We start from the raw sequence: 72,089 nt of genomic DNA, 5'->3' as shown, positions 1-72,089 counted from the left end.
TGTTGAGATTCATATGCTGATTGCTCATATTTGTGTTTGTCATTATGGTTTGTTTTTTGCTCATGGTTTTATTTTCAGTTCTATAACTGATTTCTTCAATACAGTGTGATCTCATGATGCAGTAAAACAAGGTTTGTAATGGCACAACACAATTATTACACTCAGTGATTCAGGTTACTTCACAATGATTATAAAACCATCAATAACTAAAAATCATCATCTGATCTAATTTCAGCTTTCTTTATTACTGCAAATGTGTTTGACAAACACACTGTCACAGTGGCCAGAGAAAATAAACATATTTAAAAGATTTAAGAGCCTCACTAATGGAAACATCAAACCCCATTATGGAAACTTCAAATGAAACAAACATGAGTGGTAAACTTCTGTTAATAAGAACTTCTCAGTAAGAACTTTGATAGATGATCTGTAGATGTATGACAGAAATTAAGTCAATCTGGTGAATGTTTCCCAAAAGCATCATAAGCCTAAACTTATTAAGTCTTTTTTTATCTTCAGTTGATTTCATCTAAGGCTGTGGCTGAAGTCAGTTGTAGTTCTTGTGTTTCTGTCTCTTTTCTGTTCTCTTCTTTCCTTCAGTGATTCTGCAGGCTTGTTAATGCTAAAATGATTCTATAAATAATAAAGATTTTGTGGCTCAGATAAGGTCCGGTTCTGGTTTATTTCTTTGCTCTTGGCTGACATGTGGCATTGCTATGGCCAGCATACCACACATGGCAGATGTGGGCCGGATTTGGGCCGGCACAAAGTTGCAATCTGGGAACACTGTCAACGGCGAAATGAATCTGCAGCAGTCAGGTGGTACAGATCAGAGTTCTTGTTGTTTATGAGGATTTTTATTGTAACATTATGTGCTGTGAAACATGAGATAGTTCAATCCTGTCTCTCATGATGCTTTTGTTTGTTCTCTGCAGATCAATCGATTTCACACCAGAGCCCTTCACAGACTGGAAACTTCTGCCCGCTCACCCCAGCTCAACCTGGCCCAATTCAAAGCTTCTCACAAACAGTTTTTCGAACAGGATCATGTAGACTCACACAGACATCAAGAGTCAGTGTATGAACCTCAACAATGGTGACAATCAACAAAATATTCAGATCAGCTGAACATCACAAAACAAGCTACTAAAGTCACAAAAAAAGCTTTTCATTGATTGTCACCATTGTTGAGGTTCATAATCTGAATCTTGATGTCTGTGTGAGTCTACCTGATCCGGTCTGAATAATTTCTGCATTATGAAAACATTCATAATATTAAAGCAGGACAAAGTTTCATACAGTAGTATTCTAAGGTTACTATAATGTGAAATTATTAAATGTAAATAATGTCCTTAAAGATCAGATTCTGGGTGAATCAAGCCACTGCATGATGATTGAATCAGATCAGTTTCTTGCAAACACACAGTTCCAGCAGCCAGAGAAACATTAAAGTTAAAAGTCAAGGGTCAAGAGCCCAACTAAAGCAAGTGCTTACCTCCATAATGGTGACTTTTTTATTTAAACTTTATTATTTTCAATAAGTGCTAAGGGGCCAATGTTTTTGTAGATATAGAGGTGACCTGTCATAAAAAAGAAACTTCATTCTTAATTTTAAAGAAAATTTCCTTTTAAATAAAAACACATGAGGCACAACAGGGGAAAATGAGAAACGGGAAACTGTAAAAAGTGTAATAAAAAAAAACAAAAAAAAAAAACATATATATATATATATATATATATATATATATATATATATATATATATATATATATATATATATATATATATATTATAACAGATAGCAGACATTCTGAATACCAGCATCATGATGAATATCCATGCCTGCAGCTGCTGGGAGCAAATTAAACAAATATTGATTTTATTGATGTTTTATTCATTTCTTAGAGGAATTCAGCTGACCTTTCTCTTGAATTATACCGTATTCTGAATCCACCTTCCATTTCTTTGACAGAGACATTTTTCATGGTACACAAAGATCGCACACAATCATCACTGGTTACTATCTAGCTACAGTAGGGGTGTATGTGTTTAAAGTCAGATCCTGATGTACACTGGACGAGAAGATTAGATGCAAATTTAGATTCAGTCATTCTCTTTGTGCTGTTTCAGAGTCAGTCTCATTAAAATAAAGTATTTACTGTATCTTATGCAGTAGTTGGGCCTATAGTGGTCTTCATTCCTTAGCTCAGCTGCATAAGCAATTTCCTTACATGTGTGCATACGTTTTTCAAGATGTCAAACAACAAAATAAACTTGTTACTGAAAAAAATGTCTATATGTAAATGGTTTAATAACCCCAGGTAAAAGCGGTGCTAACCCATCATTACTATGTGAAATGTTCTTCTCAGTGAACATCAGGGTTTATAATGATGATCAGGATCAGTAAGTGCACTTAGTGACTGCTTATTGAGCATCTTCCTACTCGCTGGTTGCTCAGTTTCTGAAATGCTTATGGGTTTCAATGAAGCAGATTGTGTGATGTCTTGGAGTGTTAAAATCCACTGCTGAACAGAAAACCCTTTCAGTGAATGAGAAACCATATGCCCACGTCAGCAACTTTCTCGTGTCAGTTTGATTGTCTGATGCAATAAATGATGACTTTCTTTAAATAGATTACTTAGCTCACCTGAATGTCCAATCTGGAGAATGGTTTGATGATCAGAGATGCTGTCACTCCAATACATTTGTTCCAGGGCAGCTATAAATTTCCTCCTGATATTTCCACACACAGTTCAAACAGAAACCCCTTGAGGAGTCTGTATGCAGTTTCATGATCTCAAAGAGCAAAAGAAGCCCGGGCTGAGCTACAGAGATGGAGCGTTACATCATTGTCGCATAATTTAGAGGATCAAACACTTGCAAATCTACAAGTGATCAGAGAGCATCCTTTAGACCCCTGCAGCAGTGAACTTCTCTCACTTCTGTTCCCTGAAACCACTGACTGACACATCTTCTGACATTTTGACACGGTTCATGATTTTGTCTTTAATTATGTCTTTAATTTTGAAGTCCATTCTTGTACAGTCTTAGTTTCCTGACCCCCTTTTTTCTGCCTTGATTTATCACAGATGTTAATGATTCACTAATTAGTTCAGGGTTTTTTTTATAGCAATGTTTCCATAATATGTGACAAATATCCACTGCAGTGAAGTGAACAATACCAGTCAAAAGTTTTCTCTCTGCTGTATCATGAAATAGTTCATCACTGTAAGATTTTCAGTACGACACTGACGACATCTTGTGGTCAAAAAGTGGACAAGCCTCCTTTATGTCCCAGAGGTCCCTGATATTTTTGATTGTTTCATATAATAAATAAGTCATTTTGTACTCAGAAACCATAAAGGCAATAAAAAGTGTCAGTGTTGATGTATAATTAATATTATGTATATAGTATTAAATTTAATATGAGATATATGGTTCTTACATTTAATTTTTATATTGTTTTATTTAATGTGATATTTAATTCTGCTCTTTCAGGTGTCTGTCGTCTGTTATGAATGTTAATTAGAACAAACACTTGTTTCTCTTTGACATCTTTGTCATTGAGTAAATTTGTTGAGGAAAGCATGCTGATAATTAAATTCCCGTAGCTCATCTTAAGCTGTATAGACAGATAAAGGCAGCGCTCTTCACATTTAGCTCAGAGAGTGTGACTCCAGAGATGTGGAACGGCTGAAAATAATCACGTCTTTCTATTACAGGACGATGTGTCTGGATGGGTCAGCATTTAATTAGCTAAATGAACATTCACTCTTACATGAGAATTGGCTTCAAGGATTATTTTCTTTTACCAATGAAAATAAGAGCTATTGTGTATAGACAAAAAGGCTTCACAGTACTTTTGTAGAAATACAAACAGATATAATTTACAAAGAGCATCAGGCCAAAAGTTTGAAAACAAACATGTGACTACTAAAACAGAACGATATGTTTGATAAATCACAGCATTTAACAGTATTTCATTTTAAACAAATCAACTCCTGATTTTGCCTGTCCTGAGACCTTTACAGCTGAATTCAACAATGAAATAGTTTTAATTTTGACAGTCTATTGTTTGATGTTCATTGTTACAACTGATGTTCGCTGTTCCTGCAGTTCCCCTTTGTGCAATGTTAAATATTCTGCTGAATTTGAACCACATAATTTGTGGTAGCAAATTTGTAAAGTGAAATAATATGGACCAAAAATTGTCTGTCGAACATTATAGGTGGTATTTTTAAACAGACTGAATATTTTGGAAATCTGAAAAGAGTTTATTGAATTTTTAATAATGAAATTGTTTGTGAAATGTTTTCAGTTGAAATATTTAAAGTATAAATTTACATTGAATTTCAGCCCCCAAAAATGCAAGCCCTGAAAATACAATGAATTAAAATGCAAACACTGTTAATGGAGCAAATATCTACTCAGAAAAATCAAAATAATTCAAAGAGAAGTTTTATAACTCATTGACAGATATTTGTTCTTGTTTTAAGTAAACTCACTTAATTTTGTTCAATTTCTCAAACCGCAATTTTACATTTGCGAGTAAATGCATCTTGATTTAAAGATGTTTAGATTAAACATCTTTAAATCAAAAATACTGAGGAAGATACTCAGTTTTTAAAATGCATGATACATTTAATGACTTTATGTCTTTAAGAGTTTCTTTGATATAAGCCCTTTTTATGGCCTTAATTAAATCTTTAAGGCATTTTTTGTTTTTTGCAGAAACTCTGATGTTACAGTTAAACAAGACTTCACTATACAAAGCCCTCAACAATTAGACAACCAGTAGATGGAGCAACAGTCTTTCACTTTGATGTGTTTTAGCAGGAGAATCACTAAGAGCATGGATCATGGAAGCAGGTAATGAAATCATAGAAAATGAGCAATAATGAGATATTTTACAATTTTGGTATGCATAATACATTATAAATATGACATAACATTAAAAATACTGTAATTGAGTGAGGACGTTAATGAATATTAGGTGAACCAAGTTACTATTCCATGTTAACTTTAGATGACATCTGGTGGACACTTGGAGAAGTGACGGAATAGACAACTATTTCACTTTTAAGCTCACCCATTTCAACTTATAATAACTGTTGTTAATTTTGACCGTAAACACCAGGCCTGTGCTAAAATTAAATAAATCTAATAAAATGTTTATATATATATATATATATATATATATATATATATATATATATATATATATATATATATATATATATATATATATATATATATATATTCAAGTGACCATTTCAAGTCAATTTAACATGAAGCAATCACATCTGAACCAGAAACAATGGTGTTAAATTGTTTAAATAAAGTGAACAGCACCAAAAAAACAAACAAAAAAAAAACATCTATTTTATATATATATATATATACACACACACACAGGGGCGCCTGCAGGATTTTATCTCAGGGTACGCACAGAAACAACACCCCCCCCGCCCCCCTTCTTTTTTTTTTTTTCTTTTTTTTTTTTTTTTTGTCCTTCTCCGGTCCGCAAAACCCGATTAAACCAATCAGTGAGTTGGTGGAACGATCTAATGCTGTACAAATCGAGTGATCGACTGTCTCTTAAATGTTCCCCATTTAGAAAATCTGATGCATGTAACTGCACTCTGATGTGCTTGATGCTTCGTGAAATTTTTGTTTGGTTTTGTTTTTTACATTGTCTCTGAGCAGCTTTGTCCCGAAAAGTGGTTATTGTTTTCAGAGAAACGAAGCGTCGCATTTTTTCCGGTCAAGTGAATACTTTGCGTGTCAGAATGTTTGAACCCAGACCATATAGAAGTTCAAGTTCATTTACTAAACATTTTAAATGTATAAACCTGTAGCCTATACTACATCATCATATGTTCTGTCATATAAACAGTATTTACAATAAAATAACACAATTTACTTGCCTCAAACAACTCAGTATGCATTAGTATTATTATTATAATTATTATTATTATTATTATTATTTTTATCTATTTCATCTATTGCCAAATTTAATATGTGAATTATATTACTGAAATAAACACATTTAGCGTCGTCAGGCTGTTTGTGCGTAATGGATAAAACAACGGAATTGCGCATTCAAGTTTATGGGTGCTGTAAATTTTACCTGCCACAAGATGACACTGTTTTCGACACTCTTGATGCTTTGAAACCATAAACCTTTCCAAAAACCTTTAGAGAAAAGCTTCATTTCTTTAACTCTACTCAATAGTTTTAGGCCATTTTGCAAATGTTTCAGTCGAATTTAGCTGTTTTAGAGAGCGTTTGCTCATTTTGAGCCTGTTTTTAAGCATTAACTATTTGTAACGTCATTTTTCATATGTGGAAAAAAACGAAACTAAACTAGCCAATCAGATTTATTTTCACACATATCCCCCACGCCCACCTATAGACGCACATACACACGTTTGATTTTACAACACACAAACACACACCTTTATGTATTCTCATTTCTCATTCTCTCTTAATATGTCGAGTGTACGCAGATAGATTTTAATAATCAATTTAAAAATTATGTAAAAAATAAAAATGGCATTAATAGACCTTTTTCACACTTCCGGGTTTTTGGCTTCCGGAATGAGCCACGCAGTGTAAAAGATTTTCCGGTTACAGTGATAGATAGCCTCGATCAGAACCAGTTCGGGAATCAAAGTCGTTTTACGAATTAAATGTCTTGAAAATGTTTGAACGGCCTTGGTGAATTATTGGTGAGACTACAGAGCTCGCATTAAGAGCTAAAATTAATAAATAATTTGAAGTGATGGCGGTTAAACTGGTTATATTCTTCGTGTATGTTTGGCGCGGCTGTGCATTATCGCGCTCCATGTGCTGTAAAGACAGTGTCTGTGTCTAAACGTGCATACTATGTGACATTATTAATATTCAGTACTATTTAGGGTGGATAGTATGTGTGACGGTCTTGCCTGGGTGGTCTGCACAATGGGGAACACGTAGAAATAAAGGAAACAGCACGGAGAATTAAAATCACTTCCACAGCATGTCTCATTATCTCTGCTGTTTATTTAAAACAGTTCTTTCTTTTTCTTAATCTTTTTAAATCAATTAAATCTTTATGCATTGTGATCGTATAGTGTTAACAATTTTCAATTTGACAACTTCAATAGACTTTTCAATGAATTTATCACAAATAAATGAAAAACTGAACAATTCAATTCAATTAAATTGGATTTGAAGGGTAAACATCCCCACCTAGCGGCGAATTTATATAATTCCATTTGAACTATTAATTAATACATTAAACATTAAAACAACACATCTTACAACATACCTGCACAATGGGGAACACGTAGAAATAAAGGAAACAGCACGGAGAATTAAAATCACTTCTACATAAAACAAAGACAATGCACAAATTAATCACGAGTAGGCCTCGTATTACAAACTAAAAATAACTCAACATAAAACAACACATTCGATGCCAAACATATATCAGCAGTTGTATAAGAAGTTCATTGCAGTATAAATCAGCAATAAAGCAGTTAGTTATGTGTTTTTAATCATTTTAACTTATAAATCTCCAGCTGTTGAAAATGTGCGACTTACCCACAGCATGTCTCATTATCTCTGCTGTGGGTGGTCCCTATTTCACGTGCTATATGCCATCACGTAGCAGACAGATGGCGCTGTCCCCATTTATGCATTAATTTAACACTTTTACACACCGTTACATGCACCCCCCTAAAATTATGCTAAACTGGGGAAGCGCCTATACAGTAGAAAACTTAACACAAGAACTAGAAAAAGGGAGAGAGAGAAAAAAAAAAGAAACTGATAGAAGACAGTGTGACTGTCCTTGACACATTTCAGCATATATGTCAATTACAAAATTCCTCCATAGGAAGTATGCAAGTATGGACCGGTACCAAAATCCAGACTTAACATAGACTTAAAGAGATGCCCTAAACACCTCTCTTTACATACACAATTCAAGGATAGAAATAACTTCTTAAAAGACTATTTAAACTCAAAATGTCTAGAGCCAACTTATAAGTTACCCATGAAAAAGGTTTTTCACCACATCAAAAAGAGAAATCACTGAAGGTGATGAATCATGCACAAACTGACTATGCATCTCACAGATCAATCTTTGTGGAGGTTTAATGGTCCTACCAGCCCTAGTACTAATTGTGTCTGTATGAATGTGTTTTGGTTGATTGCATATTACAGGGTCAACTGTATCCGGAACAGGGTTATTGACTACATGTGAAAGTGGAAAAACTGGCAGGGTCAAGGAGTGCTGAGAGGAACTCTGATCTAACTCATCATCAGGAGGTTGTTCTTCATCCAACAAATGCGGGACATCACTTCCTTGTTCAGTGCATACAGAGCTACTACGGGTATCAGAGTCTGCTCTTGAATTAGAATTGTGCACATCCAAAGAACACTGAATTTCAGACAAAACAACTGAGTCACTATCATTATCAGGGCAGCTGTGCTGATCAGACTGCATAACCCAGTGAGCTGTTCTCTTATCACTCTCGGGATGATCAGGCAAGTCTGTAGTTGAATCACTTGAATGGGACTCGGATGGTAAATCGACCCCATCTTTGTACAGAAAGTTAACAGGGAGTAAGAGATTCCTGTGCACAGTCTTTTCTCTGCCTGTTTCAGTGTCTCTTATCCGATAGACATTAATGGGTGATCTCACTGACATCACTTCGTAAAGGCTGGACTCCCACTTATCTGCAATTTTCCGTTTGCCACGCTCACCACGGTTCGCCAGAAGGACTCTGTCACCAACAGTCAAAGGTGATCCTTTCACTTTACGATTGTAGATCCTTGCATGCCGAGTTTGCTCAGTAGAACTGTGCTTCTGTGCAATTTTCGCAGCTTCGCCGAGATCACATTTGAGCCTGGATACGAAATCTGAATATTTAACAACAGTATCATCCTTGAGAACATGTTGAAACATCACATCGATTGGAAGACGTGGAACTCTCCCAAACATCAGATAGAAAGGCGCAAAGCCTGTGGTCTCATGAACGGTGCAGTTATAACAAAAAGTCAGCATTTGCAAAGACTGTGGCCACTTGGCTTTGGACTCAGGGGGTAAGGCTCTTATCATGTTCCCTAAGGTCCTGTTAAAGCGTTCTGTGATCCCGTTTCCCATCGGGTGATAAGGAGTGGTGTGCGACTTCTTGACACCTGACATATTCAACAACTCCTTCATTAATTTGCTCTCAAAGCTTGGACCTTGATCCGAATGCACTCGCCGAGGGAATCCGTAAACACAGAAGAGACCATTCCATAGATGATGAGCAACCTGTTTTGCAGACTGGTTCTTGCAGGGAAAAGCGTAGGCTAATTTAGTGAAATGGTCTGTCGCTACCAGAACATCCACACTCTTGTCACCCCGCTCTGCTGTCCAGAAATCGATACAGATCAGTTCCATCGGCTCAGAGGTACGTATGTTCTCAAGAGGAGCACGATCTTTCGGTTCAGGAGTCTTTCCTACAATACATCGCATGCAGTTTCTTACATAATTTGCTATGTCATGTTCCATCCCTAACCAAAAGAACCGTTGTCTGGCCAATGAAAGAGTCCTGGAGCGACCTTGATGACCAGCTGCATCATGCAGACCATGAAGCACTTGTTGTTTCAAGGCATCTGGGACAATGAGTTGATGCAACTTTTTGTTCATTTGATTGTCTCTTTTGACTTTAAAAAGCATGCCGTCTCTGATGGTAAGTTTATTCCAATGCTTGAGAAGCTTTAGGACAGTACGAGGCTCACTAGCACGTTCACGCTTGTCAGGACGTCGATGTCTCTGAACATAAAAGAGTGCTCTACTCACAGCGGTGTCCTGTTCTTGTGCAGCTGAAAGAGTGCTCATATTAAGTGCGGCAGGCTGGTCCATATCAAGGAAGTGTGGAATGGGGTCCACACCCATGAATTGTCCTACACCTCCAGAACAATGCGCGTCCAATACAGCAGCAACATCCTGCGAACTCAAAGCACCAGCTGTAGTCTGACATCGACCGCCAACTCCGGTCGATCCAGAAGAGTCGTCAGCATGACTCAATACTTGACAGTTAGTGGTAAGTCGGAAAGAATCTTGGACAACTTGATCTACAACTCCATCAACCTGACTGAGCAAAGACTGGTAAGGTTCAGTTACGAGTCGATGGCTTACACTGGACTGGACAAAAGGTTCCCTGCTCAACGCGTCTGCGACTACGTTCTTAGAACCGGGCACATATTTCAGGTCGAAGCTGAAGGAAGCTAGCTTAGCAACCCAGCGTTGCTCACAAGCATCTAGTCTTGGCTTGGTGAGTATGTAAGTGAGGGGATTATTATCCGTCCAAGCTATAAAATGACGCCCCTTCAACCAATAATGGAACTTGTCACATATCGCCCACTTAAGTGCGAGAAATTCTAGCCTGTGAGCTGGGTAATTCATCTGAGAACGTGATAACGTCTTGCTAGCAAATGCAACTGGCCTGGCCAGAGTGCCACCCGCTGGGATCTGGGAAAGAACAGCACCCAATCCATCAAATGAGGCATCTACAGCTAGTATGAAGTCGTGTTCGAAGTTTGGGTGAGCCAGCGTCACGCTCGAGAGAAGATCCTCTTTCAAAATGTCAAATGCTTTCTGACATTTGTCCGTCCAGTCAGTAGGTGAGAGTTTGACGCACACAGCTTTCGAGTTGAGCTTCCTCCTTCTGCCTCTAGAGCGTTTTGTGTCTGTTTTGGAGATAAGATCGAACAGAGGCTTTGCTTTGGCAGAACATCTCTCTATAAAATGTTGATAGTATAGTACCATACCTAAGAATGATCTGATTTTTCTATGGCATGGAGTGATTCCATCAGAGTCCATCAAATCAACTGCTTTAACATCTGTAATGGCCTTTATTTTCCCAGGGTCAGTTTTAACACCATCTTCACAAATTACATGACCAAGAAACTTGACTGACTTTCTCAAGAAATGGCATTTTTTAGGGGAAAGCTTGAGATTGTGGGCCTTGAGTCTTGAGAACACCATCTCCAGCCTTTCAAGGGCAACCTGTTCGTTGGGAGCAAAGACCATGAGATCATCAAGGTAGCACAATAAACTGGTGAAATTCTTGTCACCAAAGATCGACATCATCATACGCATGAATGTAGCTGGGCTATTGCAGAGGCCCTGCGGCATCCTGTTATATTCGTGTAATCCAAAAGGAGACGAGAAAGCAGTGTATTTCCTATCGTCTTCATGCAAAGGAACATTATAGAAACCTGAGGTAAGGTCCATAGTCGAGAAGAAAGCATTCCCTCCAAGAGCAGCTAAGGCGTCCGACTGGTGTGGTAGAGGATGGGCGTCTTTTACTGTTCTGGCGTTCAACCAACGAAAGTCTGTACAGATCCTCAGATCACCATTCTTTTTCCACACCAGGACAAGAGGAGAAGCATACTCACTATTTGATTTTCTGATAATGCCCTTCACTTCCATTTCATCCAACGCTACTCTCAGTTTCTCATAATGGCCTGGAGGTACACGACGGTAGGGGAGACGAAAGGGTTTGTCATCCACTAAACGGATCCGATGTACAAAATCTTTGGCTTCACCACAATCCATCTTGTTCCTTGAAAATATGGACTCATATTTCTTGATAAGATGGAGTAATTTTGTCTTCCAAGAGGAAGACACTTCACACGCTGTCAGATCTAGGTCTCTCAATCCTAAGTCATTCAAGGTTCGCACCATCTCATCCTCAGATTCCTGGGGACCATACTCATGTTGAAAGTGTTGAACTTGAGACTTAATGTACTCACTTTCTGGAAGATCTTCCACAGCAACGCATGGAGAAACATCTGCAATCTTTGCATTTCTTCTTAATGTCAACACACTGTTAGTGGGATTTATAACTTTAACAGGTATCCAACCATCGCCCCATAAAGGTGTAATGACTCGGCCTACCATGATCTGCTTAGGGCTGCATTTGGATTGGGTAGGCTCCACAAGCACTGTACTACCCACAGACAATGCAGTGCTGACAGGAAGCTTGCCCCATACAAGATGTTCACTCTGTGGTTGAAGCGTCACACTGTGCTTGAGCTTAACAGTACCTACTTTTCCAGGTATGTGATCGCCTCTCCATCTCTGTGTGTTAGACAGTAATGAAATGAACTCCAAACTCTCACTTTCTTCATTACCACTTGGTAGTGAGACCAATTTCCAATAGTCATCTGTATTCTTTAGGAGAGTCAGCAGGCTTTTGATGGCGTTACTGCCCAAGATCATCTCATCTGTCTGGCCTGGAACGATCAGCACTGGTATCATCATTTTACATCCATAAACACAGACAGACAGATCATACATTGCTGTTGGTGTGACTCGATGACCACCACATCCAATGATCACAACATCATCGGCGGGACATTTTGGCAACTTAGAAAGGCTCTCGAACAATCTTGCTTCAGCTGCCTCGCTGAGAGTGCAGGCCATTGAACCACTGTCGAGTAATGCAGTGAAAGATGGGCCATTTTCAACAGACACAGTTGTGTAAAATAATGAATCAGCTCTGGGGACTCGTTGTATTCCTTGAAATACAGCAGTTTTATCAGGTGAGACACTGGGTTTGTACTGCTCATATACGGACTCATAATCTTGTGTGTCAAAGATGGGAGGGTTATCAATCTGGTCTGTACTAACCTCCCTTACGCACAGACCTGTTAGTTTTCCTGTGTGGGCTGAGATGCTTGTCGTCTTCTCCTAGGGCAGAAACGTCTGGAGTGACCTGGAGACTGACACTGAAAACACAGTCTGTGCTCACGGCAATGCGTTAAGGCGGAGTGAGCAGCATCATCGCAGATAGCACACGGCAAAGCATCCAAACCTTCAATCCTAGGAAGTCTGTTAAAAGGCTGGTATTTAGGATGAGACTGAGGTCGGTTAGTATTGGTCAGCAGGACTTTCTCAAGCATGTCAATGACCTTCTCAAGAGCAGAGAAATCTGTGCTTTTTTGTTGTTGTTCGCACACCGTGGGAGCAGGCACCGGAACTGTGTTAACATCAATCTTGTTGACTGAAACTCTTTCACTTTGGCTGCGATGCACTGTACTTGTAGCTTTGAAAGATAAATCAGACTGGTAATCATTAAGTACGGCCTGTACTTCATGTGCTGACCACTTGTCAATTGGTTTGGACCTGAAGGTTAAGGCCAAATCTTTACTCGGGCAGTGTCTGATAAACATGTGCACTATTTCCACGCTGGGCTTGTCAAGTGTTTTACCTCGCTCTCGCAGGCATTCTGAAGCGACATCTGCTGCTTTGTTGAGTCTCAGCCAGTAGTCATATGGATTCTCATCCTCCTCTGGCAAGGTAGTGTAAAAATCAGCAAGAGGGACAGGCGAGTAGTGGTTGCAACTAAAATGTTTACGCAACAGGCTGTAGACAGAATTTGGACAGACAGTAGTCGAGGAGTCACAGTTCCTGATCCAGAATTTGACTACATCTTTTGCTTTACCACGCAGGTGTACAAGGATTTCTTCTACATGTTCTTCGGCACTCATGTTGTTCTTCTTGACAAATGTCCTCATCAGATCTTCCCATTCTTCAATTTCAATTGTGTCAGAATCATCTCCTCTGAATGAAGCTGGCTCCTTGACTTTTCTGTGCTGAATTACTTGGTTTTGTGACAAATTTGCAATGCTTGAAGAGCTTGTAGCCTTATTGTCTGGGTTTTGTCTATTTGGGGTGTCAGTGCTATAAGGACTAAGATGAGATATAATGTTGTCTGCTAATTGTTGACCAATCTGATGGACAATTGAACTCATTTGTCCTAACATATCAGGTACACTATGTTCAACATTAGGTGTTGACGTGATCACTTCACTAGGTTTATGAATGACATTTGACTGCATGCCCGATACATCACACTCTGCGCACGCAGTGCACACCCTTCTGGTAATGCCAGGTCTACTATCACTATTGCCAGTATTGGGGCTGTCCACTGAAAAGGGAATTGGTACACCTAAAACCCCTCTGCCTCTGCCCACTGGACTAGGAGTGAATTGATCAGGCAAATATCTATTGCTGTCACTCATTATGGGCATTAAAATGTGCTACAAGTGTACATACACAAATAAACAAACTCAAAATTAAATGATCAGAGTGAAAAGTCCAACAAATTGAAAAAGGATAAAGCAAGGAGTCCCTTATGGAAAGGCTGTGAACCGATGATGAGCTTTCGAAACGATGAAGGATCCTTCCAGAATGCAGCAACACAGCAATCTTTAACAACTTGCTTGAAGACGTGACCCAAAGCAACACAGCGGCATCACAACTTCACGGCACCAATGTGACGGTCTTGCCTGGGTGGTCTGCACAATGGGGAACACGTAGAAATAAAGGAAACAGCACGGAGAATTAAAATCACTTCCACAGCATGTCTCATTATCTCTGCTGTTTATTTAAAACAGTTCTTTCTTTTTCTTAATCTTTTTAAATCAATTAAATCTTTATGCATTGTGATCGTATAGTGTTAACAATTTTCAATTTGACAACTTCAATAGACTTTTCAATGAATTTATCACAAATAAATGAAAAACTGAACAATTCAATTCAATTAAATTGGATTTGAAGGGTAAACATCCCCACCTAGCGGCGAATTTATATAATTCCATTTGAACTATTAATTAATACATTAAACATTAAAACAACACATCTTACAACATACCTGCACAATGGGGAACACGTAGAAATAAAGGAAACAGCACAGAGAATTAAAATCACTTCTACATAAAACAAAGACAATGCACAAATTAATCACGAGTAGGCCTCGTATTACAAACTAAAAATAACTCAACATAAAACAACACATTCGATGCCAAACATATATCAGCAGTTGTATAAGAAGTTCATTGCAGTATAAATCAGCAATAAAGCAGTTAGTTATGTGTTTTTAATCATTTTAACTTATAAATCTCCAGCTGTTGAAAATGTGCGACTTACCCACAGCATGTCTCATTATCTCTGCTGTGGGTGGTCCCTATTTCACGTGCTATATGCCATCACGTAGCAGACAGATGGCGCTGTCCCCATTTATGCATTAATTTAACACTTTTACACACCGTTACATATGCACATAATGAGATGTATAGAGTGTTTTTAGCGACGTGCTGGGGAAATGATCGACTGGTAGATCCCTTATCACACAAGCCTGATCCTCTGATTCGTGAAGCAGGACTGCTCGCACCATGATATTTCTGGATATAAACACTTCAGTCATCTCTCACTCATTTTCCTGTCGTCATCATCTTAAAGTGTGTATTATGCGCAGCATTGTTGTGCTATTGCAACATGCAAAGACTGATAGTTGTGTACAGTGTGGTTTTGGAAATTATGTCTTAGTTTAATCATTTTAATCGATCAGGATTAATGATAACATATGCTTGAATGTGGGATGTGATGCCATATGAGACATGCTATATATTTTTTAAAACGTAGCTATTAAACTCACGACAATATTATGTATCTCACGACTTTATATCCCACATTAAAGTATATATTGGGAGTTAATTTTTTTAATTAATAAATTATATAAATGTTCGTAGTACGTAATACGATCTGGGAAATTGCTGAATGCGTAGCTGCATAGCCTTTGCTGTATGACAGCTGGTGATATAAATCCATCTTCCGGTAAATTCGATCAACGGTCTGAGTGGCTGTATAAGCTACAAACAAGTAGAAAATAATTTATTTGTAGATTATACAAAAGCTATTTGGAAAACAGACAAAACAGAAAAGGTAAGAAGCGATATTTGAGAAAAGAGCATATCAATGTAATAGCCGTAGACGCATAGCGGAACTAACTTTACCCTGCGTCACGTGATTTCCGATTCTTGTGAAAAAGGTCTATTAGCGCCCTCTCAAGGTACGCACAGTGCGTACAGCCGTACAGCTGCAGGCGCCACTGTACACACACACACACACAGTGTATATCAATATCGATATATCCAAGTAATACATGTGTCTTCTATTTGAACCAACAATGATCCAAGACTTAGTGGATACTTCATGGATGCAGGACAGCCAGCTTTAATTACTGCATCCATGAAGTATCCACTATGTCTTGGATCATTGTTGGTCTTTGTTGGTTCAAATATGCAAAAGATGCTGGAGAATCTGCAGGACCTGTTGGATTTTTCTGAAGAACGTTGGGGAGTTTAACTGATCAGATTCATGAACAACCATCTAAAAAAAAAAAAAAAAAGAAAGAAAAAAAAAAAGTCGTCATCCAGGTAACACCACACAGTATTAAAAATCAGTATTAAAACACAGTATTAAAAGGGTATAAACTTTTGAACTGGGTCATTTTTTTAAATTCAGATGTTGTGTGTGTGTGTGTGTGTGTGTGTGTGTGTGTGCGTGCGTGCGTGCGTGTGTGCGGTTAGTGAGCGTGACACGAGCAGGCTACACTTCCTGAAAAAGGCATCGAATACACAAACAGACGCTGCGAATTCAAAGCAATTTATTATGCATAACAATGTTTACAACTGGTGAAACACGCGTTTTTAAATCTATGATCCGTGAAATATCGCATGTGACGAATCTGTCGGAAATCAAGGTAAACATCTGCGTGCACGCGCATTTTATGATCACCAGTTATGATCCATAACACCAATTGATATCCGAACAGACGAAGAATCTTTGACAATCTTTGAAGAATCTTTGACAACCACGGATGTTAAAACATTAAGAAAGGGTTACAGAGTAAGAGTTATTGAAAACGAATATGTTTCTGAAGGTTTGCTCCCAGTTCCGTTTTAGGCTGTTGTTTTTGTGATGCGAAATCGAAAGTATTTTTGAACCAGACATTTTGTTTTATTATTTTTTGTCAAAGAACAAAAAACTGCTAGTATTCAATTGAATGAGCCAGTTAAACTCATTAAACAATCTGAAATTATTAAGATCATTCAGTTATTTTACATGACAATATATTTGTAACTCACTTTATTTTATTCATTGTTTTTGCTGTTGTGTCTAACTCATCATTCTTCATTATTTTCATGTTGTTCATCTCTGTAAAATCTTGTCATTTCCAGGTCCTGCTGAACGATTGATTGTTTTCTCAAACCAGTGCTGATCAGAGGAGCGAGGAAAGGACTCTCTCTCTAAGATGAGTCTCTCAGAGAAACACAGGTAACACTGCATCTGTTTCACACCATCATTTTAAACTCTACTGGAGTTTGTTTTTCCTGTGAATAACAAAACTTGAATCAGTGTTTTATTATTATTATTTTGTAATTTCTTTAAACCTCAATTTTGAACTTCTAATGAACTCTGACATTGTCTATAAAACTCTTGTTTGTCACAGGACTCTATAGACAATATCACAGTTAATAATTTGTTAATTTCCTTCTAGACGCGACCACACTGAATTAATCCATGACTTTGGCTTTTAGATAATAAAATCATTGATAGACATTGAAGTATTTAAAGTGATTTTATCTCTGTTCTGTCATTAGTGTAAGATCAGGATCACATGTGTCCAGCTCTGTGTCTCTGAAGAGTGATCAGTCAAAAGATGGAGAACCACCAAAGTTCAGTGGGGAAAAACCATCATCTAATAAAAGGTAATTTGTGTGTTTACATTATAGAGTTGCATTATTTGTCACAGTGGTGTATGTGATTGAATAAAACTGAATAAAACAATAAGTCACATCCATCCATCCATCCATTTTCTTCCGCTTTATCCGGGGCCGGGTCGCGGGGGCAGCATTCTAAGCAGAGACACCCAGACTTCCCTCTCCCCAGACACTTCCTCCAGCTCTTCCGGGGGAATCCCGAGGCGTTCCCAGGCCAGCCGAGAGACATAGTCCCTCCAGCGTGTCCTAGGTCTTCCCCGGGGCCTCCTCCCGGTGGGACATGCCCGGAACACCTCCCCAGGGAGGCGTCCAGGAGGCATCCGGAACAGATGCCTGAGCCACCTCAGCTGGCTCCTCTCGATGTGGAGGAGCAGCGGCTCTACTCCGAGCTCCTCCCGAGTGACAGAGCTCCTCACCCTATCTTTAAGGGAGCGCCCAGCCACCCTACGGAGGAAGCTCATTTCGACCGCCTGTATCAGGGATCTCATTCTTTCGGTCATGACCCAAAGCTCATGACCATAGGTGAGAGTTGAAACATAGATTGACCGGTAAATCGAGAGCTTCGCCTCACGGCTCAGCTCCTTCTTCACCACGACGGACCGGTACATCGACCGCATTACTGCAGAAGCTGCACCGATCCGCCTGTCAATCTCCCGCTCCGTCCTTCCCTCACTCGTGAACAAGACCCCAAGATACTTAAACTCCTCCACTTGAGGCAGGACTACTCCACCAACCTGAAGGGGGCAAGCCACCCTTTTCCGGCTCAGAACCATGGCCTCGGACTTGGAGGTGCTGATTCTCATCCCAGCCAGTTCACACTCGGCTGCAAACCATCCCAGTGCGCGCTGAAGGTCCTGGTTTGATGGAGCCAACAGGACAACATCATCTGCAAAAAGCAGTGTCGAAATCCTATGGTCCCCAAACCGGACTCCCTCCGGCCCCTGGCTGCGCCTAGAAATCCTGTCCATAAAAACAATGAACAGGACCGGTGACAAAGGGCAGCCCTGCCGGAGTCCAACACGCACCGTGAACAGGCCTGACTTACTGCCGGCAATGCAAACCAAGCTCCTGCTCTGGTCGTACAGGGACCGGACAGCCCTTAGCAAGGGGCCCCGGACCCCATACTCCCAGAGCACCCCCCACAGAGTGCCACGAGGGACACGGTCGAATGCCTTCTCCATATCCACAAAGCACATGTGGACTGGTTGGGCAAACTCCCATGAACCCTCCAACACCCTGAAGAGGGTATAGAACTGGTCCAGTGTTCCACGACCGGGACGAAAACCGCATTGTTCCTCCTGGATCCGATGTTCGACTATCGGCCGAATTCTCCTCTCCAGTACCCTGGCATAGACTTTTCCAGGGAGGCTGAGGAGTGTGATCCCCCTGTAGTTGGAACACACCCTCCGATCCCCCTTCTTATAAAGAGGGATTACCACCCCGGTCCGCCAGTCCATGGGCACTGTCCCCAACCGCCACGCGATGTTGCAGAGGCGTGTCAACCAAGACAGCCCTGCAACATCCAGAGACTTAAGGTACTCAGGGCGGATCTCATCCACCCCCGGTGCCTTGCCACCGAGAAGCTTCTGAACTACCTCGGTGACTTCAGCTTGGGTGATGGACGGGTCCACCTCTGAGCCCTCGGCCTCAGCTTCCTCAGAGGAAGACGTGTCGCTGGGGTTGAGGAGATCCTCGAAGTATTCCTTCCACCGTCCGACGATATCCCCAGTTGAGGTCAACAGCTGCCCACTTCCACTGTAAACAGTGTTGGCAGGGCACTGCTTCCCCTTCCTGAGGCGCCGGATGGTTTGCCAGAATCTCCTCGAGGCCGACCGATAGTCTTTCTCCATGGCCTCACCAAACTCCTCCCAGACCCGAGTTTTTGCCTCCACAACCATCCGGGCTGCAGTCCGCTTGGCCTGCCGGTACCCGTCAGCTGCCTCAGGAGTCCCACAAGCCAGCCAGGCTCGATAGGACTCCTTCTTCAGCTTGACGGCATCCCTTACTTCCGGTGTCCACCACCGGGTTCGGGGATTGCCGCCACGACAGGCCCCGGAGACCTTACGGCCACAGCTCCTACAATGGAGGCTGAGAACATTGTCCACTCGGACTCCATGTCTCCAACCTCCCTCGGGATCCGATCGAAGCTCTGCCGGAGGTGGGAGTTGAAGACCTCTCTGACAGGGGGCTCGGCCAAACGTTCCCAGCAGACCCTCACAACACGTTTGGGTCTGCCGAGTCTGTCCAGCCTCCTCCCTCGCCATCGGATCCAACTCACCACCAGGTGGTGATCAGTTGACAGCTCCGCCCCTCTCTTCACCCGAGTGTCCAAGACATACGGCCGGAGGTCCGATGAAACAACCACAAAGTCGATCATCGATCTCCGGCCTAGGGTGTCCTGGTGCCATGTGCACTGATGGACACCCTTATGCTTGAACATGGTGTTCGTTATGGACAAGCCATGACTAGCACAGAAGTCCAATAACAGAACACCACTCGAGTTCAGATCAGGGGGGCCATTCCTCCCAATCACTCCCCTCCATGTGTCACTGTCATTGCCCACGTAAGCGTTGAAATCCCCCAGTAGAACGACGGAGTCCCCAGTCAGAGCACTTTCTAGCACCCCTCCCAGAGACTCCAAGAAGGCCGGGTACTCTGCACTGCAATTCGGCCCATAGGCACAAATTACAGTGGGAGACCTATCCCCAGCCCGAAGGCGCAGGGAAGCGAACCTCTCGTTCACCGGGGTAAACTCCAACACATTTCGGCTAAGCTGGGGGGCTATGAGCAAGCCCACACCAGCCCGCCGCCTCTCACTGCGGGCAACTCCAGAGTAGTGGAGAGTCCAGCCTCTCTCGAGGAGTTGGGTTCCAGAGCCCAAACTGTGCGTGGAGGTGAGCCCAACTATCTCTAGTCGGTACCTCTCAGCCTCCCGCACAAGCTCAGGCTCCTTCCCCCCCAGCGAGGTGACATTCCATGTCCCTAGCACAAGATTCCGTGTCCGGGGATTGGGTCGCTGAGGCCCCCGCCTTCGACTGCTGCCCAATCCACAATGCACCGGCCCCTTACGATCCCTCCCGGAGGTGGTGGGCCCACGGGAGGTCGACCCCACGTCGCTGCTTCGGGCTGAGCCCGACCGGGCCCCGTGGGGTAAGACCCGGCCACCAGGCGCTCGCATGCGAGCCCCAACCCCGGGCCTGGCTCCAGGGTGGGGCCCCGGTTGCGCCATACCGGGCGACGTAACTGATCTTGGTGGAAATCTTTTCATAAGGGGCTTTTTTTTTTTGAACCATTCTTAGTCTGACCTGTCACCTAGGACCTGTTTGCCTTGGGTGACCCTACCAGGGGCATATAGCCCCCGACAACATAGCTCCTAGGATAATTCGGGCACTCAAACCCCTCCACCACGTTAAGGTGACGGTTCGAGGAGGGGCAATAAGTCACAATAAAACTCAATTTTTTATTTTTCATGCTCTATTTTCCATAGTGAATTTATGCCTCCTTGCGGCTGCCTGTGTAATTGTGTTACTGGAATGAGTTTCATAAGGATCCCAGGAATTGAGTTTTATTGCAATAAGTCACAATAAAACTCAATTCCTGGGATCCTTATGAAACTCATTCCAGTAACACAATTACACAGGCAGCCACAAGGAGGCATAAATTCACTATGGAAAATAGAGCATGAAACTAAACATGTATATATCCATCCAACTGTAGTCATAAATGGACAAATACACAGTTATACTGCATTTAATTGCAAAATTAAACCTTTTCAAATAGACTAAAGTATCTCCTGTAGTAAAGTGTTTTTCTCTCCGTTCTTTGTTTCATTAGTGTAAGATCAGGATCACATGTGTCCAGCTCTGTGTCTCTGAAGAGTGACCGGTCAAAAGATGGAGTACCACCAAACTTCAGTGGGGAAAAACCATCATCTAATAAAAGGTATTTTATGTTTCTAATTTTTGGTCACACGTTGACTGTGTTAAAAAGTTGTATCAGTCAATAATAATAATAATAATAATAATAATAATAAATAATACACTTTATTTAAAGGCGCCTTTCAAAACACTCAAGGACACCGTACAGTAAAATGGTAGTCATAAAACAAATCGAGACACAATACAAACAAAGCAACAGCTAACATACAATATTTAAAACTGGTCAGAGAAAGCTAATTTAAATAAGCAGGTTTTAAGACGTGATTTAAAAGTAACCAGACAATCACTTTGTTGTAGGGATAGTAGGGCTGGGGGATATATCGCATGTGATTGTCACGCACATTTTGTCAGTAAAGCCGGTTCTTCTACTTCTGCCGAGGATAGTATTTAATATCCTGGTGAGACTTAAGGGTCAGCGGAGGTTCGTTGACACAAAATCGCAGTGAGAAAAGTTCTGCCGCTGTATATTGAAGTATCGATGTCACTGGATGGTATATGAAATAAAATATAATCCACAAGAGAAGTAGGCTGACCCACATTGTTGCAAACAAATTCCTGGATAGCTCCTTGAGAAGTAAGCGACACCAAAGGCCGTGATCAAACCGTCAGCCCAGTCAGAATTACTGAAAAGTTTTCTATTTGGGAAAAACAGTCCTCAGGTGCAGTTTGTTAAAACGACCAGAGAAATCAGTAATCAAACAACAGAATAAAATAGATGAAGCCGTCAGAGAGCAGCGGCAGCAGTTTGCGCAGGCATTCACTCATAGAAGTATTCAGCAGACCCATATATCAACTGTCGGTTTAACTACGTTAGCCAGAACCGAACCAAATCACAATCCACAGAAGGGAAGGCTACCCAACCATACCGAGGACTTACACCACAAATGACAAAGAGAGTGGAGACTCACCTTGCCAGATGTCGGGAAGGATGTGAGTAGGAATGGAGAGGGCTCGTAGCCGATCAGTGTGACAGGATCGTGAGAATGCCAGGTCAGTCGTTCAAAACTTTTTAAGTAAAGAAAGTAATCCAGAAAGTAATCCAGATCTGTTGAATTCAGTAGAAACGAATCCAAAAATAAAAACGTATCGGCAGACAGTCAAACAGACAGACGAACAAGCACCAGCGTGAAGCGGCAGCAGTAGTGCGCCAGCGTTCTCACACCGGAAGTGTGTATCTGTGGGATAATTTTGAATACCAATCATGAAACATTTTAGATCAAATATTTATCAGAGTATTCACAGCTAATGTTTTATTTCTCTTTCTGTAATGTTTTGCCTGGAAAATCAGTATTTTATTGTATTTATTTGATTACAGGCTTCAATATGAGACATTAGACTCAGACGTTCAGACTCAAAAGAACCACAAGAATTTCAAAGACAATCTCCTGGGGATCTTCCAGGTAGGAAAACACATTTTCATAAATGTTTAATATTTATAACAAACATGTTATTGTATTATCATATATAAAAATGTTATTGAAAATAGAAATTTAATTGAATTTCTCTTAGTCACTTATTTTTCCTTTTAAGCACATATTTTTTTATTTGTTAAAAATACACTGTGTCTACACCGGACGCGAGCGACGTGACGCGTCAAAAGATAATAGAACCCGTTATAATCAGTGATATTGTCTACACTGGATGCGGCGTGACGCGACAAATTCCCGACAGTAAACAGATTCCCCGTTCTATTTCTGATGTAGTCCAAGTGCTTTGAAACGGTCGGTTTGTCGTGTTCAGTGTAGACATGCTGAGCCTGATGCGAAAAAGTCAAGTCTGGTGTAGACAAGGTATTAGTCTGTTTTGTTTTTCTTTTTACAGATATTTTGTTATTAAATGAATAGCGTTGACCAAATGTAGATGTACAATTTAGTTTAAATTGTTGTACTGTTTTTTTTTTTTCTTGTTTTTGTTTGTAGGATCTTGAGAGCAAAATAATAAGATTTCTGAAGGAAGAGCTGGAAAAGTTTAAGAAAATATTACTAAATGAGAACAGAGAAAACTTTGTGAAGGACTTTAATGAGAATAGATGCATTATCAAAGCAGCAGCTCTTGATCTCACACTACATTACCTGAGAGAGATGAAGCAAGATGAAGCTGCTGATGCTCTAGAAGGTCAGAGACTCATGACCATCTGTCAGATTGACACTTATTAATGTAGATCAGTGGTTCCCAGCCACGATCCTGGAGGCCCACCAACACTGCATGTTTTCCATATCTCCTTAATCAAACACACCTGAATCAGGTCATCAGCTCATTAACAGAGACTCCAAGACCAGAAATGGGTCTGTCAGACAAAGGAGAAATAGAAAATGTGCAGTGTTGGTGGGCCTCCAGGATCGTGGTTGGGAACCACTGATGTAGACCATCTATAAAACTATAAATTAAGACTAAAACTACCTATTTTTGTTCCTGTGTTTAGTTGAACTGCTCTTCAATCCTCAGCTAAAATTTGGCCTAAAGAAGAAGTATCAACGTGTGTTTGAAGGAATGGCGAAGCATGGTGAATCCATACTTCTGAATAACATCTACACAGATCTCTATATCACTCAGGGTGGCAGTGAACAGGTCAATACTGAACATGAGGTCAGACAGATTGAAGTTGCTTCCAGGCGACATGAATCTCAAGAGATTCAGGTTAAATGCACAAATTTGTTTGAAGCTCCTGAACAAGACGAGGAGATCCGAACTGTACTGACAAAAGGAGTCGCTGGCATCGGAAAATCAGTCTCTGTGCAAAAGTTTGTTCTGGACTGGGCTGAAGGAAAAGAAAATCAAGATATCAGTTTCATATTTCCTCTTCCATTCAGAGAGATGAACTTAAAGGAGAAAGAAAAACTAAGTTTGATGGACCTTATAACTCATTTTTTCCCAGAGACAAAAGGACTGAACCTTACAAGAAGGAATCAATTCAAAGTCGTGTTCATCCTTGATGGATTGGACGAATGTCGCCTTCCTCTGAAGTTTGATTGTAATGAGATGTGGAGTGATGTATCATCACCAGCCTCTCTGGATGTTCTCCTAACGAACCTCATGAAGGGAAATCTGCTTCCTTCTGCTCTCATCTGGATCACCACCAGACCAGCAGCTGCCAGTAAGATTCCTCCTGACTGTATCGACCGGCTGACAGAGATACGAGGATTCAGTGACGCTCAAAAGGAAGAGTACTTCAAAAAAAGATTCACAGATCAGAATCAGGCCAAAACAATCATTGATCATGTTAAAAAATCAAAGAGTCTCTTTATCATGTGCCACATCCCAGTCTTCTGCTGGATTTCAGCCACTGTTCTCCAGAACATTCTGGAGGAGAAAAGAAATAATGATGTGGAAAACAATCAGGCTGATGAGATCTCTAAAACACTACAGGAATCAAACACTGAAGACACTCCCAAGACTCTGACACAAATGTACACACACTTTCTCCGCTTTCAGATCCAGCAGAGCCACCGAAAGTATGATGGAGAATATGCAGCAGATGTTTCCTGGGATAACGATGCCATCCTTTCACTGGGGAAACTGGCATTTCATCAGCTGGAGAGAAACAACGTGATCTTCTATGACACAGACCTGGAAGCCTGTGGTATTGACGTCTATAAGGCATCAGTGTATTCAGGCATGTGTACCCAGATCTTTAAGAAGGAAACAGGGATCATTCTTGGTACCATGTACTGCTTTGTTCACTTGAGCATTCAAGAGTTTATTGCAGCCCTTTATGCACATCTGTTTCTAGACATCAACAAGAAAAGTGTGTTTGTTCATGAGTCTACAGAACAGAAAAACAAAAATGAATCCATGATTGATTTTCTCAAGACTGCAGTGGACGAGGCGCTCGAGAGTGACAATGGACACCTGGACCTTTTCCTTCGCTTCCTCCTCGGTCTGTCAGTCCAGTCCAATCGGCGACTCTTACGGGGTCTGTTGACACAACAAGACGACAATGACCAGAGCAACAAGGAAATAGTTCAGTACATCAAGCAGAAATTAGAAGATAATCTGTCTGCAGAGAGATCCATCAATCTGTTCTACTGTCTGAATGAACTGAACGACCAAACTCTGGTGAAGGAGATTCAGACCCACCTTAGCAAAGGAAGTCTCTCATCTGGTGACCTTTCACCTGCCCAGTGGTCTGCTTTGGTCTTTGTGTTGTTGACATCAGAGAAAGAGCTGGAGGAGTTTGAGCTTCAGAAATTCAAGAAATCAGACGAGTGTCTCATTAGATTATCAGCAGTCATCAAAACCTCCAGAAGAGCTCTGTAAGTCATTTAACATGTTTTGTCATGTTTTGCTCTCATCTGAAAAATGCATTTATCTACATTACTCTATAGTGATTCCCTATCATGAACATGAACTTAACCCTATAAAGCGTGACATATGAAATAATAGTCTGAAAAAGCAAACTAAATTTGAATGGAAACAGTTTATCAAACCTTTAGACAAAATATAAAAATATATTTAAAAATGTTAAAAATGCATATATTTTTTCTATCATAAACACTTTTATGACTTACATAGAATTATATATTGGCTCATACTCATACTTGAGGAAGGGAACATAGGCTACATACATTTTATTCAGAGGCTTAAACTGAAAAAAGAAAAAAAAAATGGTGCAGATGTTATATTGCCAAAAAGATGAAATTTTGAAGGGTTAAAAAAAGGTTGACAATGAGATTTTTTATATAATATGCTAAATAAAGTACATATACTTTATATTATCAGTTGGTACTCTGTTCTCCCAATTTGATATTTTATAATTTAGTTAATATTAAGTAAAATAAATGTTAATTTCATTTCAACAATTGTTTTGGATGTGTTTTTACTATCTTTAAATTAGTATGTCCACCCTGCATCGGCCATTGTTTGACCACTATGAATAATCAAGAAAACCTAAATTACTTTAATACAATAAATGTTATTCTTGAAATATTAATAACTAATACACTTTCTTAGGTTCTTAGATGTAAGTAATCTTAGCTTTACTTAAATCATTAAAGATTTCATAGCATGTTTTGAATTATAGAACTGTCTCATCTAATAGTTTTCAGTCAAGTCAATAATGTTGTTGAATATTAAGTGTCCAAACTAAGCAAGCCAAAGACAACAGTGGCAAGAACCCAAACTCCATCAGGTGACAGAAATAGAGAAAAATCTTGGAGGAACCAGGCTCGGCTATAAAGCCATAAAAAGCTAGTAAGTCTTAAAACATATAATATATATTAAGGCTGGGCGATATGGCAAAAAAATAAAATCTTGATTTTTCTGAGTGATTGACTGATTCACGATTTGATTTTGATTTTTTTTTTTTTAACTGTTTAACTAGTCACCTTAAAAACTTAACTACAATATGATTTAAGTAACATTCTCTTTATTAACAATCTGGTTTAAAAAAGTTCCATTTCAAGTGTAAAACAATTTGTTAAATATCTTTGCAAAAATATGCCTGAAATATGAAGACAAATGTTGTACAAACTTAGCTTAAACACATCCTATATACTCAGAAATAATATAAAATAAGAAAATGCTAAATATTTCTTAGCCAAAAAGTAATATCAATAAATAACACCAGTAATAGGCTATTATTAATAGCAATTGCATTGTAAAAACAGAAAACAGCAGCAGCTTTCAGCCTGTCATCATCATGCAAACATGAAATATCAAACCGGTTTACAGGTTTTTGCATTGCGCTATTTGTCCTAATGTTTTTATGTTGGCGGACATGTTTAGATGTTGCACTTGTCTCCCGTGTCTTTTGCAGTGTCTCGCATTTCTGAATGAACAGCCGCTTAAAGGTGATAGAGAGGATTTTTTCGTCGACTGAGAATCCAAAGACTGTTACTGAGTTTTTGTAATGAGCGCATGCGTAAGAACAGCCCCCTGACAATAACATTGGATGCGGCGCCTGTGGAGTGTGGAAAGTTACTGCAGCGCGCAGCCGCGCTCGTCTCTCACAAGGAACGTCACGGCAGTGATTGACAAGCCAGAGGGCCAATCGTTTACACGATGATCGCATAAACGATTGGCTGAAGTTTTTAAGGCCCTACCTCGTGCACAGATTATGTATATTAATATTATTACTTTCAGTGCACCTAATAAATAGTCTTTTATCAGTTAGTAAAGACAGTTTCAAGTAATATTGCAAAAATGTATAAAACAAAACAGTTTTAAGAACAGTGATGTGTTCTACATTCATAAAGCATCACATGAGAGCGGTTAATCAGGCACGCCGGCGCCATCCTGGGGTCGGATAATTTTCTTCTCCTCCTAATGCAGTTATCATTGCTGTATTGTCAACATGTCTAATTGAACGCTTGCTAACATTTTTATTCAAAATCGTGATTTCTTGATTACAAAAATAATAAAATCAAGGCAAAACATAAATTCGAATTAATCGAAAAAATCAGAAAAACCACCAAGCCCTAATGTATATACTTTTTTTTTTTTCTCAAATATGCTTCATTTTATCTAGGACAGTTGTCACTAAATAAAAAATACTAAAGTACAAATTCTAATTTTTGAAGAGTAATGTTTACATTCACTCTATATATGCTGTTTATGTTAAAAAAAATAAATAATGGAAAATATATATAAAGCTGCAGTCCATAACTTTTGGCGCTCTAGTGGTTGTTAAACAGAACTGCGTGTGAACATCGTAGCTGGAGCTATTCCTCATTTTGACTGTTCCAATCTCAATCTGACTTATGACCCAGAGGAGAACTGGCCCCCCGACTGAGCTTGGTTTCTCCCAAGGTTTTTTTTTTTTCCTCCATTTTTGTCACCTGATGGAGTTTGGGTTCCTTGCCACTGTCAGCTCTGGCTTGCTTATTTGGGGACACTTGATATTCAACAATGTTTTGATCTGCCTGCATTGACACCATTGTATGCGAACTGAACAGAGCTGGACGATGACATCACTGTTTTCTCTTGTGCCGCTGGATATATTTAAATGATCCAAATGAATAATTAATGATTTTTACAATGAATGAATGAATCAATACTGGACTTACTTAAGCTGGTCAATGACACCATTTACTTCTAGAGCTGTTGTGCTGCCAAAATTATTTTCTTGTTATCACTGTAAAGCTGCTTTGGCACAATCTGCATTGTAAAAAAGCACTATAGAAATAAAGGTGATTTCATGTCTATGACGTGTCACACAAATACTGTGCTACTCTGTGGTGGTACGACACGAACCAGTCTAATATAATCAGAATATAAACACTTATTATAGGTGTAAAGTAGTGATTGGAGATAATCACTACTGTACACCTTGAAAACTGTTTCACTTTGGAAAATGGATTCATGCTGTACTTGCTCATTATATATTTTTTGTAAATTTATTGCAAATTAAAAAAAGTTAAAGTAAGCAGCTTTAATATTTATATATACTGTAGAAAAATGTATGTGTTCCATCTTATTCTGTAATGTGATTTATTTCTCTTGTAGGTTAAATGATTGTAACTTAACAGACAAAAGCTGTTCAGCTCTGGCTGCAGTTCTTGGATCAGATACCAATCTGAAAGAGCTGAACATGAACAATAATAATCTGCATGATTCAGGAGTGAAGCTGCTCTGCACTGGACTGAACAATTTAAAGTGTAAATTGAAGATACTGAGGTAAGTTGAGCCACACGAGTCACATGACGAAAGTGTGGTGCGATTACTGACAAGACGATATCAGAGGCAAAATTGCAAGAGAACTTTTGTTAATAAAAGTTGCATTTCTTTGTTTAATGTAAGTGAGTTTGTCTTTGTTTTATTGTTGTTGTGTTTTCATTAAAAATAACGAACCACAAAAAAAGTATTAATAAGTATTTCGTTTTTAAAATCCAAAGATCTTTTAAGCGTGGGTATACCATATCATCCAGCTTATTCATTTTGTTAATAAAAGTCCAATGTTTAATATGAATTAATTTGTCATTGTACTTTTTTGTATTTGTTGTTTTCGTTAATATTAATAAACCACAAACAAAGCATTCACTTTGAATTAAGGGGAAATTCCAAAGACCTTTCATTTATTTGTTATAACACGGGTATACCATGTCATCAGTCCTATTGTTTTATTGATAAAAGATAGATGTTTAATATAAGCGAGTTTGTCACTGTAATAATATTATATTGTTGATGTGTTTTACATTAAAGGTGGGATAATTAGATTTTGAAAAATGCTGTTGGACATTGTTGATATTTGAAATAAACTCAAACAAGCCCACCCCTCTTTTCATTGCTCCGCCTCCAAAACGCACACTCCAATCCGAACCATCCTGCTCCGAGTCGATCTATAGCTCTGGCCTGATCACTGCTGGCAGGGAAGGCGAGTGCTCTAACAATAACTAACTAAACACTAACTAAACACTGCATTCTCTAGCGGTCGTCAGTGTGCAGTAATAAAACTGCAAAACTCTCACATCTGGCCACTGTTACGCACACAATGCGAGTGGATGTCTGTTTATCACAGCTGACATGCGATAAAATGCTTCACGAAAAGTAAAGTGCAGTTGATGAACGAACGACATGAAAGCACAAAAAAATTAACATACAGTACACGAGTAAATACAAATTAAGTGTTCATTGTTAGTCTGTTTTCAGGCCTTGCTTCAGACCTCTCTGGCACTGGAAAGCTTTTCTAATATATACGCGGGTCCTAAAGCGCTTGCCCAGTCATAAACCTTCATTTCAGTGATCTTCTTTTCAGCTCTTTTGTATTGTGTCCCATCTCTCGTTCTGCAGTTGTTGTTTTTTTATTTGTTGTTTTTTTATTTATTTTTTCAAATCTCCTCGACCATCATACGCCCCCTAATGCTGATTGGTTACATGTTTGTTGTTGGTGTCGGCCCGACTAACTTCCAAACAATGTTTTGGAAATTCTGCTTACTCCACCTTTAAGAGTAATATTGAATTGACATTTAGCATTGGTTTTGTTCCAAGCAAAGGAAAGTTCTATGGTCCTATCATACACCTGGCGGAATGTGTGACGCAGTTGTTTTTTGTTAGTTTAAGCCAGACGCAGTTATCATTTTCACGTCCTGTGCCACATTGTTTAAATAGCAAATGCATTTGTGCCCCATGGACATGCTGGTCTGACAACGAGATCTAACTGAAAGACTGAACCATTGACCAACTGAATTCTGGTCTAAAGTCAATGGCACAATATTTTTTTTTTAATTAACAAGTGCGTTAGTAATATGCGCTTTACACTGTAAAATCCAATAAGTAAACCTTACTTTAAAAAAAAGCATGCAAACCGATTGCCTTGAAAAAACCAAGTAAGGTGAAATAGGAATAGTATGTAGAACTAACAAGTGCCTGTCTAGTATTGTACACTTACAAGAGAGTTCCAGTAACTTAAAACAAATTTGTATTGTATACTTAATCATTTACTTTAGATGTACTTGTCTTAGTATAGACTACTCAGAATTACTATTTTAAACAACTAAATCATTTAAAGTAAAATACACTTTGTGAGTAATCCTAACTTATTTATGCAAGCTGTGCTAAGGTGATGTTTTCTGCATACACTCTCAGAAAATAAAGTACATAATTGTACCTTTAGGGGTACAATGGCTTGTCACTGGGGCTGTACCCTTGTGATTTGTACCTTAAGGCTTAAGCGACCAATTTTGTACCTTTATTTAACAGTACAAAAATTGACCCTTCAAAAAGGGTGCAAAATTGGCTTTGACAGCGTACAATCGTTGACTATAATGAGATATATATATTTTACACACACACACACAAACACACACACTGAATTAAAATCAGAATTTATTAAATCCTTTTCATTTTCACATTTTACAACATTTCATTTTAAATATTCCATATGAGTCCATCTTGCCGGGTGTTAAAAAGTAACACTGAAACAGTGTTAAAGTTAATGAGATAATTGATTGATGATTGAGTGATGATTGACAATTAATGGTGACACCTGATGTTAATAAGCAGAATCATTGAAGGAAAGAGAGAAAAAGGTGTTAATGTTTTATGGAATGTTTCAGTTCAAGCCACCATGAAAGAGGTCAGTGTTTGCTTTAGTTGGGCTCTTGACTCTTTACTTTTTGTTATTAATTGTTCTCTGGCTGCTCCAACTTTGTGTTTGTAAAGCACATTTGTTATTGTCACAATATAATTTGATGATGATATAATCATCATGTGATGGCCTGATGTTGTTTAGAGTCTAAATCTCTGACTGTGCTTGATGTGTAGCTTTAGTATTAATGATTGTAGTCCTGTGACTTTACAGCTTGAGATCCAACAATAGTATGACTTTTTTTTTTAAGAATAATACTTTATGCACTGAAGCTTCACTGTTTAAACACACACAGACATCAAGAATCAGCATCTGATTCTCAAGAACGGTTTGATTTTAATGCAGTGTGTGTGTGTAAAATATATATATCTCATTATAGTCAATGATTGTACGCTGTCAAAGCCAATTTTGTCCGCATTTTGAAGGGTCAATTTTTGTACTGTTAAATAAAGGTACAAAACTGGTCACTTAAGGTACAAATCACAAGGGTACAAATTTGTACCCTTGAGGGTACAGCCCGAGTGACAAGCCATTGTACCCCTAAAGGTACAATTATGTACTTTATTTTCTGAGAGTGTAGCACACCTGACAGAAAAATTAAGAAAATTTATTAAGACAGCTGTTTTAAATATATTATATTGTATTTCTTATTTTATAATGTTTTCTGTGGTGTGTGACTTAGGAGAGATGTTATATTTTCTATTTGATTTGTTTTTAATAATATCAAGAAATTGTCTTAGTCTGGACACTTGAGGAAAGTCAAGATATGATTTTAGTACTTTGTTGTGAGGCTGAAACGTCTGTGAAAGTGTAAATAAATGCCATTTAAATACACAAACCCTTTGAATTCACTACTTTCTGTTTACCAGCACTTCTTTGTTCACATAAATACAGGTACTGGGAGAGAAAAAAAACAGTCAGTTGTAGTTGTTGTGTCTCTCTCTTTTTCTCTTGTTGTTTCTTCAGCAATTCTGCTTATTATCATCAGGTGTCACCACTAATTGTCAATCATCACTCAATCATCAATCAATTATCTCATTAACTTTAACACTACTTCAGTGTTACTTTTTAACACCCGGCAAGATGGACTCATATGGAATGTTTAAAAATGTGTTTAAAATGAAATGTTTTAAAATGTGAAAATGAAAAGGATTTAATAAATTCTGATTTTAATTCAGCATGTGTGTGTAATATATATATATATATATATATATATATATATATTTATATATATTTATATATATTTATATATATTTATATATATTATATATATATTATATATATATTATATTACATATTATATATATTATATATATATATATTTTATATATATATTTTATATATATATATATTATATATATTATATATAAAATATATATATATATAATATATATATATATAATATATATATATATCTCATTATAGTCAACGATTGTATGCTGTCAAAGCCAATTTTGTACCCTTTTTGAAGGGTAAATTTTTGTACTGTTAAATACAAAATTACAAAATTGTCACCAAAGGTACAAAACTGGTGTCTTAAGGTACAAATCACAAGGGTAAAAATTTGTACCTTTGTACCATTGTACCGCTAAAGGTATAATTATGTACTTTGTTTTCTGAGAGTGAAAGGCAATCCAGTTTACTTGTTAAAACCATGCAAACCGATTGCCTTAAAAAAAAAAAATTGGATTTTACAGTGTGCTTTTTTTCAGTATGGTTCACTTATTGGATTTTACAGGCGAGTGCACAAGGTGTGTAACACAGCAGACATGTCAAATATTAAAAATAAAAGGATTATAATGTAAAAGATTATTATTGTGTGCATAAAAATAAAAATGCTTTGGTAGAATCCTGCTTGTCCTGTAGGCTAGATGATCTGCTCGTGTGTTTTAACCTAGCGCAAAAGTAGATCCTTTTCCTTGCTAGAAAAGCGTTTAGAAATTAAATTAAATTGGATTCGGACATGCCCTAAGTGCACTTGCTTTAGACCATGCACTTAGATCAGGGATGGGCAACTGGCGGCCCACGGGCCACATATGGCCCGCAATGTCTTTAAATACGGCCCGCTGGACATTTAAAAAGCAAGTAATGTAAAGTTAGCATTCAGATCATGATATTAATACTAAATTAATCGAGGAGAAGTCGCTATTTCCGGTTGATCCTGATGTAAATGGTGCGAGTGATGATTAGTAATCTGGCCCCCTGGTATTAAGGAGAAAAAATGATGGGCTTGTCACTATCGAAGTTGCCCATCCCTGATTTAGATCATCAAAATAGGGCCCCTAATGTTAAAGTAAAAAATGTTCTTGGTGCACAAGATGCTGCCTGTGAGCGATGCGAGTGTGAGCATGTTTACTTCCGCTCATACTCTTTCAGTCTAATTAAAATGTTGTTGTTTTTTAATTAAAGAGAAGATGGTGATCTATTAGAGAGATCATTCTAATATTATTGTGTACCTCTGTATGGTAATTCATTGAGATACACAGATTATCTTTCATTCTTTCTCCTGTTTTTTGCCTCTATATTCAGTTGTCAGTTTTTGCAATTAACTTTCAATACATTTGTACAAAGAACAAAATAAAATTCACTTTAAGGATTTATGTTGTTCAGATTAACCATCTGAATGTTTTCATTCCTGTTCTAGACTCTCTAACTGCAGTGTAACAGAAGAAGGTTATAAAGCTCTGGCTTCAGCTCTGAGATCAAACCCTTCACACCTGATAGAGCTGGATCTCACAGGAAATGATCCTGGACAATCAGGAGTGAAGGAGCTCAGTGATTTACTACAGGATCCAAACTGTCAGCTGAAGACACTGAGGTGAGACGGGATAAAATCATTAATAAGATTAGTTATATGCAGGCTTAATATTCATAACAAATATATTATTTTAGTTATACAATAATTATTTTAGTTATACAATTTGTTGCATCAAAATGATCAAGATGATGATAACCATAAACACAGTTTAGTTGTGGTACAAGCTACAGCTACAGTCAAATTGTTTTCCATCAAGCCCACATTCACTGTATCTCTACAGCAGATCTATGAGTCTCCAGATGTTCACAAAGATGCAGTTTAACAGCCAGGTTTCACTGTGCTGATGTTTCTCACACCCGTTACATCTAAATAACTAACTAGAGCTTCTCTTTAGAACAATTAAGATTTTTATCTCATCATTTTTGTAATGCAACAGACATTTAGTTGAGAACTGAATTGACTCTTCTGCAGGTTTTTGATTAACACTCTGCTTGTTACACACACACACACACACACACACACACACACACACACACACACACACACACACACACACACACACACACACACACACACACACACACACAGGGATGCACAGCAGCACACAAGCATGCCAAATATGAAAAATAAAATTATTACAATGTAAAAGATTATTATTGTGTGCATAAAAATAACAATGCATTGGTGGAATCCTGCTTGTCCCGTAGGCTAGATGTTCTGCTCACACACATGAGCAGATCCGTTTCCTTGCTAGAAAAGCATTTAGTTTTTCTGCTTGCAAATTCTGCCATGTAAATAGTGAATCTGTCATGGCGCGAACACAGCTGGCTTTTAAATGGAATGGGAGATGAGACTCTGATTGGTCTATTGCACGTTATGCCCAAAACACACCCTTTACTCATTAGGAGACTAGGGACAACCCTTTTAGACCATGCGCCAGAGGCGCCGACCAATTTTCCTGTCTACCATTTTTCCTGTCATGCCCTAAGTGCATTTGTGCCGTGAGCTTTAGACCATGCACTTAGATCAGGGATTGGCAACTGACCACATACAGCCCCCAATGTCTTTAAATACGGCCCGCTGGACATTTAAAAAGCAAGTAATGTAAGGTTGTGTTCAGACCCCTTAACTGTGACCCCCACTTTTTTTTTTAAACAAGAAAATGCACTATCCAAACTTAAATGGTTGTAATTCAAGAATACTTTGGAGTATAGACATAAGGCTGGTCTTGTTTTAAAGATGAAATTTGGCAGATTATTGTAGATGTGAAATAACTTATGTAAGTGAAACAGAAAAAAAGTTATAGAAGTTTAAGTTTATGAAAATGTAAAATGTAAAAATATAATATTTTATATTTTATATAAAATATATATTTTACAAAACAAGTTTTACTCTAAAGCTGCTAGGAAATCAAAGCCAAAAATCTGAACAAGTTGTGTTCCAAATTTCAGGTTGATATCTCAAAAAATGAGCTTTCAGTAAGATTTTGTTTGGGCGCAGTACCACACTTTTTCACTAGATGACAACCAAGCTCCATTGGTGACTATATAAAGGCGCCTCCATTTCCATATATGGTTTGAGTGATCTGAACCATATAGTTCCATTATTTTCATACAATTTATGAAGTAGACATCTTATATAGAAGTAGTATGGGAAGTTTGGCAGAATTTTATATGAATTCAGCCTCTAATAAACATAAAAATAACATGTATGTAGGTTATAGATCGCCGCCACAAACATAAATTTGTTTTTTTTTTTTCTATTAAAAACATTTTCAGACCTTTTTTTTTCTCAAATTGAATGGATGTTATCTTTTGAACTCTTGGCATGAAAACAAACATGTTTCAACCAATCTTTAATGATTTTCCATGTTCATCACAATTTCAAAATAAAGGTCTGAACATGCCTTATGAGTATGAAAATATGCTTGTTGCAAATTGATAAATTACTGCTCCTCTGTAATTTATGTTGAATATCAGTCACCAAATATGTAAACTACAGATTCTAAGCTTTCAAATGATATATAGTTTGTCAAGATTAGTTTAGGTTTAGTATAGAATATTACTGTTTTAAATATGTAATGGCAAACGTCCCACCTGTGGGACGGTGACAGTTAAGGGGTTAATACTAAATCAACCAAGGAGAGGTCGTTGTTTTCAGTCGATCCCTGTATTAATAACTGTACGCAAATGTGAAAGTTTACTAAAATTAGCAAAAAATAAATTCAAAATTGACAATAGAAATCGTGCTTTCACCATTCAATCAGGATGGTTAATGGATTATCTTTTTACCAAGTTCAAGGGGTCAACCATATGTTTGGTTTGTTTGGAAACAAAATCTGTAATGAACGATTTTATTGTAAATTGCCACTATACCACTGCACTGCTCACAAAATACGCTTTCCACCTTCGGTGGTAAACGGAATAATAAGAAACGGTTCCGGTTGTATTTCCAATTGAGCCTGGCATGGTATGACAGGATTACAAACCGTTCTCGGCCCAGAATTAGCCATCCACGTTAAACCGTGCTGCTAGAATGCGAGTAGTGACGTCATCACTCAGGATCAGTAACTTGTCTGTTGTCTGGCTGCCAGTTTCTCTGTAGCTTGCTAAACATGATATTTGAGCAACATGAACACAAATTAATCATACAATAAAAAAAAATAACTGATCATCCTACATAACACGGTCACTATTTACATCACATATTGTTTGTAAACTCTTGCGTTACTAAGGCAACGACTGAAGAGCTCCATTATCAGCCCCACAATGGAAAACAAAACCATATCCTTACCGGCCGGCTCAGATAGGATTGGCACGGAATGGAATGGTAAAGCAAAGAACGGTTTGACCCCACGGTGGAAAAGCAGTTAATGAGAAGCATGAAAGATACACATAACCTACACATGTGACACCAGAGTTGCACTGGTCTTAGATTTCAAAGTTAAAATGCATTCAACAAAATATTTTTGCCAAATGAATGACAGAAATGTATGCACTTAATTATGTTCTTATACATTTTTAAAAAAAAGTATTTTTCATGGTAACATGTGGATGTTGATTATGGTAATGCCATATGGAACAACTATTTTTTTTCTAAAAAATAAGCACTTTTTAGTTTAGTTGAGAAGGTTCTCTAGGCTTGTAATCAAAAATAGGACTTCTGTACGTTTTGTTTGTTGCAAATTTACAGCCAATGCAATTGAGATGTTTATATTTGCTTGTTGGAGTAATATTGCTTGTCAGCTGAAAACTGTTCAGTTTGTTGAAATGTTTCCCATTTGAATTAGCCTAATTGCAAAAGTTTTATAGTTCATAAAATCTTTAAAAACAAATTACATTAATTATACATTGATTTCCCTTAATAAAAAAATTAAATTGAGTAAGACTGTGTAAAAGGTGCGAGTGACGATTAGTAATCTGGCCCCCTGGTATTATCTTATCAATGATGTTTGTAGTGCAACAGACATTTATTTGAGAACTGAATTGACTCGTCTGCAGGTTTTTGAGTGCTGCTGCAGATGAAGCCTGTCAGTATGTGGAGAGAGTTGTGGGTAAAAACCCGTTACTCCAGAGAGAGCTGAAACTGAGTCATCATGAACTAGGAGACACATGAGTGAATCAGATCGCTGCTCTACTACAGGATAAACACTGTCTACTCAACACACTGATGTGAGTATTGTTCATTTATTTAAAATATTACAGTACTTTTAATTGTAATGTTACTGTAGCTGATAATAATGTTTTTCCAGAGCTTAGAAAACTCTTTAAATAAGTGATAAGATTGAAAAAACATGCTGCTCTATAATCACAGAGATGTCTTTCCTAACTTTCACAGGTTAATTCTGTGTAATTTAAATATAAGTTGCTCTTTTTGAACATGATTGTTGAATGTGATCATTTGCTCACTGATTGCTGGTGACGTGTAATAGGGCTGGGAGGAAAAAAAAACAATTGATTGAAATGATTTTAAAAAAATAAAAATAAATTTTATATATATATATATATATATATTAGTTTTTTTTTAAAATTCCAGAATCAACATTAAATTAAACATAAATTTCTTAATTTTATTCCTTGCTTACAGACGAGGTGGACAGAAGTACGAAATGTTTTTATTTTATTTATTTTTTTATTGCAAACAATTTATAGATGACATTAATGAAATAGATTTTATCACAGAATGTATCAACAATACATCCAAAGTCATCTGAACATATGAAAGAGAAAAAAATAAATTGACATTGATTGTTAAGAGAAAGATACATACAAGATAAGGGACAGTAGCCTAATTAAATATTTGTCATTAATGTTAATCAAACAACAAAAGATGTTAAATAAATGTATACATGGTAAATAAGTTTATTTAATCTGCATCTCTATTATATTTGTCGTATTGTTTGTAATTTGTAAATGTATTTTTATATAACAAAATAGTTATAGCATTATATATATATATATATATATATATATATATATATTATATAAATTGTGAAATAAAATGTCTCATATCATGGTCATATTGCCCATCCTTTGCTCACCTGTCCCGTATTTCACCATGAGAAATCTGTTCACTCATGCTATACTCTTGATGTGCAATACATATTTTTTGTACTGTCTCTATTAAAATAAACTTGTAAAAAATAACATTCTTCACATACAAGAATCAAAATGCTTAAAATCACTTTAACAGTTTAAACTAAAACACTTTATACTCAATATCTCACAGTGAGTCTGAGTTCACATTATATTTGTGAAACATTTTCATCTTAGTATTTTCAGATCTTGTGAAATAAATATGATGATCTCACTTTGTCTGTTTTATTTGTTTATGAAGTTTGTGACTTTAGCGAATAAAGATTTTTCTTCTGTCTTATTTTCTTCTCTCTCTGCTAATGTAGGTTAATCTCCTGTAATATGACAGATGAAGGTTGTTCTGCTCTGACTTCAGCTCTGAAATCAAACCCGTCACACCTGAGAGAGCTGAACCTGAGCAGGAATAAACTAGGAGACTCTGGAGTGAAAAACCTCAGTGATCTACTGATGAACCCACAATTCAAGCTGAAGAAACTACAGTTAGTATCATTATACTGTATTTACGTGTATTTTAATTTAAATCGGCAGAGCTCAAGTCACATCATTTGTAGCGCTGCATCTCCATCTGAAGAAAGATTCAGAAATGGTTTTAGTTAACAGGTTTATATGTGTATCAGCAGGGCTGGGTAGGTTAAAATGTATTTCACTGCAGATTACAAAATATGTGCTTTAAAAAGTAATGAAAATAGCATATTTAAAGGGTTAGTTCACCCAAAAATGAAAATAATGTCATTAATTACTCACCCTCATGTCGTTCGACACCCGTAAGACCTTCGTTCATCTTCAGAACACAAATTAAGATATTTCTGTTGAAATCCGATGGCTCAGAAAGGCCTCCATAGCCAGCAATGTCATTTCCTCTCTCAAGACCCATAAAAGGTACTAAAGACGTCGTTACAAAGTCCATCTCACTACAGTGGTTCTACAATCATTTTATGAAGCGACGAGAATAGTTTTTGTGTGCAAAAAAAACTAAATAATGACTTATATAGAGATGTGAACTTCAATACATTTGTACAAAGAACAAAATAAAATTCAGTTTAAGGATTTATATTGTTCAGATTAATCAGCTGAATGTCTTCATTCCTGTTCTAGACTCTCTAACTGCAGTGTAACAGAAGAAGGTTATAAAGCTCTGGCTTCAGCTCTGAGATCAAACCCTTCACATCTGATAGAGCTGTATCTCACAGGAAATGATCCTGGACAATCAGGAGTGAAGGAGCTCAGTGATTTACTACAGGATCCAAACTGTCAGCTGAAGACACTGAGGTGAGACGGGATGAAATAATTAATAAGATTAGTTATATGCAGGCTAAATATTCATAACAAATATATTATTTTAGTTATACAATAATTATTTTAGTTATACAATTTGTTGCATCAAAATGATCAAGATGATGATAAACATAAACACAGTTTAGTTGTGGTACAAGCTACAGCTACAGTCAAATTGTTTTCCATCAAGTCCAGATTCACTGTATCTCTACAGCAGGTCTATGAGTCTCCAGATGTTCAAAATCATGCAGTTTCACAAGCCAGTTTTCACTGTGCTGATGTTTCTCACACCTGTTACATCTAAATAACTAACTAGAGCTTCTCTTTAGAACAATAATTAAGTTTTTTTTTATCTTATCAATGATGTTTGTAATGCAACAGACATTTATTTGAGAACTGAATTGACTCTTCTGCAGGTTTTTGAGTGCTGCTGCAGATGAAGCCTGTCAGTATGTGGAGAGATTTGTGGGTAAAAACCCGTTACTCCAGAGAGAGCTGAATCTGAGTTATCATGATCTAGGAAACACACGAGTGAATCAGATCGCTGCTCTACTGCAGGATAAACACTGTCGACTCAACACACTGAAGTGAGTATTGTTCATTTATTTAAAATATTACAGTACTTTTTATTTTAATGTTACTGTAGCTGATAATAATGTTTTTCCAGAGCTTAGAAAACTCTTCAAATAAATGATAGATTGAAAAAACACGCTGCACTATAATCACAGATGTCTTTCCTATATATATATATATATATATATATATATATATATATAGTTTTTTTAATTCCAGAATCAACATTAAACATAAATTTCTTAATTTTATTCCTTGCTTACAGATGAGGTGGACAGAAGTACAAAATGGTTTGTTTTTTTATCATTTTTTTTATTGCAAACAATTTATAGATGACATTAATGAAATAGATTATATCACAGAATGTATCAACAATACATCCAAAGTCATCTGAACATATGAAAGAGAAAAAAATAAATTGGCAATGATTGTTAAAAGAGAAAGATACATTTACATAGCTTTTTAAGAACAAAGAAAAGAAGGAACAGAACAAAGAAAGAAAAGAGGATAAAAAAAACTACAACACCAAAACAGGTAATAATCGCGGTACATGAAAGATCTCATCATATCTCTTCAAAACAGAACTACATTTTTTGTTATTAATTATTCTTAATGATTTGATTAAATGTTCAACTTCAAATAATAAATCTATAAAAGTAGGTATTTTCTTAAGAAACCTTTATTTGTGAAAATAAAATGTTGCTGTAAGGATAAGAAAGTTAACAGTAGATTCTAAAGATTTGTTTTGGTTTTCCAAAAAGTAAACAACATCCTTAATGTTTAAATTACAGTTCATATTAACTTAAGAAAAACATTAGGAACTCAAATCTTTCCAGAAAAGTGATGAAACATTACATGAGAAGAATAAATGACAAATATCTTCACTTTCTGGACCAGTTTCCAGGCTAACAAAGCTTGTTGATGAAATCTGGCCAGTTTAACAGGTAATTTAAAAGTGGAGTAATTGCATTTCATCAAAAAAGAAAGACCACATACCCTATTAAATATATTATTAGGAATAAAATACCACAATCTGACCCAAGCAAACATCTTTTTAACCAGTTAATTTTAAATGTTGGATAAGAAAACTAAAATTGATAAATCTCTTTGGAGACAGTTATTAAAATATATTTTGTTTTCATTAACTGTTGAAAATCAGGGGAGTTCAGGTTCCTATAAAAATTTGTAACAAATTTCTCAATTTCTTCAGGGTGTTTAGAAACTGAATTGTTAGCAGTTTAGTTCGAAACGGGGCGTGTTTCTCATGAAAAATCGCTAATGTGAAAGCTGTCATGTGAAGCCTGGTGCGCACTGGAGTACCGAACCCGAGACTGAAGGAGGTGATCTGAGTTCGGTTGCACTCGAACTGTGCTGCGGTTCATGTGAATATCACGTCTGTGACGTAAGATGAACACAAACACACCAGGGTCCGATAGAATCAGTTTGAGTGTGAAACAAGACCACCGGACACCGGGAACAATCGAGACCGGGCTCGGACCGCAGCAAACAAGCCCAGTGTGAAAGACCCCTAAATGAACAATGTGTGTCTTTCTCCATGTTACCTACACCTGGATATCCCTGTTTATTTGTCAGCAAAAGTCTGCTGGATGAAGCTAAACATGTTAGTTGATCATCATAGATCTGAGTCATTGTCTTTTCTCTCTCTGTCTTCAGTCTGTGGAGATGCAGTATTACAGAGGAACAGTGTGTCATCCTGACTTCAGCTCTGAAATCAAACCCGTCACACCTGAGAGAGCTGAACCTGAGTGTGAATAAACTAGGAGACTCTGGAGTGAAAAACCTCAGTGATCTACTGATGAACCCACAATTCAAGCTGGAGAAACTACAGTTAGTATCATTATACTGTACAGCAGTTATTCAGAGTCTAGTTATTGATGTTACCAGGGTTGGAAGTGTCCTTAAAATAGGTAGGGTACAGGTTGTTTTGGTATGTATTTTTATGTGTATAAATGATATGCTACGTTAGCTAATAGATTTAATTTTTGACAGTTTTTTTTTTTATTATTAATTTATTTTTATTTTTAGAAAAACCTTTCTAGGGACGCAAGATGCAAATTAGCTCATGTTTAGGGTGACCAGACGTCACGTTTTTCTCAGGACAGTCCCATAGTTCAGCTCTATTTTAAGTGTCCCGACTTATTTAGAAAAATCATGTTTTGTCCCGTATTTCATGTTTCCTAAAATGTATTTTTGGGTGATCATAGAACGAGTAGCCTAGTGTCTGTCAAGCAAGAACAGCCCAATCAATTCATCGTACAACAAAATTAACATACAATCACAATTTGCCACTGATTAACTTGCCATTAGTGAAGGTGGGATAGGCAGAATCGCGCTGAATGACACACAACAGAAGCGCTCTCTCTTGCCTTGCGCGTGATCCCAGTTCTCCCAGATAGAGCGCAATAAATTATCCGCGCCTGAATGGTCAAATGCGCACACAGTTGTCAAAATGTCCATCTTGTGGAGTATCTAATGTAAATACAGTCAGTTATGGCTTAAGTGGACGTAAACTGTTGAGTGAAAACTGGATATGTGTCAGTATATTTAATATTACATCCATAAATTCTGTCTTAAAGGGACAGTAGCCTAATTAAATATTTGTCATTAATGTTAATCAAACAACAAAAGATGTTAAATAAATGTATACATGGTAAATAAGTTTATTTAATCTGCATCTCTATTATATTTGTCGTATTGTTTGTAATTTGTAAATGTATTTTTATATAACAAAATAGTTATAGCATTATATATATATATATATATATATATATATATATATATATATATATATATATATATATATATATATATATATATATATATATATATAAATAAATATAAATTGTGAAATAAAATGTCTCATATCATGGTCATATTGCCCATCCTTTGCTCACCTGTCCCGTATTTCACCATGAGAAATCTGTTCACTCATGCTATACTCTTGATGTGCAATACATATTTTTTGTACTGTCTCTATTAAAATAAACTTGTAAAAAATAACATTCTTCACATACAAGAATCAAAATGCTTAAAATCACTTTAACAGTTTAAACTAAAACACTTTATACTCAATATCTCACAGTGAGTCTGAGTTCACATTATATTTGTGAAACATTTTCATCTTAGTATTTTCAGATCTTGTGAAATAAATATGATGATCTCACTTTGTCTGTTTTATTTGTTTATGAAGTTTGTGACTTTAGCGAATAAAGATTTTTCTTCTGTCTTATTTTCTTCTCTCTCTGCTAATGTAGGTTAATCTCCTGTAATATGACAGATGAAGGTTGTTCTGCTCTGACTTCAGCTCTGAAATCAAACCCGTCACACCTGAGAGAGCTGAACCTGAGCAGGAATAAACTAGGAGACTCTGGAGTGAAAAACCTCAGTGATCTACTGATGAACCCACAATTCAAGCTGAAGAAACTACAGTTAGTATCATTATACTGTATTTACGTGTATTTTAATTTAAATCGGCAGAGCTCAAGTCACATCATTTGTAGCGCTGCATCTCCATCTGAAGAAAGATTCAGAAATGGTTTTAGTTAACAGGTTTATATGTGTATCAGCAGGGCTGGGTAGGTTAAAATGTATTTCACTGCAGATTACAAAATATGTGCTTTAAAAAGTAATGAAAATAGCATATTTAAAGGGTTAGTTCACCCAAAAATGAAAATAATGTCATTAATTACTCACCCTCATGTCGTTCGACACCCGTAAGACCTTCGTTCATCTTCAGAACACAAATTAAGATATTTCTGTTGAAATCCGATGGCTCAGAAAGGCCTCCATAGCCAGCAATGTCATTTCCTCTCTCAAGACCCATAAAAGGTACTAAAGACGTCGTTACAAAGTCCATCTCACTACAGTGGTTCTACAATCATTTTATGAAGCGACGAGAATAGTTTTTGTGTGCAAAAAAAACTAAATAATGACTTATATAGAGATGGGCCGATTTCAAAACAATGTTAATTTTTCTATTGTTTCTATATTGATCCTATATATTAATCTAGAGTGATAAATTCACTTATTTTTGGGAGTGAGGACGGATCCAGACTTGGATTGTAACTAGTATCCTCAAATGCTCCTGTCTTGGTTTGTTCGTTTCTATCATTAAGTTTTCATGTTTTTGCTGGTTTATTAGTGACTGTATGACATTTATTCATGATTCATTTAACTCACACATGAACTGAACATGGATTTGAGTCATTTTCTCTTTCTGTCTTCAGTCTGAATGGATGCAGTATTACAGAGAAACAGTGTGTCATCCTGACTTCAGCTCTGAAATCAAACCCGTCACACCTGAGAGAGCTGAACCTGAGCAGGAATAAACTAGGAGACTCTGGAGTGAAAAACCTCAGTGATCTACTGATGAACCCACAATTCAAGCTGCAGAAACTACAGTTAGTATAATTATACTGTACAGCAGTTACAGTGTGATTGAAGTTTATTTATTTTAAGTCAACAGGGCACAAGTCACATATTTTGTAGCGCTGCATCTCCATCTGAAGAAAGATTCAGAAAAGGTTTTAGTTAACGGGTTTGTATCAGTAAAAAGAGCATTTTAAACTTTGTGGCTGTAAAATAGTTTCATATGCTGGAATCTGACAAATCTTTGCTGTGAAACGAGACAGAAGTGAGAACAGACTAAAAACAGTGTAACAAATTGTCATGAATGGCTGGTTGTAATGAAGCTCATGATGATGGAGAATACAATAACACTGTCTTTAATCACAAATCTGACATGTAGGAGAGATAAAACACAACCACTTCAACATAAAGGTATTGATGGGTGATTTCAAACACTGCTTCATGAAGCTTCGAAGCTTTATGAATCTTTTGACCCAAGCTCTGAACCACTGATTCGAAACAAACTGCCAAAGTCACATGATTTCAGTAAACGAGGCTTCGTTCCATCATAACCGTTTCTAAACAGTTCTAAATTTCAATAGTTGCGTCTCGTTTCGGAAGTCACATTTGAAGGCTGCATACGTCATTAAGGATGTCTTATTTCAGAAAAGTAACTGTAATAAAATTGACTGTTATTCCTCGTGAGGTGTAAAATACTGTCATTTCTTTCTTTCTTGGCAATCTAACGGTTACTTTTCTTAAATGAGACCGTCTCAATGACATATGTAGCCTTCAAATGTGACCTCTGGAGGACACAGCCTCTGAAATGAGATGCAGCCGATGGTTCACCGGTGAACCCGAGCGATGATCTCTGTGAACCCATGAATCATGATTCACTGAGAACCATTGAACAAGTGTCTATGAGTTTTACCTGATTTCTGATCAGTTTTATACATGTTTAGATGTTTTAATGAGACATTGGTATAATTAAAATTAATTATGGTAGTTATTAATCACTTTTATTTGCCTGTTTATCATGGAACAAACAAAACAAGCCCTGGAAATTGATAAAAGAACACATATTATACAAACACTCTATATTTAATCTTATTAGATGATTAGTTAATTACAAATCATTAACTAATCATTAATTACAAATTACTTTCAATAAAACATTTGCAATAGATTTGTAATTTTGTGCATGTTTGGACTGAGTTTTGTTGCATTTACACTGTTCTGACCACTAGGGGTCACTGTGGAGGCAGGTGTCGGGTTGTTTCGAAGCTTCGACACATTACGGCATATTTCCTTTAACTGTTTCACTGTTTCACGAAGCCTCAATCTGCCCATCACTACATAAACGACACAGAACAATGAACAGAGAGAACTAAGAGTTTAAACAGAGATCGTATTATTATAGGGAGATTAATTTACTGGTATTACCAGCATTTAAAGCCTTAAAAAAGCATGTTTTAAAGCAGACGCTAATTTGGTAGATTGAGTTGGTCATTATTGAAATGATCTGACTATGTCGGTGTTTGTCAGCACATTGTCAGTAAATCACCTGCAGAAATGGGCTAATTAGCCCTGTTTAGTAAATCTGGCCCTTGAATTGTAACTAGTATCCTCAAATGATCCTGTCTTGGTTTGTTCGTTTCTATCATTAAGTTTCCATGTTTTTGCTGGTTTATTAGTGACTGTATGACATTTATTCATGATTCATTTAACTCACACATGAACTGAACATGGATTTGAGTCATTTTCTCTTTCTGTCTTCAGTCTGATTAGATGCAGTATTACAGAGAAACAGTGTGTCATCCTGACTTCAGCTCTGAAATCAAACCCGTCACACCTGAGAGAGCTGAAGCTGAGCTGGAATAAACTAGGAGACTCTGGAGTGAAGCACTTATGTGACGTACTGAAGGATTCACACTGTAAACTGGAGAGATTGAGGTCAGTAACATTCTTCACATACAAGAATCAAAATTATTAAAATCACTTTAACAGTTTAAACTAAAACACTTTTTACTCAATATCTCACAGTGAGTCTGAGTTCACATTATATTTGTGCAACATTTTCACCTTAATGATTTGTTTGTAAGATAATCTCTCTTCCTCTGTTTGTGTCTTTCTAGTCTACTGGACTGTGGCATTACAGATGTTTCTTCTTTAACTCAGTCTTTGACTAACTCAAAAGCACTGCAGTTTTTGAAAGATCTTGATCTGAGTTTAAATATGATCAGAGACTCAAAGCGGCTCAGAGACGTGTTACGAGACTCAAACTGTAAACTGAGGTGAGGAAACATCACTGATATTAAAGATCTTTATTTACTCTGATATGTGAACAAACCTTTCCAATTTTGGTGAAAGGAAATTATCATTAATCTTTATTGCAACAAAGTGTTTGTGTGAGAACAAAATGTGAAGTTATTAAAATGTTCAACACAGAGGAAAGAGAACAAAAGCACACTGTCACAGCTTTATTCAACAACACCTGCTTTATTAACTGTGTCAGTAGTGAATCATTTCAGCCTGAAAATAGACTTGTTCAGATTGTAGGAAAACGCTGCACTCCTGCTAAAATCAGTGCGTTCAGCTTCAGCTCACAGCCGTCCAGCCTCACATGAGAAATGTCTCTGTCTCTAGTGTGTTTTTACTTTGACAAGCAACACGTCACACTACTTTACACTCACTTTACTTTCAGTTATTTAATAAGAGCCCTACAAACATGTTTAAACTAGAGGACACACGGCTTTAACTAAAGGATTGTGTTTTAATTCAGAATATCATTTGTATTTGCTCCCTGTGGTTTATTCCATACGCCATACAATCATTAGTTTCTTCTTTACAGTCACTCAATAGGAGTCACACCAACACAAACAAACTTATCAACGTGATTCATGATTTAAATGTATTATATTTAAAACACAAATTTCTCTGCAAGATCATGTAAAGTCAGTAATTAATCTGATTACAGGAATTTAATGTAACTACTTTTTACTCAAAAAACAGTAATTGAAATATAACTAAATTGCACTTTGTTCCACTGAACACTGATTGTTTTCTCTTGTGTTCCTCCTTACAGAGTAAATAATCAATTACTAAACATCCTTGATAGAGTTAAATCGCCAGAAGTCTCTGAATAAGTTCAATCTCCAAACACCTCTGACGGATGCTGTATATCATAGTGTGAAATCATCATGAGAGGAGCAGAAATCATCAGGTGATCCACAGAAGAGTCTCACTACTGTGTCTATGAGGAGAAATAAATGTGTGATTAATGTGTAAATGTGTTTCATACAGATGGAAGAGACTCAGACTTTACAATGAAATAAAGCAGCATGTGTGTCAGAAACATGTGATATTGAATGATTAATGTTGCTTTAGTATTCAGACAAATGAAGGTTTAGTTTTATTTAAAGGTGAACAGGAGGAAGAAGCTCAGATGAGTCTGTCAGCAGAAATCTTCAGGCTCTTCAGTATCAGACCTACAAATATAATAATGTTTGGATTGAACTCATCCATAATCATTAAAATGTTTCTAATTATAAACATGATTGTCAAGTATAGCACATAAATATATCAAAAGATATATATCAAGTCTAATGTTACTTCAAACATTTACATTATCTTTCTATGTTATTCTGTTTTATTTTATATTAAGTTATCAATGTGTCTGTTAATGCACAGATATACAGTATATTGTCTTTGTTCTGTTGATAGAGTCTCTTCTAGCCAGATTTTATCAGTTAACAGCATTTGTGTGTCTTTCAAAGTTAAGAACAATTGTTTTTGTATGAAAAGTTCACTTGTCTTTTGTATTATTGAAGCTACATGAGCAGATGCAGAGAGATTTTCCTTCTTAAATAAATGTGAGCTACTTTGATTTTAGAGAAACCCTGCAAAATGTAAATGATCATTAATCACCGTCATATTATTCCAAACATGTAAGACTTTCTGCTGTGGAAACACTAGAGAAGATATTTTGAGAAATGTTTCAGTGTCTGATTGGTTTCCAACATTCTTCAAAATATCTTCTTTTATGATCCACAGATGAAAGAGTCAGAAAGAAACATGCAGGTTTGAATCTACATGAGGGTGAATAATTGATGACAGAACTGTTATTTTGGGGTGAACTATCCCTTTAAGACATCAGTAGTAGTAGTAGTAACTTTTATTATGTGTGCTGCTCAACCATAAAACATGTAAAGCCGACAAGGAAAATGAAGCGAGAGCACCAGAGTTATGTTTGGGATCATTTTACAGCTGGAGTTACACCTTCATGACTATAACTTTGCGTGTGCATTCACAGCCTTTTGTTTGTGCAAATGTAAGTTGTAATATTTGTTTATTTTGTGTAAGCCTATCTATATGTGATTGATCTCAGATAGGATGCATCTGGCTAAGAATTAATGCTGTAGTAAATCGTGCCTGTGATCATCTTCATCTTCAGCACATGCAGCTCAAACATTAATGCACAACTAATGACTATGATTGGGACTGTCATATTACATAACATTATAAAGAGAACAATATTGATATCTGAGGAAGTGGGAAAATTCAACATGATAAAATGTATCAGATTGGGATTTTACATGGGTTGCGGCGTCTGTCAAAAAAATCCAAGAACAGATCATCAGAAAAAGTTAGTGTTCGTCTGGCTTCACACAGCAATGGGAATATTTGCCACACTCATGCTGTTGTTTTAAGGGGGCAAAAAATCCCCCTAAATATAAAAATGTAAATTAATTTTAATTTTCTGTCTTAAAAAATGTAATGTCTACACCTAATTGACAAGTGGTTACTGTATCTCAATGTTCAAAAGGGTTAGTTCACCTAAAAAAGTACATTTCAAGCCCTGGATATAGTGATCAATGTTAGTTTCTTACACTTAATGATCTAAATCTGCTCTCTTCTTGTAGCTGTGAAGTTTTTCTCCTACTCCAGCAGTATGTTTAGTCGTATGTCCTCATGAAATCAGGCGCTGGTGTGAACAGCTCGGCACTGCAAGTGGCTTTTTGTGCCATTGTAGGTTTCTTCATTAGGCCTATCACAAGGACACAGTCATCACCTACAGCGCCCTTCTAGTGGAGAAACAAACTGTTTTCCATCGGACTGATGTCATTATCCCAAGCAGGATGTTCACTAGTTTTTATGTCAAGAAACACTCAATGCTGATCAACCCAATGCCTTTGCTCTGCCCCACGACTACAACCACCTCAAGGGTTACGACCGGCCCTTTACAGATGAGATGACTTGAACAAACCAGATAAAAGTTCACTTGTCCACCAACACTGGAGAAGTTTAGCGTGTACATTTCAATGGACTGTTGATGTGTATTAAATATTGGCAGGAACAATATGTCATCTAGTATATTTGTCATGTAGAAACTTGTCTAAAAGTGTAAATAAATGGATATTTACCATCTGCAAACACTCAATTCAGTCTCAGTTCCCAGCCTTTATCTTTTGGCCCAACTTCTGGTTCCTTATTCTCAGTGCTATTTATAGGGGAAAAACAGTGACCTATCAATGGAAAGGGGATGTTTTACAGAAACAGAGTTAGTTGTGTGAATGCTTTGATCATTTCATTTAAGAAACAAAAACTGTTGTTAGTTATTTCAGACAGAGAGGTCTTATTCAGGAAAACATAACAGTTATGCTTTTGTTCACTTCAGTTTTTATCTTTTATTTTATTATAATAGCTTTGTCTTGTATGTCCTCTACCTCTGCAGAAAGAAGATTGCTCTGTTCCTCAGAGCAGGTTAGTGTTTGGTACAGCTATGAAGGTGAGTTCAATATTTTTTTCTTAAACAATGCTAAATGATTCAGTTTGGTCTATTCAAGCCTGTGTGAATATGACATTTTTACTCAATGACTCTGGTGGTTCAAATCGTTATCAGCAAAAGAGAAGATTTCCAACATTTATGTAAACCACAGATGTTTACATAAAGAAAAGTTTCAAACAACTAATTTGGTCATTTATCACAAAGGTTGTCTCCTTGGAAAAATGTATTATAAAAAAATAATAATTCGTTATAAATAATTATTCGAGGTATTTTGAAGTGCCCACGATAACAATATTGTGTATATTAATTATCCTGATATATCGTATTACCGAATATCGGCACGTCCAATCAGAACCACGGATTTAGTCATGGTTTACTACAGTTTTAATGTAGCTAGTACAATATAACTGTAGTAAAACTATGGTATCAGAACCATGTTTTTTTTTTAAACCGTGGTTCGCACCAAAAAAGTCATGGTAAACTACAATTTTACTATAGTAAGACCATTGTTAATTTTCGTAAGGGTATGGAGTTCCTAATGGGAAATGTTGGCATGTCGCTGTGCCTTCTGCCTTGTTTGTCTCCATAGTAACCCTGATTAGTTCTTGATCGCCAGTATATGGTTGTGTTGTGTGTGTTTGTTGTAGCTTCATGTAGTGATGGGAGAATCGAAGCTTTTCAAAGCTTCGGATCAATTGCTTCGCAAATGATTCACTATTCCAAAGCGTTCGAATCGCCACACGCTGGTGACCCCTGCTGGTCAGAACAGTGTAAATACAACAAAAACTCCGTCCAAACATGCATGAAACACCTTTTTCAAAACCATTGCAAATGTTTTATTGAAAATAAAATGCAATTAACTAATCATCTAATAAGATTAAACATCAAGTGTCTCTAGAATATGTTCTTATCAATTTTGAGGGCTTGTTTTGTTTGTTCCATTTATGGCTCAGCTAAACAGGCCAATAATTGACTATTAACTATTATTATTCCCTTTAATTATACTAATGTCTCATTATGTCTGTATAAAACTGCTCAGAGATCAGGTAAAAGCATAGAGATCCTCCAGCAGCCACGTGTGGATAATAATAATATATATATATTTTTAAATTTAAGTAAAATGTAAAAACATGTATGTAAACAATAAGAGCATTGTATTAATTTAAATGTTAGTACATAATAGTTAAGGACACCAAATATAAAGTGGGACCACATTGAAATATAACCTAGTTTTTCCTCACACCTCATTTTATTTACAACACAAAAGTTTTGCGAGCAAATGCAAGTTTCTTGGGGAACGCAAAATCATCGAAATGTCATTTTTCCTCTCATCTCATTTTCTCCCATCATCATGTCCCTTTAGGGACTCTGTATTAGAGCAACCTGTGGTGACGTATCTTATTTTATTATTTTGTTTTATTATTTTTTCGAATACCAACGCTCTCTCTTTATCCAGGGCCGTTGTATTACCTGTCAGTGACCGGTTCCCCCTGCTCTACAAAAGTGGCCTGGCACAATATAACTTATACAGTAATCCCAAGTAAGTTTATTAAAACTGAATACTCCTGAATCATTACATTATGTATAAAATCTGTGTCATGCAACTTAATGTTTCATCTTGCTATTAACACTGTGCAATGCCATTTGTGCAAATTTGGCTGTGTCAGTTGTGTCAAATTTGTCATTCAGTGTTCACACTTGCTCGTGTCGGATATCATGCTCGAGTTTACATCAAAGGTCAGCTATTGTTTGAGTACACACAACCTGATATTCCTTGTGAGGATGTTAAAGCCTGTTACATCATCAAAGGAGGTAATACATGTTAAAATATATATTTACTGCACTGTACTTCTTTCATAGTAGTGCTGAAGTTGTTGATATTAATTAGAGTGTTTTTTTGTTTCAGAAACACTGCATGAAACCTGTCCATTATATTTTAAAAGAAAGACTTTTTTTGCTCCTCAGGTGAGATTTCATGACTAATGTTGTACCTGTTCTATGATAAATGAGATTTTATAAGTTATTCCTGTAGCTGAACTGGTATAGCGTGGCAACACCAAGATCATGTGTTCGATTCTCAGTGAACATGTGTATAAACAATGGAAATGCACTGTTGCTTTGGATACAAACATGTCAAATGAAAATATGATCCTTTGGAAGCTATGAAACGTCTCATGTATTTTATTTTCATTTCCAGGGAGAATATCAGATTTACATGGATGTGAACATTGTTGATGATGTTGAAAGAAGGCTGACATTATGTTTCAACATTACTGTACAAATAGAAAGTACTGGTAGTTAGAATGCAATTTTTCGAGGAGGATTGTAGAACAAGAAAATCCCATTTTCAACATGATAAAAATAATGTGTTTCTTGAGCAGCAAATCATCATATTAGAATGATTTCTGAAGGATCATGTGACTCTGAAGACTGAAGTAATGCTGCTGAAAATAAATTACATTTTAAAATATGTTCACATAGAAAAAGTTCTTTAAAATTGTAATAATAGTTCACAAATGACATAGTTTTTAATGCAGCTTTGGTGAGCAAGAGCTTTCTTTCAAAAACATTTAAAAATCTTACTGAGCCCAAATTATTAAATAGTTATTTATTAAGACAGTTAATGTTTTGAGCATAAACCTCATAAAATATATTGTATTTTATTTCTTATTTTATAATAGCCTTTTCTGTGAAATTTTCTTAGTCTGGACGCTTGAGGAAAGTCATGATATGATTTTAGTACTGTATGTTGTGAGGCTGAAACATCTCTGAAAGTGTAAATAAATGCCATTTAAATACACAAACCCTTTGAATTCACTACTTTCTGTTTACCAGCACTTCTTTGTTCACATAAATACAGGTACTGGGAGAGAAAAACCCTGATTTACGGTTCAGAGCAAAAGAGAAGTTTTACAGTAATGCAGTTCATTGTGTCCTGTTGTTATTAGATCATGATTTGAAGACTGATACACATATGATACGAAACCATTAAGGAGAGATTTTTTGCCACTGGTTTGTTTTGACTGTTCCAGCAGTGTGGTTGCCATACTGTACATCCTCATGAAAACACACTGATGTGAACAGCTGGGAGACAGGAAATTCCATTTTGTTGTTTCATTGGACTGTTTTAATATATTATTATGTATGTCATCATGTTTGTGATGCTGAAACATGTGAAACTAAAAGTCATGCACATACGGTTCCCACTGAATTCCTGCATGTTTCATGATTTCATCTCATGGCTAAACTTCCTTTTTTCAGCAGTTCTCTGTTCACATAACCACTGGCACTTAACAGTAAACCTGTGGTGGCTTTCAAACCAAATGTGTTTTACATCAATACAGAGCATTGTTAAAAGCAAGAACTGATTTTAGAGAATGGTTAGTTTGAATGTTGTTGTAAATTTCAGTTCCCTTTCGTGGGAACTATCGACGCTACGTCAATGACGTGATGGTAACCCTCTGCATTTTGTGTTCGTGAAGCACCTCTGTATCCAACCAATGAGAAGATGTGACGTCAGAGGCGGGTGCCGTCACGGACCAGGAAACTATAAAGCATACCCAGAAACAGAGAACGCCAGCTTCTGTTGTCTTCAGCAAGCGCTATCTGTATCTTGTCTGTCTTATTTACTGTTGTTTGTCCCTGCACATTGCATACACTTATCTCTTCGTCTGAGGACAAGAGTTTCACAGTCACAAAATAAGACAAATATATATATATAAATGGCGGAAAAGCAGCAAAAGTTTACTAAGTGTGTTCCTCCCTGTCCGCGCTTCATTACGGACGGGGATACACACGATATGTGTGTAAAATGCCTGGGAGTTGAGCACGCACAGGCAGCTCTCGAGGGAGCTGTCTGTGTGCACTGCGAGCGGCTCACTCTCAGAGTGCTGCGTTCACGCCGGGCGCTCTTTGAGGAGGGCGCCGCGGCGAGTGTTCCCCGCGGGTCCGGTCCCGCTGCTGCTGAGGCACAGCGAAGGCTGCACTCGTGGGGTTCACAAATGGATTTAGCAGAGGGGGGAGAGACGGGTCCTGCCCTATCGCTCCCCTTACCTGCTGAACCCAGTGTCTCTCCTCTGGTGGCGGAAGCACGCGCTGCGCTTTCACCGGCACTCAACATGTCTTCCTCCGAGGAGGTTGATGTGGAGGGTGCCGAAGAAGGAGATGAGGGACCGCCATCCTCATCTCCAGCGCACGAGGAGCTTTTGGAGGTAGTGACCAGGGCAGTTGAAAAGTTAAACATAGACTGGCCCGTAGAAAAAAGGGAAAATCAACCTAAAAGCAAGCTTGATGAAAGATTTCTTCCAGCGCGGTCACTACCCCAGCGCCGGGGTCTGCCGTTCTTTCCCGACCTCCACACCGAGGTGTCGAGGTCGTGGAAGAGACCAGTTCAATACCGTGTTTACAGCCCCCAAACATCATTATACAGTAACATCATGGGGCTGAAACACCACGGCTATGGGGCGATGCCTCGGGTGGAAGAGACGCTCGCGAGCTATCTCTCTCCCGAGTCTGCATCGTCCCTTAAGACCCCGACGTTGCCCACTAAGCCATTAAAAACAACCTCCAGCTTAGTGGGCAAGGCTTATTCGGCGGCAGGTCAAGCGGCGGCATGCCTGCATACTATGTCTATCTTGCAGGCATACCAAGCCGACCTGCTGGGGGAAATAGATGAGAGTGGGGAAGCATCATTTGAAGCCATTCATGAACTTAGAAAGGCAACAGATCTAGCTCTCCGGGCCACCAAGGAGACGGCCAAATCAATCGGCCGCTCTATGGCAGCCCTGGTGGCCACGGAGAGGCATCTATGGCTTAATTTATCCGACATCAAAGAAAAGGATAAAAACGTCCTGATGGACGCGCCGCTGTCTCCTGCTGGCCTGTTCAGCGACGCAGTGACATCTGTCGTCGACAGGTTTCAGGAGACACGCAAACACTCAGCGGCGTTCCAAAAGCTTCTCCCCCGTCGCTCTCATCCCCCCGAGACTGCTGGGCGGGAGCAGTCTCGGCCGATAGCCAGCTCCTCGGCGCACAGGGCGCAGCAGAAAGCCAGTGTGGCCACCCGGGCTCCCCCGCAGAAAGCTTGGGGACTGGGGCGGTCAGCACAGGCGAAGCCTTCCGGGGGTAGGACGGATCTGAGGACCGTCATTATCTCCCGGAAGGCTTCCAAGAAAAGGTCCTGACGCCAGTCATTTGGGACCTTTGAGGGCAGTCCCCTCCGGGGTAATTCAATTATCATCTCGGGCGCCCATTCTACCCCGGTGCCCTCAGGGGGCCGTCCTGCCAACCCTGCCACCCAGCGTGCGTCAGGGCGCAGCGGTCTCCACCGATCCTCCGAGGGGGATCGGTCAGCGCTCGATTCGTTTGTCTGCCGGTGCGCCGCGCCAGATGAACGAGCCAAGTGCTCAAAAAACACCAGAGACCAGTCTCGAGAGACTGGTTCCCTTAGTAGAATATATGGAAGAATGGAAACGTCTCCCGAACATTTCGAAATGGGTGCTGCTCATGATACAACAGGGTTACAGAATTCAGTTCGGTTCTCGACCGCCCAAGTTCAATGGGGTTCTCCACACAGTGGTAGCCCCAGAGCAGTCTCTGGTGATGGAACAAGAAGTTACGACGCTTTTGCAAAAAGGAGCTATAGAGAGGGTTCCTCCTCCCAGCAAAATGTCAGGCTTTTACAGCCGCTACTTCATTGTTCCAAAGAAGGATGGAGGGTTGCATCCGATCATAGATTTAAATCGATCTGTAAAAAAGTTGAAGTTCAAAATGCTCACACTCAAACAGATTATCCCACACATCAGGTCCGAGGACTGGTTTGTGGCAATAGATCTGAAAGACGCCTATTTCCATGTATCCATCCATCCTTCTCACAGGAAGTTCCTCAGGTTCGCTTTCAGGGGCGAAGCTTACCAATACAGGGTCCTTCCTTTCGGCCTATCTCTATCACCCCGCACGTTCACGAAGTGTGTGGATGCAGCGCTGGCTCCGCTGAGACTCCAGGGCATCCGCGTACTGAACTATATCGACGATTGGTTGATACTAGCTCAAACAGAGCGACTAGCAGTTCAACATCGAGATGTTGTTCTGTCACACATAAAGAAGCTTGGGTTGAGACTCAATGCCAAAAAGAGTGTGCTGGTCCCGAGTCAGGTTGCGAATTATCTAGGTGTAATCTGGGATTCCACCACGATGCAGGCGCAATTGACTCCTGCTCGTGTGAATGCCATTCTCGGGGCCGTGAATGGGGTGAAGTTAGGCCAGTCACTCACTGTAAAACAGTTTCAGAGACTGCTGGGTCTGATGGCAGCTGCGTCCAACGTTATTACTATTGGCCTTCTGCACATGAGACCCTTACAGTGGTGTCTCAGGACCAAGGGGTTTTCCCCAAGGGGAAATCCTTTTCGCATGATCAAAGTCACGCGGCGATGCCTTCGTGCTCTGGTCATGTGGAAAAAGCCTTGGTTCCTGTCCCAAGGACCCATGATGGGAACTCCTCGTCGTCGCGTAATGCTAACGACAGATGCTTCCCTCACGGGCTGGGGGGCCATCATGAGTGGTCGCTCAGCTCAGGGTCTCTGGGAGGACCACCAGCTCTCCTGGCACATAAATCGGCTGGAGATGATGGCGGTGTTTCTAGCTCTAACAACACTACGGACAACACTACGGTGGTCTCATATATCAACCACCAGGGGGGCTTGCGGTCTCACCTGCTATGCAATTTGGTCAGCCGCATCCTCCTGTGGGCCCAGGGAAAACTCCTTTCACTGAAAGCGGCATATATTCCCGGGCGGTTGAATGTGGGAGCAGACGCCCTGTCGAGGCAGGGCGCGAGGCCGGGGGAATGGAAACTCCACACCGAGGTGGTGGAGTTGATATGGAAAGTCTACGGACGAGCTCAAGTCGATCTATTTGCCACAGAGGAGTCAACTCAGTGCCCTCTGTGGTACTCTCTGGAGCACCCAGCCCCCCCAGGGCTGGATGCTATGCTACAGACGTGGCCGAGGCTACGTCTGTACGCATTCCCCCCAGTCTCGTTGCTCCCGGGAGTTCTGGACAAGGTTCGCCAGGAAAGGGCCGACATAATACTGGTGGCTCCTTACTGGCCGACAAGAATATGGTTTGCGGACCTAATATCTCTCCTTCACGGCTCTCCAATGGAGCTTCCTCTCAGACAGGACCTCCTGTCTCAAGCAGGCGGCACGATTCTCCATCCCCGCCCAGAAATGTGGAAGCTATGGGCCTGGCCTCTGAGGGGGCAAGGCTCATAGAATCTGGTCTCCCAACCGAGGTTGTGGAGACCATCCTTCAATCCAGAGCTCCCTCCACGAGGAAGCTGTATATGTACAAGTGGAAACTGTTCGCCACATGGTGTGGCCAGCGTAATATGGACCCCGTCCACTCTCCTATTAGCTGTGTGCTACAATTCCTTCAGGAAAAATTTTCAGAAGGCTTAACCCCTTCAACATTGAAGGTATATATTGCAGCCATCTCGGCTTATCATAACCCTGTAGGGGGCTCCTCGGTGGGTCGAGACCCCCTAGTCATACGCTTCCTCCGTGGTGCACTGAGGTTGAGGCCTGCGGTGCGCACAAAAACTCCGACCTGGGACTTATCTATTGTGCTCCAAGGGTTAGCTGAGGCTCCCTTCGAACCAATAGAAGAAGTGTCAGATAAATTTCTAACACTAAAAACAGTCTTTCTGTTGGCAATTTCTTCCTTGAAAAGGATTGGTGATTTGCAAGCACTGTCAGTTGCTCCATCATGCTTAGAATTTGAGCCTGGTATGATCAAGGCTTTCTTACATACTAGACCGGGCTACGTGCCAAAGGTCCCCACTAGAGTCCCAGGTCCCATTGTACTGGAGGCTTTCTGTCCTCCACCATTTGAAAATCAGGATCAGGAAAAACGTAATCTGCTTTGCCCTGTGAGGGCGCTGGATGTCTACACCCACAGAGCTGCCCTGTGGAGAAAAACAGATCAATTATTTGTATGTTACGGGTCCCCTAGAAGAGGGGGCCCAGCATCCAAGCAGAGGATGAGCAAGTGGGTGGTCGAGGCCATCTCACTTGCATATAAAGCAGTGGGACAGCCATGTCCCTTAGCCGTTAGAGCTCATTCTACAAGAGGTATGGCCGCTTCTAAAGCTCTTCTGTCAGGAGTGTCTCTGGACGACATATGTGGTGCAGCTGGATGGTCATCCCAGCACACTTTCATCAGATTTTATAATCTTAATATAAGTTCTACTCCAGGTTCCTTGGTCTTGCAAGATAGCAGCCAGGCACTTGAAGATACGGCTTAGTTGGGACAGCGTTCCCATCATGTCATTGACATAGCGTCGATAGTTCCCACGAAAGGGAACGTCTCGGGTTACGAGTGTAACCCCTGTTCCCTGAGTAAGGGAACGAGACGCTACGTCGCGTTGCCGTACCTCCTTTATACCTGGAGCGCTTTGCTTCAGACATATTCCAGAAGCTGGCGTTCTCTGTTTCTGGGTATGCTTTATAGTTTCCTGGTCCGTGACGTCACCCGCCTCTGACGTCACATCTTCTCATTGGTTGGATACAGAGGTGCTTCACGAACACAAAATGCAGAGGGTTCCCATCACGTCATTGACGTAGCGTCTCGTTCCCTTACTCAGGGAACAGGGGTTACACTCGTAACCCAAGACGTTTTTTCCACTGGTGTTGTTGATGAAGGAAACAGATATGGTGCTTTTGTGCTCTTCAACTTTCCTCTGGTTTATTGCTTTATCTTGTATGTCATCTGTGAGAGCAGAGAGAAGATTATTATGTTCTTCAGAACATCTTAGTATCTGGTACACCTTTGATGGTAAGTGGAATATCAAATATTTTTAAAAATGACACATACGCAAAAATGACACGATCACAAACAAACAAAAATCTGGGGCCAGTACAACTTTTTAATTTTTTAAATGTCTCTTATCATTACCAAGATTTTATTGCTTTGAACAATAATGTAATAAGAACAGTAACATTGTGACACATTAATGTAAAATAACTGTTTTCTGTTGTATTATATTTTAAAATGTATTTTTTTACTGTGATGGCAAAGCTGCATTTTTAGCATTATTACTCCAGTATCACATGATCCTTCAGAAGTCATTCTAATATGCTGATTTTTTTCCTGCTCAAGAAACATTTCTTATTATTATCAATGTTAAAAACAGATGTGCTGCTTAATATTTTTGTAAAAACCTTGATAAATTTATTTGGGATTATTTGAGGTCTATAAAATGTAAAAGAACAGCATTCATTTGAAATAGAAATATTGTGTAAAATCATAAATGTCTTGACTATCACTTTTGATCAGTTTTTATTTCTTAAAAAAAAATCATACTGACCCCAAACTTTTGAACAAAATAATGTTCATACAAAAAAATAAATAAATAAATAAAATAAAATTGGAAATATCTTGGTTACTGTTGTAACACTGATGGAGATGTTATGTCGACTGATAAATGAGTCTCACTGGGGAGCCCCAATCACCTCTGATGTTTACAAAAATGGGCAATGAAATTGGCGAGTGAAATTCTCGTCAAGTCACTCGCCCGTACATACAAGTGTAAGATTGTGGCACACATCCACTCATGAGGTTTATGCTTTGGAGCCGAGACGGTGTCCCAGCCACTCAGCGGGGTAGCCCAGGGCTGTGGACTAATGTCTCTGTTCCCTCAATCAGTTAACAAGGAAACAATATCCCTATCTGTCAGTTACACTGTAAAAAATTTAACGTAAAATCAACAGTAACTTACTGGCAACAAATAGCCAGCAAGCTTCAGTATTTTATTCCACGGTAATATTACTGTAAATCTGACTACAGTAGTTCACAACATACTGTATAATAACTTGCAGTATATTTATACTGTAAAATTAATTACAGTTCATGTTTTTGCACTGTATTTTAAAATACTGTAAAGTTACTATGCAGTATAATTGATTACGGTAGTTTTTATATTCACATATACGCATATATACACAACATATAACTAACTACAATCTGTTACATGCTTAAAAAATAATGAAATATAAAGGCTTGTATGTAAAAAAAATTTCACACAGTTATATTACTGATTATTAGATGTCACGTAAATTATGACAACACTCAGAAGTCCATTTAAAAACTTTTATTACAATTTAATTCATTAAACGGTAAAAACACTCTCCAGACTTGACAGGGCCATTGCAGATCCCAGGTTTTTGCTGCCTATAGAGAACAAAACACAAAAATTGAGTTGCACTACAGCTTGACAGACATCAATGTGATAAACAGACTTGAAAATGACTTACCTCTTTATTAACCGAAGAGCGATACTCATCAGCACGCTGCAATGTCGAACAGCATACACGCTGAAAGAAATGAAAAACAAATTCAACACTGCATAGACATCCTGATCTCCTCGATCCGTTACAAAGCTAAAACCGCTCTCATTTTATGAATTTTACTGAGTTCTTCAATAGCTGAAAATGACTTATATGCCATTCAAGATGTTCATGTCTTTCCTTCTTCAGTCGAAAAGAAATTAAGGTTTTTGATGAAAACATTCCAAGATTATTCTCCTTATAGTGGACTTCAGTGGCCTCCAAACAGTTGAAGGTTAAAATTACAGTTTCAGTGCAGCTTCAAAGGGCTTTAAAGGTGCCCTCGAATGAAAAATTTAATTTATCTTGGCATAGTCAAATAAATCTCAACATAACACTGACTGTTACATAACAGTCAGGGTGTACGCCCCCAATATTTGCATATGCCAGCCCATGTTCCCAAAATTATGAAAGGCATTAGACAAGGGCAGAATGTCTGGATCTGTGCACAGCTGAATCATCAGACTAGGTAAGCAAGCAAGAACAATAGCAAAAAATGGCAGATGGAGCAATAATAACTGACATGATTCATGATATCATGATATTTTTAGTGATATTTGTAAATTGTCTTTCTAAATGTTTCGTTAGCATGTGTGGTTAAAGTTACCATTGTTTCTTACTGTATTCACAGAGACAAGAGCCGTCGCTATTTTCATTTTTAAACACTTGCAGTCTGTATAATTCATAAAAACAACTTCATTCTTTATAAATCTCTCTAACAGTGTAGCATTAGCCGTTAGCCACGGAGCACAGCCTCAAACTTATTCAGAATCAAATGTAAACAATATAACAGTATACAATACTCACATAATCCAATGCATGCATGACGAACACTTTGTAAAGATCCATTTGAGGGTTATATTAGCTGTGTAAGCTTTGTTTATGCACTGTTCAAGGCAAGCGCGAGCTCCGTGGGCGTGGAGCACGAGAGGGCCAGTAGCCCTGAATCGGCTCATTTATAATGATGCCCCAAAATAGGCAGTGAAAAAAATTAATTAAAAAAAATCTATGGGGTATTTTGAGCTGAAACTTCACAGACACATTCAGGGGACACCTTAGACTTATATTACATCTTTTTTTAAAAAGTTCTAGGGCACCTTTAAACAATACCAGACGAGGAATAAGGGTCTTATCTAGAGAAACAATCGATCATTTTCAAAAAGATATAAAAATGTATATGCTTTATAAACACAATTGATCATATTGCAAGTGCTTTCGCCACTTACAATCTTACGCTGTATGTCCACCACCTTCCCTATTCAACTTACGGAAAAAACGGAACTGGCACCACGTTCGTTCTGTAATTTGAATAGGGAAGATTCAGGAAATACAGAAACCTTCATTTCTTTTTAACTTAAGAAAGAAGGACATTGACATGTTGGATGGCATGGGGGTGAGTAAATTATCAAAAAAAAAAAAACATGTAATATGAAAGTGGACTAATCCTTTAACAAAATAATGGCAAAAGAGACTGGAAACTCAAAACATACTGGCGAGAGAAAAGAGGGATGTGATATATCTTATCTAATCTTCTCTGCTCACCATCCTAAACCCTCCTCTCCCTTCTCCCTTTCCTTCTCTAACTGGCTCAGGGCACCAAAAGTCCACTCAGAATGGCAAAAGTTCACTAAAATGCTTGTAAATCACATATGTTTCTTGTGATTTCATTGTTTTTTCCCTTTCATGTTTGGTATCATTTCAAAAGTCTCAGTGTGATTTGTAAAATCTCAACTTCACAACAGAAATACTGGATATTATAATAAAGATTCAAAACTCTCTGTTGAGGGCGGGGTGTGTTTCCCCCAGAGTCTCTGCTAAGAGAACATGTCTGACCCTTGGGTAAATTTGGTAAATGGTAATTTTTTGTTATACAGGCCAGCAATTGTTGTGAGGTAGTCAGAGCAAATACTACCATTCATGTTCCTAAATCCTCAAGACATCCTCAAAAAATTACCGATTAGATACACCACATGCAATGACTAACTTCAGCAGATAGAGGGCAGCATTTAACTTTGTTTGTAACTAAAGACAATCAGTAAAGACTGGAGGTGTGTTGATCCCTCAATCCCTATAGAGGTCCCTTAAAGCATAAACTCCTACAACAGGGGTCCATGAAGCTGCTGTGGGTAGCCAGATAAGTGTTAGATTAGTTTGAGCTTTTAGGTACAATGAAAGCATCGTAGCAGGTTTTATTCTGGGCAAGAGATCTCAAATGAAAATTGTGTATCAACTGAGAGCAAAGAGACATCTCTGATGCAACAAAGTCACTCCTCCAGTTTTGCTCCAGATTAAAAGTCACTTCACTGTAAAGGAATTTTAAAAACATATTTGCTTGGCTTTTACGGTTGATTATTATAATTATTTTATATTATTGATTGATAATTATACACTTAATCCACAGAGTAATTGTTGTTTAACAATAACCAATTTAAGCTTTTAGTTGAAGTATCATCATGTTGTGATGCTGAAACGTGTGAAACTAAAAATCATGCACAAACGGTTCCCACTGAATTCCTGCTTGTTTCATGATTTCATCTCATGGCTAAACTTCCTTTTTTCAGCAGTTCTCTGTTCACATAACCACTGGCACTTAACAGTAAACCTGTGGTGGCTTTCAAACCAAATGTGTTTTACATCAATACAGAGCATTGTTAAAAGCAAGAACTGATTTTAGAGAATGGTTAGTTTGAATGTTGTTCTGAATTTCAGTTTTTCCACTGGTGTTGTTGATGAAGGAAACAGATATGGTGCTTTTGTGCTCTTCAACTTTCCTCTGGTTTATTGCTTTATCTTGTTTGTCATCTGTGAGAGCAGAGAGAAGATTATTATGTTCCTCAGATCATCTGAGTATTTGGTACACCTTTGATGGTAAGTGGAATATCAAATATTTTTAAAAATGAAACATACGCAAAAATGACACAATCACAAACAAACAAAAATCTGGGGCAGGTACAACTTTTTAATTTTTTTAATGTCTCTTATCATTACCAAGATTTTATTGCTTTGAACAATAATTTAATAAGAACAGTAACATTGTGACACATTAATTTAAAATAACTGTTTTATGTTGTATTATTATATTTTAAAATGTATTTTTTTCCTGTGATGGCAAAGCTGCATTTTTAACATTATTACTCCAGTATCACATGATCCTTCAGAAATCATTCTAATATGCTGATTTTTTTCCTCTTCAAGAAACATTTCTTATTATTATCAATGTTAAAAACAGACGTGCTGCTTAATATTTTTGTAAAAACCTTGATACATTTATTTGGGATTATTTGAGGTCTAGAAAATGTAAAAGAACAGCATTCATTTGAAATAGAAATATTGCATAACATTATAAATGTATTGACTCACTTTTGATCAGTTTTTATTTCTTAAAAAAAAAAAATCATACTGACCCCAAACTTTTGAACAATATCATGTACATACAAAAAAATATATAATTGGAAATATCTTGGTTAGTTGTAACACTGATAGAGATGTTATGTCGACTGATAAATGAGTCTCACTTGGGAGCCCCAATCACCTCTGATGTTTAGAAAAATGGGCAATGAAATTGGCGAGTGAAATTCTCATGCCAAGCCACTCGCCCGTACATACAGGTGTAAGATTGTGGCACACATCCACTCATGAGGTAGGGCTGGACGATATGGCCAAAATTTATATCACAATATAATTCTTAATTTCGGTCGATACGATATAATTCCGATATCGATATGAACTATATAATAGCGCCCAAAAAAATTGCCAAGAACGGCCACAACGTCTGAAAAATGAATTTGCCAAATCTATGAAATCTCTTCCTATAAAACTATATAATATTTAAGAAATAAAACAGTACAAATAAATTTATGTTCAGCTTTTATTTGTATGTAGCCTTCATACAAACATAAAAAATAAACATAAGACTCACTCACTTTTGTAATATTAATATCTTTAACATTAAATTATAATGTAGGCTGATTTTATTATCCTTAATATAGATTAAAACAAAAGTGCTTCAGCCAAGATAAAGATTGTGAACAGTAAAAACAGAAAAAAACAGTGAGAAACAACAAAAACACATTGCTGGGGCAGGAACTTTGTTGAGTGTTGATGACACTAGGGGTGCAATGGTTCAAATTGCTCATGGTTCGGTTCGTATCACGGTTTTAGGGTCACGGTTTTGGTACAGTTCCGAACCGTACCGAAACTGTGACCCTAAAAATAAGACTACTGTCAAATAAAAATAAAGAAAATAAGAACAAACGATCAAACTACAAGCAAATAAGTACATCAAAAATAAGTACAATAAAGCAAATATTCAAATAAAATAAACAGTGCTTTTCAGGTTTTCAGGTATCTAACAGCAGTTTTCAGGTACAGAATGGATAAAGTAATCAAATATAAAATAACACTGCATATCTTTACTGTATAAAATAAATAAAGATGAATCATTATTGAAGTTACAAAAACTATTCAGTCAAGAGCAGTGAGTGATTTCTTTGTTATTTGTTGTTTGATTTAACATTAAAACCAGGCAGCAGGAATATTTTTTTCCCTTTAAGACATGCACGATCCAGTAGCTACATATGTTACACATGCGATGTCTTTCTCGACTGTTATACGTTCACTTAAGACATAACCGACTATGTTTGCTAGGATACTCGCCAAGACGGGCATGTTGACTTAATTTTTGTATGAATTTGTCCGCCGAAGCGCAAGACTTGAAAGAGAAGTCAGTATTTGCGCGCTGACTGAAATAAGCGTGTGCGCGCGTCGGATGAGCGCACACAAATCTTCTCACAGCGCGTGCGAGTTCTCTTACGCGTCTTGTTCTTGAAGGTTTAAGAGCATTAGAGAATACGGCAACGGCACTAGCTGTTAACAGTTTACAAAGAGTGACTGTTTTTTGATTATCGTTGTTGTAACGTTTTGCGCATCCATCGACTGAAACATACATTATCTGAACTCTGTCTGTTTTCCATGTTGCTATTTTAAACAAACCATATTAACGCTGAGCACTGGCTGATGGCTGCGTGTCTCTGTGGTGTACGTCATCACGCCAATCGCGTTCTGCTCTTTCTAACGGCTGCGCCTCAAGTAAGTGAGAAATGTTGTAATGTATATATCGAAATACCGGAAATGTGTTTAAAAATCATATCACCGTTATCGAAAAAAATTATATCGCGATATATATTGATATTGAATTATTGTCCAGCCCTATCATGAGGTTTATGCTTTGGAGCCGAGACGGTGTCCCAGACACTCAGCGGGATAGTCCAGGGCTGTGGACTAATGTCTCTGTTCCCTCGATCAGTGAACAAGGGTTACAACAGTGACAAGAATATCCCTTTCTGTCAGTTACTATAAAGTTATGTCAACTGACAAATGGGTTCCCTATGGACAGAGCCACAACCACTGAACTGTGTTATGAGTGCTGGCGATGCAGATGCTGGAAAACTGTAACTGCTCTCTCTAAGTCATAACCTACCCAGCACCCCATGTAAGCCCAAAATCTTTGTCCTCCATGTGGGGTGGAAGGGACAGGGCTTTCTATGGAGACAGTCGATTTTTCAGCCATGACCTGTGTGATAATGCTGGGAAAGCGTACCTAGTCCAGGTGGAGAGGAAACTATAGAGGCCACATCCTACCTGTAGAGAGGAACTGTGGGACAGTGTTACAAATGGAAAAATCAGAGAGGGCAGAGCAAGGAAAAGACAAGAGTTTACCAACCGTGAAACTATACAGTGGAAGAATACACATATAATCACAACATATGGGGCAACTAGCCCAGTAAAGGGGCTGACCAACCAGACATGCATCTCCAGTACTGGGCCTGGCATCAACGCCATGTGACTGTTGAAGGATAACAACTGAGAAACTCTCATGGAGACCAAAGAAGTCGCTCGCATCCGCTTCTTAGAAAGAAATTGTGTTGCAAGTGAGACACCGAACCAGCCTTCACCCAACTTTCCTACTTGTACCTGACACACAGGAAGAAACCGGAGGTTGTAGAACCTCACAGAGGTGTTAGGTGTCGCCCAGCCCACCTAGTAGAAGGAGCTCTGGCTTGAGTGATAGTGTCTACCACCACCAGTCCTCTGTGTCCCATCCAGAAACCAATTTAGAAGATTCCAGAGATCTGGAAGCGGGTGCCATATGGTTCCTCATTCCTGAAAAAAGATGGTCCTTCCTCAGGGAAATCCACCTGGAAGAGGCTGTCATGAGGAGCATCAGGTTCAATAACCAAGTCCAGATGTGCCAGTAAGGTAAAACTGTCTTTTTGTCAAAGTGGTAGGCTATTGCCGGACCAATTTACCAGTGGCCCACCTGGAATTCACATGAATCTTCCGGGAGATATTCTTAATATATAATACAGAGTTTGCATTTGTAGTTAGTGGTTGTGTGCTGATTTTTTTTTTTTTTTTTTTTTTTTTTTACGTTGCAGAATGAAAAAAATAATAATATCCAAATGCATACTTTTATTTTAGTGCAAGTTTATCAATATACAAAAACCTCCAGTCTTTCACATGCATTTCAAAGATCGTGTTTAATTGTGAGAGTGAACGGCAGTTGAGTTTGCGCCGGCCCTGCAGACAATCACCAGAAAGAGAGCTTCAGCTAACTTCTTTAGAGCCGAACTGGAAGAGTGATCGCTTCATTCACAAAACAACCACTCGCTCTGAAGCAAAACTCTAGTCAGTGGCTTGGCAAATTCAATTGGTCGTTTTTCTACACCTCAGAGGCGATTGGGGCATCCAAGAGAGACCCATTTGTCAGTCGACATAACGTCATAGTGACTGACAGATAGGGAACCCACTCATTAGTAATAAAAGCAGATATTACAACATTCAGTATCTGAGGTGTCTTTTCATTATTTCAATGCTCTCTCTTTAATCAGGACCGTTGTATTACCTGTCAATGACTGCTTCCCCCTGCTCTCAAGGAGTGTCTTTGTACACTATAACTTATACAGTAATCCCAAGTAAGTTAATTAAATATTTATGTTGATTATATATAATATGGAACAGTCCCCGTTTAATATAATCTTTATAATTTAATTGATTTAGCTTAAAAACTTTGATGTGAGCTGATGACCTGGCCTTGTTTTGTTTTTCAGTGTTCACAATCAATCGTATTGGTTTTCATTGTAGTTTTTACTACAAAGGTCAGCTGTGGTTGGAGCACACACAGCCTTATGTTCCTTGTGAGGACTGCAAAATATGTTACATCATCAAAGGAGGTACAACATGTTTGAATATGTTTACTGCAGTATCTTGTAGTGATGCAGGATATCAGTGAGATTGCTTCCCTGTTTCAGAAACACTTCATGAAACTGTTCCATTTTACGTGAAAAACTTTAATGGCCCTGAGGTGAGCAGTCAACTTTATGCTTTATCTTAAATGCACTGTATTATTTTAATAGGATCCTTTAGAAATTAGATGTATTAAAAAATATATACTATATATTATATTATACACAACCCCATTTCCAGAAAAGTTGGGACATTGTGTGAAATGCAATACAATCACGAATCTGTGATTTGTTAATTATCTTTAAACTTTATTTAACTGACAAAAGTACAAAGAAAATATTTCCAGTGTTTTCACTGACCAACTTAATTGTATTTTGTAAAAATACACAATTTGATTTGTTGTAAATAATAATATAAAAAAGAAATACAATTAAAAGCTTTAATCTTATAGTTAAACAGATTTCTATTTTATTTTCCAGGGAGAATATCAGGTTTACATGACTGTGAACATTATTGATGACCTTGGAAACAAAGTGACATTACAATTCAATGTCACTATAGAAGCAAAAAATGTTGGCAATAAGAATATTTTTCCACTGCTGGGAGGACTGTAGAGTAAACTACATGAGTATCCAGCTTCTTTCTTTTACTCTTTTTTTGTTGTTGTTGTTGTCATAATTCATTCTGTATTTTCTGTTTTGTTTTCTGAGCAGATCCAGCGATCGACAGGTTAATGCATGAGAGTGTCACTGTAATGTTTGCTCTGGAGTTCTTGTATTAGACAGTGAACAGGTCTCAATGTTTCGAGGAGGGTTGTAGAACAAGAAAAGCCTGTTAAACAGTAAGACAGGAAAGACAAGAGAAATGTATAAAACCATTCAAAAGTTTGTTCAATAAAGCCCCTTTCACACAGAGATTCTGGAAAATCCACGGATAATGTGTCTCAAGATTTGTCCTAGAATCATTTGATTTTGGTTCATTCGCACTGTCAGTGATTTTCTGGCATCTGTGCGTTCACACACATCCTGTAAAGATCCCGTAAAGACACGTGACATTAGGATACATGTAATGCAATGCTCTGTGTGAAAGGGGCTTAAGATTTTTTGATTTTAAGAAATTAATACTTTTATTGAGAAAGGACGAGCCATAAAGCATTTATAATGTTACAAAGATTTCTAAAAGAAATAAAGAAAAATCTGAAAAAACCCTCTGATGTGATGTAGGAATATCGTAAGCTTAGACGTCACGGTTCAAACAAACAGGGCTGGGCAACAAACTCAAGCTCCTCATTTCTTTTATATCCAAATCTCCCAACATTTCTGTTTAAAAATTCTCATTTTAGACTTCTAATTCATGACCGGTGTTTTGTTTTTCTCTCTCCTCTGCATTTCAACATTCGTCATTATGTCACACGTCAGGTCAGAGTTCACTCTTTCACCGTAAATCGATGCGTACGGCCGTCTGTCAGAAGCTAATTATTTTAGTTTTTAAAGTTTTAAATATGGATGTTTTTCTTATAAAAATGCATTGCTTTGCTTCAGAAAGCCTTTATTAACCCCCTGGACCCGTGTGGTTATCTTGATGGATAGTTGCACTTTTTTGGGCTTCAAAATCTCATCCTCTGTGATTATAAAGCTTGGAAGAGCAGGACATTATTTAATATAACTCTGAATTTGTCTGAAAGAAGAAAATCATAGACTCCTAGGATGGCTTGAGGGTGAGTAAATCATGGGGTGATTTTCAGTTTTGGGTGGACTAAACCTTCAAGGCCCTGATATACTTCAAGCGAAATCTAAGAATGAACTGATATGACATCATTTCGAACAAAATCGGGCCAAAACTAAATTTGTTTTGTGTTCATTTCAGGAGTTTGAAATGGCTTGCCAAAGTGAACTTTCTAGAAAGTTTCAGAGTTTGCTCTGGCTGGTAAACACCTTCGGACTCCCATTGGTCAATGTTGATTATGTAATTGTTAGGTGTGTGCTGAGGCTCCGCCCTCTTTCTTCTCTGCTTCATTTCTTCTGAGTCTGTCGAGGTCAGACGTTCGCTGAACACACTGGAGAGTCACTTTATAGTGGAAAATGAAGTTGTACTTATGAAGAACACTGACACTGTTTTTCATGTTTAATACTGTAAAGCTTTGGGTTTAAAATGTCTATTGTATAAAGCACTATAAATAACGTGACGTGACTTTACTGGAGTACTGAACTGCAGAGCTGGTGCAAACAGATCCATGTTGGCATGATCAGATGCTTTTCTTAAGCTTTCTTTATAAAAAGTCTTACTGTTTTCTCATTTTTGTTGTGTGTTTATTTCGTTATTGAGAGGAAAGCACAGCACATTTTTTCATATTCATCTAAATGCTGCTCTCAGTAATGTGGGCGGTGTTGGATGTTGGATAACAGTCATTAATTTTTACAGTCGAACTTCATTTTTACCCCCAGGCAAAGAACGAAAAAGAACTTCACCATGAGTATATCAGGACCTTTAGCAGTCACTAGCCCACTTTCCTCAGTCAAAAGATGAAATGTCACTCAGCAGCAGCTTATATGGACCCGCCCATTTTGGCACGCTAAGATGCCATTGGTCTGTACGTGATTCAATCAGGCTTTCCCCAGACTTTCCCCACAGTGTCAGCAACTGTACAATGTCTTATTCCCGTCCATCTCAGGGAACCAAGGTTACGTTAGAAACCAAAATGCTTTTACTGTATTTTTGGTCAAATAAATGCAGCTTTGGTGAGCATAAGAGATTTCTTTCAAAAACATTTAAAAAACTTACTGACCCCAAACTTTTGAACATTAGCACACCTGACAGCAAAATTCACTAAATTAATTAAGACTGTTCATGTTTTAAGTATAAACCTTGTTAAATATATTATATTTTATTTCTTATTTTATAACCTTTTCTGTGGTGTGTGACTTAGGAGAGATGTTATATTTATTTATTTATTTTTTTAATAATATTAAGAAATTGTCTTAGTCTGGACACTTGAGGAAAGTCATGATATGATTTTAGTACTGTATGTTGTGAGGCAGAAACATCTGTGAAAGTGTAAATAAATGCCATTTAAATTCACAAACCCTTTGAATTCACTGCTTTCTGTTTACCAGCACTTCTTTGTTCACATAAATACAGGTACTGGGAGAGAAAAACCCTGATTTACGGTTCAGGGCAAAAGAGAAGTTTTACAGTAATGCAGTTCATTGTGTCCTGTTGTTATTAGATCATGATTTGAAGACTGATACACATATGATACGAAACCATTAAAGAGAGATTTTGCCTCTGGTTTGTTTCATTAAAGGAGAACAGCAATGGTGCTTCTGTACCTTTCAGCTTTTCTTTGTCATTTTGTGGCATTGTCTTGTATGTCCTCAGCGGAGAGACATTTGGTTTGCTCTTCTTCTCCTGTCAGTGACTGGATGACTTTGTACAGTTTAACATATACAGTAATTCCAAGTAAGTTTATAAAAGTTGAATGCTCTGTATTGATTACATTATGCAATATTACATTAAACTTCACTATTCAC

General features: G+C 38.1%; 1 pseudogene; it reads left to right on the top strand.

The window, feature by feature from the left end:
• Positions 1–16,432: 16,432 nt before the first annotated feature.
• LOC137002552 (protein NLRC3-like) lies at positions 16,433–47,442 on the top strand (annotated as a pseudogene).
• The last annotated feature ends 24,647 nt before the right edge of the window (positions 47,443–72,089 follow it).

Source organism: Chanodichthys erythropterus, chromosome 16 (genome assembly GCF_024489055.1).
Source record: "Chanodichthys erythropterus isolate Z2021 chromosome 16, ASM2448905v1, whole genome shotgun sequence".
NCBI classification, from domain to species: Eukaryota; Metazoa; Chordata; class Actinopteri; order Cypriniformes; family Xenocyprididae; genus Chanodichthys; species Chanodichthys erythropterus.
Note: the sequence above shows the minus strand (reverse complement) of the source record. Positions and strands in the feature narration are given on the sequence as shown.